At 50.1% G+C, this 70,643-nt stretch overlaps 1 protein-coding gene and 1 non-coding gene across 6 annotated transcripts; both read right to left on the bottom strand.

The window, feature by feature from the left end:
* Nucleotides 1–6,727: 6,727 nt before the first annotated feature.
* LOC117311491 (U6atac minor spliceosomal RNA) lies at nucleotides 6,728–6,853 on the bottom strand. Its single transcript, XR_004525687.1, has one exon. It is a non-coding gene; the product is annotated as a U6atac minor spliceosomal RNA (small nuclear RNA).
* Nucleotides 6,854–29,034: 22,181 nt separating this feature from the next.
* BMF (Bcl2 modifying factor) lies at nucleotides 29,035–50,196 on the bottom strand. 5 transcript variants are annotated; one of them, XM_073800734.1, is made up of 6 exons: nucleotides 50,047–50,196; nucleotides 49,537–49,664; nucleotides 47,834–48,028; nucleotides 47,072–47,368; nucleotides 45,378–45,538; nucleotides 29,035–33,044 (listed from the first exon to the last, which is right to left on the bottom strand). In XM_073800734.1, the coding sequence occupies exons 4-6, from the start codon at nucleotides 47,361–47,363 to the stop codon at nucleotides 32,943–32,945; spliced, it is 555 nt and encodes a 184-aa protein (XP_073656835.1). In that variant the 5' UTR covers nucleotides 47,364–47,368; nucleotides 47,834–48,028; nucleotides 49,537–49,664; nucleotides 50,047–50,196; the 3' UTR covers nucleotides 29,035–32,942. The 5 variants fall into 5 exon arrangements, with proteins under 5 accessions (XP_073656835.1, XP_019790838.1, XP_073656834.1 ...); XM_019935279.3 differs by lacking the exon at nucleotides 47,834–48,028; XM_073800735.1 differs by lacking the exons at nucleotides 29,035–33,044; nucleotides 47,834–48,028 and adding an exon at nucleotides 39,115–43,009.
* Nucleotides 50,197–70,643: the final 20,447 nt, after the last annotated feature.

Genomic DNA, 70,643 nt, shown 5'->3' on the forward strand with positions numbered 1-70,643 from the left:
CTAACTCCTCAGGCTTAGCTTCAGATCCCACAAGTTAAAGGGCAGATTCCCCCAGAAGACTGCCCTTACTTCAGATGACAGGTGCAGATGGAGTCCCCAGGCTACCCATACTTCTGTCTGACTTGGCTACGAATTCATACAATAGTTCCCAGTACCCTGCTTCAGGTTCAATAATTTGCTAGAATGACTCATAGAACTCACTAAATGTGCTATACTTAGAGTTTTATTATAAACTATAATTCTAGAACAAAGGGAAGATCCATAATAGGGAAGGTCTGGGGGGCAGAGTGCAGAGCTTCCGTGCCCTCTCCTCACGGATCAGGTGTGTCACCTCACCTGGTGTGTTCACCAAGCAGGAAGTTCCACCGGGCTTCAGTGTCCAGAATTTTTATGTGGGGTTTCACGCAATAGGCACAGTTGATTAAACCATTGACCACGTGATTGAACTCCATCTCCAGTCATCCACCTCTCCCCAGAGAGGTTGGAAGTGGGGTGGGGATGAAATTTCCCACCTTCTTTCTAGCAGGGCCAGTCCCGCCTCACCCCCTTGCCCCCCTTCAAACCACCTAAGGACCTACCACTGGTCACCTCATTAGCATAAACTCAGCTGTGGCAGAAAGGGCTGGTTGTGAATAACAAAAGACATTCCTATTACTTAGGAAATAGCTGCATTTTTTAAAGCTCTGTACCAGGTAAGGGGGACAAAGGCCAAATAGATTTTTGTATTATACCACAGTTGTAATGGATGTTCCCTGTATGGCAAAAAGGAGAGAGCTGAGGATGGAAAGATAGGATGGAGCTAATTTATAAGGTCAGAAATTGATAGGCAATCACCCACTCCCTCCCAAGGAAGTGGAGGCAGAGGAAAAGTAGTAGAGACAACTCCCTCACTTTGGTATCTTGGTAGAGTCTTTCATCCTGTTTGTTTGTTCACTTTTCCCCCAGGTGTTTCATCCAGAAGGAGGAGTCATCCCCCAGTCTCTGCTTTGGCACCAAGGCCCCCCCCCCCCCGCCCCGATTCAGGTCTATCTATTGACATTCGCCCTAGCTGAAATACCACTTCCTTCTGGAAGCCTTCCCTGATTACCCCAGTGGGAAGTTATCCTGCTCTGAATTCCAAAAGCCCTTTGGGTCAGTCAGTTCACTCTTGCCCTGTGTTGTGACTCATATTCTTATCTCCCCAGTTTGGTCCTAAGCTCCTTGGCTTACCCCTTTCTGCTTCATTTGAACGACCAGCACTGTGTGTAACATTTTGTATAACATTTGTGAGCTCTCTGCAGACATCCATGATTATCATTGGCCCCTCCTGTCCCTGAAGAACGTGGTGCCTTCCCTTGAAGAGTCCTATCTCTCTGAATAGAGTGTGAATGTCTATCCCGCCAGACTGTGAGCTCCTCCAGGACAAGGACATGTCTCTATATTCCAAGCTTTAGCACAGCCTGCCAAGCAGTGGGTGCTCAGACATGTGCAGAATGAACTCAGTTCCTCCTACAAAATGTAACCTTTCTCGCATTTAGGAAAGATCAGGAGAGTAGGGGGATGATTTATGACTTATACTGGGAAGAAAGAGAAGGGGGCGCTAAAACAAGGGCAAGGCTGCCCTTTTCCTCAGAGTCCTGCACTTTCCAGGCCTCCTGCCCAGAAGACTGCTCTTGGCGGGTGCTCCACGGCAGGCAGGTGGACGGGCAGGATGAGAAGTCAGACCAACCTGGGCAGGCAGGTGGGCAGCTGGGCAGCTGTAAGAACAACACTAACCTCTGGGGGCAGGTCTAGCAGAAAGGAGCCCTTTCCGGGGACTGTGTGAAAGCTTTCCGCCTGAATGGCTTCCAGCCCCTGGAAACCCCAGAGCAATGTCCAAGCCACAGTTTACTTGACACTAATGGTTACCACCCCAAGGCCCCGGGCTGAGTGGGAGCAGGCCTGCTGGCCATCAGTCCTTCCTCCAAGGCCAGGCCTACTGCTCCCTGAGGCAGCCCTCTGAGGGGTCCTCAGTGGACAGACCGGGCGGGGGTGAGTGCCATCCAGGAGGAGGCTCCTGACCACCTCCCCCCAGGCAGTGTCTCATGACGTGGAATTGCCCCAGGGAACCGGTCACCAGCCTTGAAAAGGGACATGACACCCAAGGTTTCTCAGTGGCCTCCAAAGCCTGCCGAGAGTCAACGATGGTCCCCTGGCCTCTCTCTGCAGGCTTCAGGGCCTCTCGGGCGGGGACCTGTCTCTTGCATCCCTGGGTCACACGTCCTTTGATTTTTCTTTGGCCCCGGACCCACTCCACACCACCGAGTGTGGTACCTGGCGTCTTAGGGAAGCCACAGTTTGGGAATGGAAGGAATGGAGAAGCCCTGCTTCCAAGAAATGGTTAATTAATCCTCTCCCCTTCCCCCAGGCCCCTTGCACCTGCAGGCTGCGGTGTGTGGTTTCCCACAGATGCAGCTGGCTCTGTGGCAGCTCCCTCCCTCCCTCCGAGGGAACCTGAGAGGCCCCAGGCCTGAGGCTCCTGGGAGGGGCTCCTCAGCCTGGGTCCAGCTGCTGGGGGTGACACAGGAGGGTCTTACGAGTCCTTTGACCTGGACCTGCCACAGGGAGCGCTCTGCCTGACTGACCAAACCTGGGAGGGGCCTGCCGGCTTCCCCCTAAAGCCAAAGGCAGGGGCTGCCATTTTGGGGATGACCACACACGCCCTCCACAGGGCCTCTCAGCTCTTCCCCGGCTCCACTCCACTGACTTCTGGAAGAAGCTGGTGGTCTTTAGGGTGGGCTCGGCATCCCCCCGGGGGAGGGGAGAGAGGGGAGGTCCTGAAGCAGAGGGTGAGTTGAGTGTGAGAGGTGAGTGGGATGGACAGGAAGGAAGAGGGGGAAGTGAGACTTGGCAGGGCCAGGCCTCTGCTGGTCAAGGCAGCCTTGAACCCACAACGCTAGACACTGGCAGGCTCTGTTCTCTGGCTCACCTAGAAAAGGGCAGGTTGCTACAGAGCCTAGGCGGATACCCAGTTGCCCTCCGGGCCAAATGTGCTCAAGGGACACCTCGGAACACTACTCACTCTGAGGCAATGAAGCAAAAAAATGTGGGGGCTTTCCTGCTGAGACGTTTCCCCAGGACCAGTGAGCGAGGTCCAGAGGATCAGCCTATGGCTGGCAGCCTGCCCACTGCACCGCCCCCGGCCACTGGGCTTGCACCCAAATCCCAGGGGGACATCTGGCTGGTGCCACACGAGGTGCTCCGCCCAAGTCCCAACCGAGGGAGGTTCAGTTGGGTCCAGAGGCTTGGTAGATGGACGGATGGGTAGGTCCCGGTCTGACAGGTACAGGCGGTGACAGGGCCCAGGGCTCTGGCTTATCTCACGTCCAGCCCCAGGCAAATTGCTTCAATTCGACACTTTCCCCGTGAGGCCTTATGGCCTCAGGCTCAGGGCTTCGGTGGCTTCCAGTCTACAGAAAAAGCCCAGCTCCCTCTCAGAGACAACTCCCCCACCCAGGATAAGAAGAGGGAGGGCGATCTGGCAAAGGAGGCTTGAAAGGAAACAGAGCTACCCATCTGCAGAAACCCCTGCGTCAGATGTGGGGAGGAGGGAGAGAGAGGACCCAGCAAAAGCCACAGATTCGGTCCTCACTCCCCTGCCTCAGGACGAGGACAACCGCAGGGTGGCAGCCATCGGGTGCCCGAGGCATGCTGGGTGAGCACCGGGCAAGCTTCGGTCCTCGCTCCTGTATAACCTGACACCCCTAGAGGGGTAGGGCCGACGCCAGCCACCCTGGCCAGTGCCAGGAGTCCACTGTGAACTCCAGACTTGTGCTTGGCTGGTTTGCAGCGGTGCCACGTGGCTGCAAGCATAGAGCTCTGGCTGGGAGTCACCGCTGATTCCGTTTGCCCTCAGGTGTACGGAGGCAAAGCCCCGTGAAAGAACTCTGAGCTCCTGAGAAGACGGGCCTAGGTGAGGAGGCCCGTGATGCGGTGATCCTGCCTACACGGGGCTACTGACTTGTGTATTTTTGCTTTATTGTTGTTCTTACACTATCGCGGGCATTTACTCATTGTGGTTGTCCAGACCCCATGTGTCAAGAAAATTCCAGTAAATCTGTGGCTGGGAGAGCTACAGCCCATGTCCGGAATGCCACCTTCTCATTTCTGACTTACACAGCATTGTCCTCTTCCTCCTTGCTCAGATTCACCCATTTGGACAATTTTGTATCAGTATATGGACCCTTCACCATGATTGAAATGCTCCATTATTGAGTTAGGAATCTTTCTATTCGTGCTTTTATCTGTATTTCGGTCAACGAATATTTAGTGAGTGCCTGCTCTGTGTGATCCATTGTGCTGGTGTTGGGAACACCCTGATGAATAAAACAAGGCCCGTCCTTGCTGAGCTGACAGGCCGCACCCCAGGCGCCACAGCCAGCATCACAGGGGGTTACTATCTGTACCCAGCCACGACTACTGAGCACTTTCAATTTCCTGAAAGAAAAATCTTAGAGTCCTTAGAAGGCAAGAACCCCCCAAATGGGACTGTGATCTTTCAATATATTTTGTTATTTTATTTGAAATATGTAATTACAGTCACGTGGTTCAAATAAAAAAACGACATAAAAATCTCAGTGAGAACTCTTCCTCCTAATTTTTTCCTAACAGTTCTCATCCCCGACGTAAAAAAAAAAAAAATTTATATCCTTCCAGTATTTCTTTATGTAAGTATATTTTCTTGGTTTTCCTCATTATTATTCTATAGATAGTTTACTATAAACATGGTTTTTCTTGACACTATGTGCTGGGGATTGTTCCTTATCCACACATAGGGGGCTGTCCATTTTCTCTTAGAGCTGCAAAGTGTTCCTTGTTCTAAACCAGTCCTCTGTTGATGGGACTAGGTGGTCAGTCTCTAATCTTTTGCTGTCAGTGCGGGATCTGTCCTTCCAGATGCGCACAGGTACACAGGGTCCAAGGGCTGGGACATTTGTAATTTAGAGACACCTTGCAAACTGTCTTACGTAGAGGTTGTGCCGTATTCATTCCAACCAGCAATGTATGAAAAAGCCTGTTTTCCCACCAGGCTGAGATTTTTAAAGAGAAGGCAAGGAGGCAATGTCAGGGCTCCAAAGAAGCAAGGGATGGAGAAGGCCAAGTCCAGAGTGGAAGCCCAGAGCACTTAGCTTGGCCAGTGAGGGTACACGGATAGCTGAGGACTGTGTGGTCCAGGCCATGTTGTTTCATTTGTGTTCGAGCCGTAACCGTCACAGCTGACAATTGGGGTACCCTTGCTCCTAGGGGAGCAAGGGACTCCAGGAAGAGAATCTATGAGGAGAGCCTGAGGCAAGAGAGCTCAGCTGGTCAGGTGGGATGGAAAAGAGGGAAATCCTCTCTGAGGAGGTGACATTCGGGCAGACACTTGAATCAGGAGAAGGACTGGCTCCATCACAGATCTAAGAAAGAATCCAGGACGCACTCAGGGAAAAGCAAAGGTCGGGATCCTGAGGGTGAAGGAGCACAGAGGGAGCGAGTGAGGCTGGAGGCGTGGCCCGACAGGCAGGCAGCAAGCTGGGGAGCCTGCAGTGGGCACTGGACCACGAAGTTTGGGTCTAATTTTAAGAATTGCAGGAAATGGCAATTGGTCATAAAGACACATATTCCACGATTTATGTGAAATGTCTAAAATAGGCAAATCCATAGAGACTAAAAAGTAGATGAGTCTCTAAAGTAGATTCCCCCAGGCTGGGAGAGTTGGGAGGAAATGGGTCAGTGACTGCTAAGGGATACAAGGGGCAGGAGGCGGGGGGTTTGTGGGGGCGCGGTGATGAAAATGTTCTAACATTGATTACAGTAATGGTCACACAGGCCTGTGAATATACTAAAAAAACCTATTGAATTGTGTACTTTAAATGGGTGAATTATATGGTATGTGAATTATATCTCAATAAAGCTGTTATTAGAAAAATGATAATGGGAAGTTATTGGAGGGCTGCTTTAATCAGGGAGTAACAGTTTCACTGTCTGCTGTGGGAGAATAAACTGTCAGGAAGCAAGAGCAGAGGCTGGAGACAGCTGGGAGGCCACTGTCGTGGGCCGGGGCGGAGGTGGGGAACGTGGAGGGGACGGGTGTGTGTGGGCAAAGGTGCCTTGGCCTGGGCTGGTTGCTTTGTGAGAGAAGTTACTGAGGAGGTCAGACTGGGGTATACTTCGAAGCTAGAGTTTGATAATGGATTAGATGTAAGGGGTGGTGGAGAGAGAGAGATCCAGGCTATTGAACTACAATGGGGAAGACTGGAGGAAGGGTTGGGCTAGGGGAGAGGCAGGGAATCAGAGCTCTGTTTTGTTTTGTTTTGGTCTGGTTTGGTTTGTTTTCATTTTTTTTGGAGTACCATTGCTTTACAATGTTGTGTTAGTTTCTACTGTACAGCAAACTGAGTCAGCTACACGTATGCATATATTCTCTCTTTTTTGGATTTCCTTCCTGTTTAGGTCGTGCCAGAGCATTGAGTAGAGTTCCCTGTGCTACACAGTAGGTTCTCATTAGTTATCTATTTTATACACAGTATCCATAGTGTATATATGTCAATCCCAATCTCCCAATTCATCCCACCACCCCCTTTCCCCCTTGATATCCATACGCTTGTCCTCTACGTCTGTATCTCTATTTCCACTTTGCAAATAAGATCATCTATACCATTTTTCTAGATTCCATATATATGGGTATATGCCCAGTAGTGGGATTGCTGGGTCATGTGGTAGTTCTAAAAAACAGTGGTTAGAGGCCACGAAGTAGATGGCAACGCCTTAACCATATGCGTGTTGTCAGGCCCGAGGGCCTCTTCCATCCTTGTCAAGGGGAGTGCTAGCCTTCTCTCCTTTCATGCACCACAGCTCTGTTTTGGACATGACAGGCCTCTGAGGTGTCCACTAGGCAGGGGAGATGTCAGGATCAGAGTCACCACCATGCTGATGGCCACATGCTAAGGGCCAGCAGTCCTATGAGGAGAGCTCTACAATTACCCCATCTGTACTGGGCACGTCACGTGCACCACTTCAGATCCCCTCGGCCTCCCCTCTGGTTTGGTACCCCACTGTGGTAACCAGTTTTACACAGGCCTCAACCAGTGTCACACAAGTGCAGCCAGCAGTGTCCCTCCGCATGCCTCTTAAAGCCTCCTGACACCCTGGTGTCAGGGACACCCATGGGACCCACTTGGCATTGACACATGAGCCACCTAGGACTGCAGGGAGTTAACATCACCGGGGTAACTCCATAGGAGCCAATGTATAAGTGACCCCCCTTTTTTCTGGAAGGTTCTGAAGTACATTTCATAAAGCTTCTCAGAAGGTCCTGCAGGATGGAACAGCAGTCACCAGAGAGGTGGCCAACTAGTTCACACACCTAGGTCAGCAGCCCTCACTCTGTGTTTCACTCTTCCTCTCCCTCAGTCCTGCTCCCTGGGTCATGTTCCCAAATAAGCTACTCACACTTAAGCCTCTGTCTCAGACCCTGCACTGGGGAGACCCCATGTAGATGGGAGATACCATCTACTGAGGCACAGAGGATTAAGGTCACACAGCTTGTCAGGGTGGAGCAGGTATTAACATCCAGGCAGGGGGTCCTGAGCTGGAGCTGCTGTTTCATCCTCTACTCTGTTCCCCATTGCTTCTCAAAGATTCCAACCTCTAGACAGCACTGAAAGTCATAGGCCAAGATGGGATCTAAGCAGGGAGAGACTGTAAATAGGAAAGAAGTCCCCATACTATGCTAACACTTCGAGGCCAAGAAGAGGAGGAGCTAGTGAAGGAGCTCGGGAAGGAGCTGCCCTCAAGGTAGGAGGAAACGACAGCAATTTCTCTGCTATGCAAATGCTGTTGAGAGGCAGGATAAGATGACAGGAAACTGACCTTTGGATGTACCCACAAGAAGGCCATCGGTGACTCAGACAAGTGTAGTTTCAACGAAGTGGCAGAGACAGATGCTTGGCTGGAGTGGGCTGAGAGGGAATGGGGATAAGGATGTGGGGTGGGAGGAAAGGGGCAGGAGCTGGAGAGGGCGTAGGGTCACGGGAGGGTTTGCTTTTAGCATGAGAGAGATGACAGCACATTTAGCTTCTGAAGGGAACGATCTGGTGGAGAGGGGCAGTTGCACAGCGCAGGAAGGAGAAGAATGATTTGGGGCAAAGTCCTGGAGTGAGTGAAGGGGTTGGAATCTGGTGCACAAGTCGAGGGGCTGGCTGGGAATTCGAGAGGAGGCCATCCAAGGTCAGAAAGGAAGGCAGCGGCAAGGGTACAGGTGCAGGCACCTTGGGAGAGCTGATGGTGAGAAGACAAGTACTTTTCCCATGACTGCATCTATTTTCTTAGCAAAATAAGGAGCAAGGTCGTTAGCTAACAGCGGGGAAGAAACAGGAGGTGTTGAGAGTTGGAGAAGAGAGGAGATGTGAAATGCTCATCTGGAAAGTGGGGCAGTGAATCTAGTAGAGAAACACAGTAGGATTACTGGTCAAGCTGAGTGCCCACTTGAGGTTTGTGGTCAGAAAAGTAGAGTGCGACTAGTCACCGTGGCTGTGAATTTTCCCTGCGGTGTTCAGCTACTCAGCACAGGTGCAGAGGAGGTAGGGAGTTGGGGTTAAGCAGGGTCAAGGTGTGTCGAGGGGCGTCAGGAGAGCCCAACCGAAGGCAAAGGGCCAAGAGAGTGGAGGGCTTGTTCAAAGGGGCGATTATTGTTACAGAACACAGACTCAAGCTGGAGAAAGAGGTAAGTGGGTGAATAACGGACAGATGGACAGTGAAAGAGGGTGAGTTCAGCGGAATGGAAGTCCCAGAGGGGACAAAGAATACAATGGAGGTGACAGAGTAAATGAGCTAAAAACACAGGAAGTGGTGATCAGAGACTGGGGGGATCAAAATTCTTGAGTTCAGGCTATGGCCATGGGAGTGGGTGGCAGAGGTGGGAAGAAGACTGGTGCAGGGAGGAGGTCAAAGACCACCAGTGGTAGGTGTTGGGTAGATGTAGACAACATCATCTGTGTAGATGTCTTTCCCCGCCCACTGTGTCTGAGATAGCTCCTCATCCCCTGCCACTAATCCTTCACCTGCCTTTTTCCCTTTCATAGCATCTCTGCCTAATATTTTATGCAGTACTTATTTATATGTTAATTACCCTTGCTCCCTTGAGAATGTAAGAACCTTGAGGACTGGGACATTTTCTCTCTAGTTTACTTCTATATCCTTGATTCTAAGAATAGTACCTGGCGCATAATAAACGTTCAAAAATATTTGTTGGGGCTTCCCTGGTGGCGCAGTGGTTGAGAGTCCGCCTGCCGATGCAGGGGACACGGGTTCGTGCCCCGGTCCGGGAAGATCCCACATGCCGCGGAGCGGCTGGGCCCGTGAGCCATGGCCGCTGAGCCTGCGCGTCCGGAGCCTGTGCTCCGCAACGGGAGAGGCCACGACAGTGAGAGGCCCGCGTACTGAAAAAAAAAAAAAAAAAAAGTGTTGAATGAAAGAATGATTGTTAAGGTCTCAAAAATAATCAAGGAGTGGTGGTGGAGAGGGATATAGTGAGCCAGGCACTAGCATATTCTGGGATTGAGTGGAATGGCCTAGAGTGTGGTAAATTTCTACAGCTCGGAAGGGCGGTGGCTGATTTGGTCTGATGGCAATATCTAGCCCTCCTGAAACTCACCTAGATGAGATAGATTCTTCTGATGCCTTCAAAGGAGATGAAGTTTTAGGGTGAGGAGAAAGGAGAGAAACCATAGCAATCGCCATCAGGAGCAAGGAGGACAACTCCCCACCTCCAGACTCACTGGTATGAGGGATGTGGAAGAAATAGTGACCACAGGAGGCGGCTACAAGGGAGTTAGGTTTTGGGGATCGAGGGGCTTTCCATCAGGAGCAGGAAGGTGAAGGAATGGTCGAAGAGAAGGTTGAGTACAGGGGGAGATTTTGCTCATGATAAACCATGAGTTCCAGAGAGCAAAGTGAAAGGATTTGGGGGATGGATCAGATTAGAGGAATTACAGAGCTTTACAGGAGTAAAAATCTAAGGGATGAGGATGACCATGATTCTCAGACTTCAGGTGGTGACTGAGGACACCAGGGTGCAAGGCATGATGGGATTATCCTGATGGTCTTTCAAGGGAAGATGGGTGCCTCCCCCTCCAGCCTGGGCCCTCGGGTGGTATGTGGCGCTGGGGCAGTGATGTTGAGGTTGGGGGAGGGGAAGTCTTGCCCGACACCAACTGTTCAGAGTGGAAAATGCGGGCAGCATTGGGTACGGGAAGGAAAACTGGGTGGGCACTCAAGAGGCTAGAAGTTTGTCCCAACCTTTCCTACAAGCAGTTATGTAACTTTGGGCAAAATGGGCATCATTTTCCTTACCTATAAAAGTGGAGCGGAGTGGAGGTGCCTCCCAGCTCTGTAACTCTTGGTCTCTCTCCTCCTTTCCCTGACCTCCTGTCTCCTCAGCCTCCCCACCACCTAGCCCAGGCTTTATATTCTCCTTGGGGCCCTGCTTTGTGTTAACCACACTCCTGCTGTCAGGAGAGCTGGGAGGCAGAGGCTCCCCAGGCTCTCTGGAAGGGAGCGAAGCCGGCAGCCCTGGCTCAGGGCTGGGCTCTTTACTATCCAGCAACTCTGGGAGCCTGGCGTTTGGCCCAGGGAAATGACCAGAACGAGGTTTTGGCTGGGGGCTTGATCTGAAGCCCTGGACTAGGATGTGGGGGAGGCATATTCTCATCCAGGGTCCCCCAACAGCAAGCGGGATCCTGCCTGACCTGCTGGGCAGGGACAGTAATAACCACCTTGCTGACCTCACTTGTGGGAAAGGTCAAGCAATAAATGCCCACATTCACGAAGCGCTCACCATGCGCCAGGCATTAAGTACTCGTCACGAGGATCCTCGAAGCTGGCCTCCACTACGATTCCCCCCTTTAGGGATGAGGGGACAGAGACTCAGAACACCTAAGTAACTCACCTGAAGACCTGCAGCCAGTAAGCGACAGAGTGAAGATCTTGACCTCTAAACCACAGGGTTTAGTTTCCTCGGCAACCTGTGAAGCAGATATCATGGTCCATTTTACAAAGATGGAAAAGAGCTCAGAGGGGCTGAGTGATTTGCCCAGGGCCACTGGGCTCTCCGGTAGCAGAACCAGCATTTGAACCCAGGCCCGACTCCAGAACCCATCCTTTTCTCACAGGGCCACACAGCACCCCCCCAGCATCAGCACAGGGTGGGGGTCTTCAGGCTGCCCTGCCCAAGGCCTCAGCTGTGAAAACAAAGAAGCTGCGGTCTCCCCCAGGCAGCTTCTGCAGGGTTGAGGAGGCCGCCAGCCAGACCCTGGCAGGAAGTGTTTCGCTGAGATACATCTCCATCACTCCAGAACTCAGACACTCACCTGGAAGAGGAAGATTTTCTGGTGCATGGGAAAAGTCAGACCAGCCCACGTCTCGATCTGCTCTGAGAACTCTGGCTGGTAAGTGGCTATTTACATTCCCAGCTTCTTTAGAGACTCTCTGGAGACTTTGAAATCATTGTCAGCTGGTAAGGGTTAACCTCACCATTTTTCAGATTGGATAATTGAGGCATGGAAGGGCAGACTCCTTCAGCGAGTGCTTTTCTGGTGTCTTTTATGTGTAACCTGAGGCAGGAGGTGGACACAAGATGAGGCAGGAGGTGGACACAAGATGTGTCAGGCCGCTACTGCTCTCCAGAAGTTGCAAGTTAGGAGCGGAGTGGGGGATTATTGGGCTGCACCCCACAGGCCTGTAAGCCTTGTAGTTGCTAGTTGCCCAGCTTTGAGACCGAAGAAAGAGTCCAGAGACAGTGACAGAGACATCAATGGATTATTGGATAGGGGGGATTTTACACAAAGCTTCCTGGAGCGAGACACCCCCCTTCGTGTGCAGCAGATAGCGGGCAGGACATGGCAGTAGGCTTCGCTACTAGAGGAGAAGAGGTTACCATTTAAGGGGGGGAATTCACATCAGGTGGGCCCAAAAGTTACCAGGGACTAATGAAACCCTACAATTAAGAGGATTGTGTAGTCACGTGGGTGAAACAGGGACTGGTCAGCCAGGGGATGTACAGAGAGCAAGGGAACAGCCATCTTGAGCGGCCTGACCATACGGGGTGATGTGCAGGGTCCTACAGCATCCCTTGCCTGATGAATGTGCACCGATGACGGTGAAGCCACCACGGCTGGCCACGTGGTTCTGGGACCTTAAACCACTCACACTGAAAGTCTGTGGCTTCATCTTGTGGCCACAGTACCAGACTCTACCGTCCATGCCCACCTATAACACATACAATATGTGCTCAGTAAATGCTAATTAGCCTCATACAAGGCTCAGGAAAGGCTGTGGGGAGAAAGGAGGTGGTGTTTCACCTGGGCCTTGAAGGGAATTGAGTTGGTGCAGAGATGAGGGGAGAGGACCTAGGCTGACAAAACAGCATGAGCAAGGCCACGTGGTCCATTGACGGGAGAGTATAATGTGCGATGAGATTAGGCCATAACTCAGAGTTCCTGAGTGGGAACCTGGTTACCACGTGGTGGTTTACATTTCTTGTTCTTGAGACTTGGACTTCTCTTAGGCCCAGAACCACATTCTGCTCCACAGGCCTTATCCGTGGCACAGAGCTACACCTGCCTAGACAGAAAATCCTTTACAAATTGCCCCCGAGGCACTGGATAGGCTGACGAGGACACTGCTTGATGATCTGGCTTCTCCCATTCATTGCGGTGACCACACTCGGTGCTTTCGAGCTGTCGGCAGTGATGGGAAAGTTCTCTCTCTGCTTCCAGTACGGTGGCCCCAGCCACCTGTTGGCTATCAAGCACTTGAAATGTGGCTAGTGATACTGGAGTCTGCATTTTACATTTTATTTCATTTTAATTAATTTAAACAGCCATGCGTGGCTAGTAGTTACTGTATCGGGCAGTGCAGGTGTACATTCCTTCCTGGCCATGGACCGTCAGCTCCATAAGAGACTAACTGTGCCTGGTTTTACTTACAGGCTTCTCCCCAGCACCTACCCAGGGCCTGGAACATGATTGGCACCTCCTTAATGAAAAGTTGCCAGATAAACAAATGAGCAAATTCTCTGTTTCCCTCACTACTCTATAATCTCTTTAGATACTGTCTTTTTTGTGTATGGGAAAAAAACCACATAACATAAAATTTTCCATGTTAACCATTTTTAAGTGTACAGTGCAGTAGTGTTAATTATACTCACACTGTTGTACAACAAAAGAGCCTGTCACTTTGCGTTCTCAGACCCCAGCACAGCACCTGGCACGTACTCTTAGTAAACATTGGTTGAAGCACTGAAAAGCGTCATGCCTTTGAGAAGCCAGAGCAAAGATTCCAGTGCCACCTCCTACCCCAGCCCCACACATTCCCTGGGGCTTTGAGGATACCCTGGAGCAAAAGCTCTAGAGCGCTGGGTTACAAAGAAGTCGACAATCCACTGGGGGTAGGGAATAAATAAACTTTGTTTTTAATTTCTAAAATAAAATTTAACCCACATAATGTAGGGATTGACAGCAGTACATGTATATAATTTATAAATATATGAAAATCTGGGGATACTGCCCCTCAATTTTTGGCCGATTAGCTGGAAACCGCTTCTCTAGGTCCCTGATATAGACTGATGTTTCTAATTGATGAACAGGGTCTCTCTCAGCCTCCAGCTACTTTCTTCCCTCAGTTCAGGGGACCCTCGATAAGTAGTATTAATAAATAGCAGGTTGCAGGCGGCATCCTGAGGAAGGCTGGACTAAAGGGAGATTAGCTCTGCTAAGGGCAGTCTGAGGGCTGTGAATGTAATAGGGAAGAACCTTTGTATTCTACTACTAGTTAATCACTACAGGGATGTTGCCTATAAGCTTAAATTATACCTACTGGCACATCTCTGGGAACCCTGCCTCCGGGGTAATGAGTGTTAAGCTAAAATACCTTTGTTTAGCTCACAGGGAACATCCCAACCAGACCCACCTGTGAATGGCTGCAGGAAGGAAGAAATTAACACATCCCCTACAGAATCTGGGGAATCCTCACTTTACCTCCTCCCCTTTTAGTATAAAAGAAGCCTGAATTCTAACTCAGGGAAGATGGTTCTTTAGGACACTAGTCTGCCATCTTCTCAGTCTACTGGCTTTCCAAATAAAGTTCCTATTCCTTACCCCAACACCTCGTCTCTCGATTGATTGGCCTGTTGTGAGGCAAGCAGCAGGAGCTTGGACTCGGTAACGTGAACTGGAGCATTGGCCACAAGCATCTGTGTGTTTAAATTATATCTATTTTTGAGCTCACTCCTAGCAGAAGAGTCAAAATTTACATTCTGACCCCCAAGTAAATTTTCAGTCTTAGTCATGACATTGGGGCATCGTACCCCAGGAGTGCTCAAAAGGAGTTGTGAATCAAGTGTAAGAGAATCCATTTTCTGATCCTCAGTTTTCTATGCTCTCTTTCCTAAAAGCAATCTTCCTAAAAATGCACCTAAGACAAGCCATCCCCTTTCTCATAAAGAGGGCTTTAGTGCTTCCCTGGTGGCACAGTGGTTGAGAGTCCACCTGCCGATGCAGGGGACACGGGTTCGTGCCCCGGCCCGGGAAGATCCCACATGCCGCGGAGCGGCTGGGCCCGTGAGCCATGGCCACTGAGCCTGCGCGTCCGGAGCCTGTGCGAGACAGCTACACCGCTCACCCATTTTGACCCACACCGTGGGCACTGCATTGTGGAGTAGGTATGAGAACTCTCAGGATGGGGTAACAAGTCTTTTTGTAAGTCAGGTGGTTTACAATTCTTTGCTGCCAACAAAATTGAAGGAGATGCTAATCAAACTGTCAGCAGATCATTAAAAACAATATGATAATAATGATATTAGGCATATAACTTGGAAGAAGTTCAAAGAATTGAATGACATTCCTATGTCAAAACTCATTGGTTTCCATATATTTACTTACTTATGTGAACAATGTTTCTCAATGTTTAAATCTATAAAAATAAAACGTGGAAATGAAATAGATGCTGAACCTTCAGTCTAGCAGTAAGTCAAAGTCGTTCGTATATAGATGCACTAATTGGGAAGAAAATGCCCCTGCCACCTGATGAAAAGATATATTTCCGATAAAATTTACTGTTTACGTTTAACAGTTGTTTATCAAACTTTATAATTATTTACATGGCTCTGATCAATCAAGTATTAATCATTGTGACAACAACTAAAACCATAACAAAAATTATTAGCTAAGGAAGTTTTAACTTAAAATTTTTTATTGATGTATTACTCAATAGAAGATTTTCAATCATAAAAAATACATTATATTAGGATAAAATCTATAACAGGAGTAGAATGGAAATACAAGCTCATGGAGGCAAAGAAACAACGTAAACTTCCAGCTGTTGAAAAATTAGAATCTGTTTCCCTATTTTTTAAATGGATAATGGAGGATATCAAATTGCTATGATATTTAGATTCCACTGGACATTTAAAAGAGATTTTAAATTTTTTGTTTTGAAGTGTCAATATCCATTTTTCTTTGAATTTTCATGGCTCTAATATAAAATCAAATGAAGGCACATGGAAAGTGAAAAAAAATCAATGCTCATAAAATGCTAGAAATGATATCCTTTGGAACTATTTAAACTCGCAATGAAAAAATTTAAATGCCAACTTAAAAAATACTGGAGGGGGCTTCCCTGGTGGCGCAGTGGTTGAGGGTCCGCCTGCCGATGCAGGGGACACGGATTCGTGCCCCGGTCCGGGAAGATCCCACATGCTGCGGAGCGGCTGGGCCCGTCAGCCATGGCCGCTGAGCCTGCGCTCCGCAATGGGAGAGGCCACAACAGTGAGAGGCCCGCGTACAGCAGAAAAAAAAAAAAAAAAATACAAGAGGGTATGTAATGTAAACAATTCCTTTAGAGGACTTGAAAGCCACTGTCTGGGAGTTAAGGGTCCAGTGTCTACAGCGCCTGCTCCCACCCCTAAGGTCCCGGTCGGCCTCTGGAAGTGCATCTGTCCTGCTCTGCCTTTACAGGGAATCTTTGGTGTGCCCCCCCCAAACCAAAAAAAACTTAGAAAACAAACAAAAACCCCTCCCCAGCAGGCCCTGCCCTGGGGCTCTAGATGCCGCCATCCTGTCCACCCGGCCCACTGGGCTCAGCCAGCCCTCCGCCCCTCCCTCCCCCTCCGCCCTGCCTGCCGTCCAGGTCACCTCCTCCCAGCCCCCGCTGTCCAGCCCCGGAGTAAATAAACCACCGGGCAGGGACCCAGACAATGGGCCTTGGCGAGGAGTTAATGGGCTGGGCCTCTGGCGTTAGCCGAGTGTGACCGGAGCTGGCAGGGGGCCTGGCCCGGCGCCAGCATCGATTACGACTAGACGGAGCCAAGGCAGACTTGGCACGGGCGGGCCCCACAGCTGGCAGATTCAGTCACCCTGGCCACGAGGGCATGAGGCGGGCCCCGGGGGGCCGCTGCCACCAGCTGGCCGGGCTCCAGCAAGCTGCGTCACTGCCAGCGGGGAAGGGCCGCCCGTTGAGCCTCCAGACCCTCGGCCCTGACCTTTGGTCCTGCCCACGGGACTGTCCCTGATAGAGCCTCTTCTTCCAGCCCCAGGCTGCCTCGGAGGCTGCTCTGTGGCCCCAGAGACCGTGGGTGGGGGGTGGAGGTGGAGTGAGGGCTAGGGGGTGGGACAGCAGCGAGGATGAGGACTAAAGGAGGCTGCTCAGCTTGGCTGGTGTCTGTCAGCGGGAAGAGCAGGTGAAGCAGCCCCTGCTTCTGCTCTCCAGATGGAGGCTTTCTTTTCCTGTCCCTCGAAAACCCTGCGGGGCCACTTGGCTCTGCTCCACGTCAGAAACCCCACCCTGAAGTGGGTTGGGAGGGGTGGCAGGGGAGCCAACCTGAGGGCTCTGTCTCAAGCTTTGTTGCTACGAAGCTGTTCACGCTGCAGTTTACAATCCCCGCTTAGCTGGGGGGAAGGGAAATTCTTTGCTTTTTTAAGTTGACTTCTAGCTCCCAGACTCCCTTTGGATGCTCTCCCCCGGGGCAGTGAAGTATAGTATAACCCTTCATCCCTGTACGTGTCTCCATCTCAGGTTGGCTCCTGAGCCTATTCCGAGGCGATCTGTTGGTCTCACTTGCTGATTTGGCCTGATATCAGGGAGGAGATCATTCCACTGGACAGAATCCCCAAATTTTAGGGGATGGTTAGTCCATCTCTCCCCTGAGGGTTCCAGAAAAAAAGCCCAGAGAGAGAAAACACCTGGCTATGTGCCCAGAGTGACAGTCCCTGCTTCCTGAGGCCCCAGGTGGAGAGCAAGGAGGTCAGGTCCTGCAACGGCCTCATGGTCCCACATCCTCAGAGCTGCAGGTGCACAGGTGCATCCCAGCCCAGGAGGCAATGATAATCCTGCCCCACCCGTTACCCAGAGAGGGAGGTTGAAATGGGGAGTGAGAGAGGCATTTGAAACAGACCTCCAAGAGCAGAGGAAGAGCAGCGAGCTCTCATGCCACCTCTAGTTCTCCCTCTAACCCTCAGTTTCCCTCGTTTCCCTCCTCAAGCTCTGGGACCAGATCTGCTACTTTTCCGTGAGCTGTTCTCAGACGGAGTCTGACAGTGTAATGACTGACTAGCTGAGAGTGGGTGGGTTGGGATGGGGTGGGGGGATGGGGGGATGGGAGGAGGATGTGTGATCCACCTAAGGACGCCAGCTCTCATAACACTGGGGACGTGCAGCCTCTGAACTGTGAAAGACAGATGCACTGACAAGTAAGAAACAAACTGGTCTGGGACTTCCCTCGTGGCACAGTGGTTAAGAATCCGCCTGCCAGTGCAGGGGACACGCGTTCGAGCCCTGGTCCGGGAAGATCCCACATGCCGCGGAGCAACTTAAGCCCACGCACCGCCAACTACTGAAGGCTTCGTGCCCTAGAGCCCATGCTCTGCAACAAGAGAAGCCACCGCAATGAGAAGCCCGTGCACCTCAATGAAGAGTAGCCCCCGCTCACGGCAACTAGAGAAAGCCCTCGCGCAGCAACGAAGACCCAGCGCAGCCAAAAACTAAAATAAAATAAAAATTCAAAAGAAAAAAAGGAAACAAACTAGTCTGGACTCGGGATGAGAAATGTCCAGACATTTTGGACCAAGGGAGGAAGAGAGGAATGGTGGGAGAGATGACTTTTCTATAAAAGAAATATGGACATTTGATGGAGAAATAGAAACACATACAATTCTTTTTTTCCCTCACTACACTTACTTATTTAATGTCCTTTGAGGACCTACAAAAATCACTTAGGTCGTTTAGGAACATAAAATGTGCTATACATAACTTGGCTCATAAAATTGTCACCTTTGTTATATGGTTTTAGAAATGAGAAGGCCTGTTAAAAAGTTAAAAATGTGTTGTTAACGGAGAGCATTTACTTTTCCCTAACATTTTTTAAAACCAAAAGACTCCTCAGGAAGTTTGATTTTTTTCACCCTGTCCTTCACCTCTACAGCCTGGACTCATCCTTTTGGCGTCTGTTTACACAGGAGATGGCAGACCTTTCCCTCTGGACAACCTCACACCCAGGGCTGGCTTGGCTTCATGGGTGTGTGACCCAGACAGTCACACAGGGCCCGAGACATGTTTAGAAGGGCCCTGCACTTGGTTTAATAGTCTGTTGTCACCATCTTAAATTTTTTCATCATGTTTTAACAAGGGGCCCGCATTTTCATTTTGCACTGGGTCCCACAAATTACGTAGCCGGTTCTTCTCACAACCCACCAGTCCCCCTGCCTGAGGCCGACGCTGACCTTCCGCATCCAGGTCCCTCACTGCTGGGCCTCATCAGCACAGCATCTCCCCAGGACCCCGGATGGCCTTACCCTCGCTTAACTCTCCTTCTATGCCGGCCCCTGCATTCCTCCCTGGATCCTCCGCTGTCCCCAGACAGCTTATCGGCATCTATGTCTTACATCCCCCCTTTCCTCTGGCTCTGGTGATGCCAGGAACCCGACGGCACTGAGAGCCTGTTTCCAGCCTGGGGTCAGTTTGAGCAGCCAGGCTTGCGCACCACACCAGCTGGGGTTCCCCTCCAGAAGCATGCCTCACGCAGAGCGGGCAGCCTTCAAAGGAGCCATGCCTTCCTGGTTGCTGCCTTCGCATCCTGATGCAGTCTGATGGTGTTTTTGCAGTTTTCCTGTCAGCTTGGGGGGAGAAGTTCAAAGAGACTCTGTCTTCCTTTCTGGCTTCCTTTCCAGACGGAGCAGCTTTCTCTCGGCGTCTCCCCTGCCCCACCTCTCTCGAGGAAATTGGTGTCTTTCCCGCTCCCTCCCTCCCCCAAAAAGGTTCAGGTATGGGGGGGGAGGGGAGAATCCGAAGCACAGGGCAGGTCAGAGGTCAGCCAACACCCTGGCTTGGGGGTCTCTTTGCCAACGCTCTCCTGTGGAGTTAGACACTCGGAGGGTTGGAGAGGAAGAAGGAGGGAAAGTGAGCTCCTGGGGCTAGAAGAACATTAGCGCCTCTCATAAGAGCACCTGCATCACCAGTTCTGAAAGAAGGTGATAATTGTTCATAACTTGTTTCTGGACATACTTCCTAGGGGCCAGTGACCAACGGGGGTTTGCCCGACCTGCTGCCTTCCTGCTGGTGAAGCTTTCCAGGGAAGCTATTCACTAGGAAGTACCTTGGATCCCAGGGGTCTTGGAAGGGGCCTCTGAGCCCAGAATGTGTGACAGGCACACTGGGAGTTTGCCGGTTCTCCGGAGGCATACGTGTCGCTCAGCACTGAACCAATCTAACTCCTCCAGGAGACCTAGTATAGTGCTCAGGGAAGTGTGCATGCACAATTAATGTCACGCCTCCATCACTTCTCTCCCTCTTTCCTCCTCTAACTATTAAGATGGGTCAACAGGACCTGGGGGTAGAAACGCCTGCTTGCCGTTCCCATGCCAGCCATCACCACTCACTGCAGGAGAGCCTGCCAGGCCCAAGAACAAGCCCAGGGCTCCGAGTCTACCCTTCCAGATCAGCACTGAAGCCAGCTAGATGCAACCTGTGCACTGTCCCCGAAGCTGGGGACAGGAATATGTAAGTAGGCCTGTGAGCAGGCCGGGAGACAAGGTGCACAGTAGGCCCAGCATCAGCGGAAGCATTCTGAAAATCTAAATCCCGAAAGGGTCAAGGGAACTGGTTTCCAGAGAGGCTCCAAAGAATAAGCCTTGTGGAGAAGATTCCAATGGCGGAGGAATAGCTACTGGGGCTCTGGAGAAAGAGGGGAGGCACCGTGGGGCAGGAGAAGGACAGAGGAGCACATGAGGGCACTCAGCAAAAGTTACTTCTCGCCCCTCCAAAGGGAAGAGGAGTGAGGGTGGAAATTTCCTCTAAGCAAGACTGTCAGGCTGCCGAGTAAAAGCGGAAGGGGAAAGAGGTACACAGGGAAGGAAAATCACACCATCAGAATCAAAGTGATTCACTTTGAGCCTGGTGAGGAGGGGAATGGAGTACGGGGTGAAATTTTAGCCACCTTAGTCAATCGTGTGACCCAGTAGTGCTGGGGACTTTCCTCACAGAGTTAATGCAAATGGACGTGGAATACCCTTTGTGGCCAGAAATGGTTAGCTGTGCACAAATTATGTGCCCTTCCATAGCACGCAGGTGATGCTGGGAAGTGCCCACCCAGCCGGGGACTCTATCCCCGAGTTCCCCTTGCATAAGCGAGGTACTGGGTGACTCGTGCTCACTAATGGGAAATGAATGGAGCCGGTGTGTGTCATTTCCAAGTTGATGTTAAGAAGCAGATGTGCCTTCTTCACCCTCTCTTTCCCCATCTGTAGTGGCTTTTGAAGGTACATGCTGAAGTTGGCTGAGTGACAAGCTAGAAGGAGCCTGGATCCCTGGATCACCCATCAAACACCCACATTAGGCAGCTGTGTGAGCGAGAAATAAACTTTCTTGTGTTAAGCCTTTGAGATTTGGCCAGGGCCGGGGGGCGGGGGGGTTGTGTGCTATATAATAGAGCAGTTAGCATTCCTGATATGTCTGACCCAGATGTTGCACTTATAGAAATCATCAGAGATGCAAAGATTTAGAGAGCCTAAGAAGAATGAGCAAAACCTCAAATGGTTATAATCTCAGTGAACGCTGCACCGAGCTCTGAAATTATGGGAATGGGAAGTGGGCAGCAGAGGAGAAAAAGATAGATTGGGCAATTGCAATGTAGTACGAGTACTAATAGTTGTGATAGGAATAAGGAAGAACAGCAGTTGAGAAGAAAATGAGAAAACGGATCAGCAAGGCTGGTGGTTAACAAGTGCATAAACTGAACCCTCTGTGCAAGCATTTTGAGAGGGGTTGGTGAACAGATCCTGCTACGGAAATACTTTGTTAATTGCAGTCAGGGGTACTCAGCATTTTTTCCTAAGAAAGCCTTTGACATATGATTAAATTACCAAGGTCTCTTTTACCTTTTATATCTAGATTTCTCCAGCCCAAGTATCCCAACATTAGTGTTTTCATGAATCTGAAGACTTTTCTTCTCTTGCTCATAAGTGATACTTCTCACCATCCTCTCTGGCCCCAGGCAGTGATGGTAGTATTTCTAGAGTAAGTACTGGAAGTTATGTCTGAAATATACTATATTTGTATATTGTTTTCAAATTACTTTCACATACAGTTTCAATATTTTGCAGAATTGCAATCCCTACTTCAAACAGAATCTTCCAGACTGGCAACACTCATATACACCAGAGTTGATTTTCAAAGCTCTATCATTTCATTTTTTTGAAATAGGGATCTCAAATATGGGCAGAAAGTGAAAAAAAGAAAAGAAAAATCTTTCCCCCTTGGTAACTATGTTAGTCAGGATAGGCTAGGGTATGCTGCAGTAATAAAGTAACTCTGAACACAGTGGACACAAAAAGGCTTCTTTCTTTCTTATGCTATGCGTTCATTCCAGGTTGGCCAGGAGCTCTGCTCCACATAGCCCTCAGGGATCCAGGGTGACCAAAGTTACACCATGCTGTAGCTGCACTACCTGAGGTTACACCATGCTGCAGCTGCACTACCTGGAACAAGAGTCCTCCTCAATCACTGGAACAAGGGAAGAGAATAAAAAATGGCTCACGCATATTTTCTACCCCCGCCTGGAGGTGACACAGCATTTCTGCTCCATTTCACTGCTCAGAAATTGTCACATGGCCCCCCTAATACGCAGGACTAAATACAGTTTTTAGTGAGCACCACTGTCTTTGCCATAATTACTATGTCTTCTCCCATGCTGTCTGCCATTTCCTCTCTGGGACTGCCTGTTTTCTATTCATCTTTACGTACATACAATAATCTAACTTTCTGAGACTGCACTAAGACAGGGACAGCAAACATGTACTGTCCTTTCCTCCGCCCATGCCCAGTAGACAGTGCTGATTGCTCGTAGCACTCTTTTCTGCTACGTCCAGATGTAGCATCAGAATCCTTCCCAACACAGGTGGCTGCCACTTTCTCAGTATCATCACTAGAGATGAAACTTATCCGCCACTCCCAGTCTATGGAATTTCACTGACCCCTAGGACATAGAACTTGGTTTCCTTGGCTCCACCTCCATTACTTTCTTTGGGGATGGACATGAGACCAACAGACACTTGGATCATTTCTGTTATCTATACTGTTTACAAATACCTAATCTGGGGCCTCCAGTGTTACCAGCAATTTCAGGCTCTGGTATTTTCCCTTCAACTTCTACCACTTTGATCAGGGTAAGAACAATCAAAGGAAACTTGACTTCCTTCACAGCTAACATGGGCTAACACAAAGACTGAACGAAAAGAAATCTTTAGGGAAAAGCAGAAATGCAAGTCCTTCTGACCCAGAACTTTGAAATGGATCAGTCCAGACCTCCTCTCCAGAAGCCTCTAAAACTTCACAGGTCACTCCCCTCAACCAAGGAAGGGAATCTTTCTTTCCTATCATCAGTGACATGGAGCAAAGAGAACGTCTTTCATTAAAAAATTATAAATTAAAAAAGAAAGATAATATCCCTTTCCTTAAGAGTTTAAAAAAGTAGGATCACAATAAGAAAATCCAGAATGTCCTTTCTCTCAGCTGTTAAAACTCTGCTCACCATTTTCTGTTTCTTGCAAGCTTTATCCCGAGCCCCTGGGGTCTCTGGTAAGAGACACTTTAGAAATAGAGAAGTTGGGGCAGGCTGCCGGCTTGCTTGTGTTTTGGGGTTTTTTTTTTGTTTGTTTCCCTCTAAGTCATTTCCCAAAACTTCTTAAAGTCCTCACGTTATACAAAGTGAAGATTTGTTCTCTTACACCATTAGTGGAGAAGTCTCTCCGGACAGAAGTTTCACTACTGTTGCTGTTTGGAATTGGCTCAGCAGACGTAAACAGGGTCATCCGGGGCCAAAGAGGGTGGGTGTTTAGTTTTAAAGCTCTGGGGTTAAGAGTGAAAGCATGTGACTCTAGCCTGGCCAGAAACAGAGAAGCCTTTGTGTGCAAGGAGCAAGCGACTGGCAGTCCTGAGGCTAAACACAGGGGGAGCGGGGAGAGAGAGCGCTGACACAGGTTTCAAGGGTCTAATAGGATGCCACTGGAGGGAGGTTAACTCTTTGTGTCAGGCTCCCAGGCTTCCGTGGGGAGAGCTTCTGTTTGTGGCTCACGGTAGAGCAAAGAACTTCAAAAAAATAAACAGAGCTTCCTTGGCTTGCAGAGGGACACAGTACTCTTGTAGCCAGTGTGGAGAAGAGGCAGGCTGAAGCAACTGGAAGCAAGAGCAATGTCCACGGGGAGAGTTTTTGATAGATCATACGATAAAACTTCCTTGGAGTCCCAACATCTAAACACTGCAGGCTGTTCCTGTGCCAATGCTCCCCCCAACTCCTCTCCCTTCTCATCCTGGATGGCTGGGATGAACCAGAGAAGACAACAGGACAGCCTGGACCACATCTCCCCCTCATTGCCCCTCCTCCAGAGGAGGAGGGTTGGCACTGCGGAAGGAAGGCTGGCAGGCTGCTGACTCAGCCCACCCTGGCTGCACCCTCAGGCACCAGCAGCCCACAGCAGCATCATTCACCAAGGTGCTGGGGACCCACAGATACTTGGTGAGCTTGGGTTCTGCTCACGGCCAGCACTGAGGCTTGCCCACCATCCTATACTGCTCATAGCCCGCCTGCCCAGGGCCAGCGTGCCCTTTCCCCGACCCCACTTCTGCCCAGAAATCGCTGCATTCAATCTTACTGAAGTGAGCAAGTCAAGTTTCCTGAAAGTCTGCAAAAATCTGACTTCCAGACTTTGGCAGGGGAGGAAAAGGAAACAAGATTCATTTTTCCACTTAAAGCCTGGACCCACGGGACTCAGGAGGAGTTCAGAAATAAATATGGCGGAGGATGGCGTATCTCACTGGACATCATCACATCAGTTCCCATTCCATTCCTCCCATTGTTATTCGTCACTCCTTCCTTCCACAAAGATTTCTGAGCATCGCACAAGTGTCAGGTTCTTTGCTAGATAGTGGAGATATAGTGGTGAATGAGACAGACCAGTTCCTGCCACCAAGAGTCCTTCCAGACTGGCACAGAGCCATTCACATGCTAATCAAGAAAATGCTGATCTACGTACTGGGTAAATGGTGGCTGCCGGCGGTGAGAGGTGGTCCTGATGGAATGACGTCCATTCTTACAGGTGAATTTCAGTTTCCCCAGTCGATGAAATGTCACCAGCTCTTCTCTACATTTCAGGAGGGGGATCACTTAGGTATATGGCAACAGCAGCAGTATATTGAGGCAGTACCGAGCCTTAGTGCTCTGGCCAAAGGCTCACTGACCCCAGGTTTGATCTACCAGACTCGGCGCTGATCTACCGGACTGTGGTCACTGTTTAAAACGGTACCCAGCCCACTTGAGTGTGTGTTTGTGTGTGTGTACAGTCCCTGTAAAATTTGTACCTGGTGCTCAAGGGCACTGGGCAAATGTAATGATGTGTTAGAAATGAGGTTGCTACCGGGCACTGAACCTTCTCCACTTCAAAGACAGAATCACTGAGCAGAACCCTGGGCTCGCTCAGGTGAAAAGCAAGAAGTTTTAACAGGGGTGCCCAGAGTTCCCAGCTCTTTGACCTTGACGGCCCCTGGGTCTCCCAGGGCCACGGGCCATGGTCTCCTTCACTTTCAGCATCCAATTGCTTCCACCAGCTCCTTCAGCACGATCCCGAGACACCTTCATCAGGAGCCCCTTTCCTCCCTGAGTTTACAGGAAGGCACCCAGGCTCTTTGCCCTCCTTCAAGCTAGATGAGGTAGAAGGGCCACAAAGACAACCCCTACCCAGGCGGGGGCCTCCAAAAGGAACACCTTCAGCCCCCCTGTGTGCTGCTTAGAAATGGGCGTCTCTGGACTCAAGAACGCAGTAGAGCAAACGCAGTGCTTCCAGGGCCTATGCCGCCCTCCTTCATGCTGGACATAAGGGTGAGGAGTCTGGCAGGGAGTCACCTCTGGTGGGATGAGCAAAGGCAGGAGCAGAATGAGGAAAGAGTTTGCTTTGGTTTCTGAGTTTTTGCAGTCCTCGTTCTTTTGCTTTTTTCCTCAGAGTCCTTAAACCTGGAGACCAAGTGACGGATAAAGAGACCCAATAAACTGCCTGAAATCTTAGAGAAAAATTCTTGAGTCTGTGGATTCTGTGCCGTCTCCTGAGGAGGGGATCCGTATACAGTCTCAGCAGAATCTCTTTTAAAAGCGTTCAAGACCCAATAAAGAAACGATGGAAGAAAATGCTGAGCAGGTCACAGATATGCAGGCTGGTCCCATCCCAATGTACAGATGAGGACATCAAGAACCAGAGAGGTGAAGTCACTTCCCTGCCCCGAGTCAATCAGCCAGTTAGTGACAGAGTCAGCTTAAAAATCCAGTCTCCTTAATCCCAGTCAGGTGGGCTTCCTACTGCTTCACAGCAACTGGCTTTCTTTTAGGACCTAACGTTGAGGGCAGGGATCGTGTGTTTCTTCCAAATCTGTGTGTGGACTTACGGTGGCGTCCTGGTGAGGGGCTCAGCCGAGGCCGTCAGCTCGTTCAGCGGACCTCGTTTGTCTTCTCTCACAGGCAGGGTTCGGCATTAGTTCAAACACTAGTGATGGATCTGCCTGCAGAGTACCACGGAGTCTTTACATGGTAGCAAAGCTGCAGCCAGACAGGATACCGCTTACATCACTTACTCTCACCCTCCCTTCAGGGCAATTCCAATTCTAATTCCACGCGGAGCCTTCCCACATAGGAGGGCAAAAACTTCTCTAGGGAAGCAGGGGATTGAGGGCAGAATGGCTGGTTTCAGGGTCCAGTGGAGACTCATTTTCTGCAGGGGCTTGTTCTAAGACCTCCTGTAAGGCCAAAATCACAGGAAGTGAAAATTGCCCTTGAAAGTCCTGTCAGACACCCATGGAGTACAAGATCACTTCTCAGGGAAACCCCAGACAGCCGGCTTTCCTTCAGGTTGGAAGAGAGTTCTCTTGCCTCAGTTGAACGGCCAAGGAAACCACTGACATTTAGGGCCAGACTGGACTAGAAAAACATATCTTTGAGGGATAAGATGCTGGTGCGATAAGAGGTCAAGAAAGGGCTGTCATGCATATTCCCATGTCCCACTCACACCAGGTACCACATGTTCACTGAGAGCAGGGCCAGAGACGGGTCTGCTGCACTACATCATACGTACATTTCTCTCTCTCTCTCTCTCTCTCTCTCTCTCTCTCTCTCTCTCTCTCTCTCTCTCTCTCTCTCTCTCTCTCTCTCTCTCTCTCTCTCGCCTCCCACCACTGCATCCCGCCCCCCCCCCCCCCCCCCCCCCCGCACCGGTCTCACTGAGCTTATATAGTGTAAATTGATTGGGTGCTCCAGGAATCTCCACCTTAATACTAGCCTCTCAGCATGCTGCCACCTTGGGCTGCCACTTCTGAATTCCTGACCCACAGAAACTGTGAGATAATAAATGTCGGTGGTTTTAAGCGGCTACATTTTGGGATAATTTGTTATGCAGAATACAAATAAGGATACATGTTATGCAGAATACAATATAATGATACACATACAGAATACTCAGACAAGGGGGTAGCTGGAGAGGCAGGCTACGGAATGTGGAATGGATCCAGTAGGGCAAGTTTTCCAGTGGGAAGGGATGGGAGGGAGTCTGTCTTTTAGAAAGGTCCCCTGGCAGCAGAGAAGGCACTGTGGGTAGGACAAGGCTGGCAAAGAGACCAGGTAGGGGCTCTGCAGTTGTCCAGGGAAAGAAACAATGTGGCAGAGATAGACAGAAGATAGGTGCAAGGCATATTTCTGGGTAAGAATGGTCAGAGCTGGGACTTCCCTGGCAGTCCAGTGGTTAGGACCCTGCGCTTCCATTGCAAGGGGCACGGGTTCGATCCCTGGTCAGGGAACTAAGATCCCGCAAGCCACGTGGCACAGCCAAAAAAAAAAAAAAGAGAGAGAAAGAATGGCCAGAGCTTATTGATCAGCTGCCTCCAAATAATAATAATAAAAGTAATATTATTAATAACATTAAGAGCTAACATTTAGTTAAATACTAACATGTAACAAACACTATGCTAAGCCCCTTACACATATTCACACATTTAATGCTTACAACAACCTTATGAGGTGGGTACTAGCATCATCTCATTTTACACATGAGGAAACCGAGGCACAGAGAGACTGTGTGACCCGCCCTGTGCCGCTCAGCTGGCAAACAGCAGCGCCTGGGTTCAAACTTGGGCAGCTGTGCCTTTAACTCCTCACTGGACCTCCTCTGGAGGGATGAGAGAGAGAGAGAGAGAGAGAGAGAGAGAGAGAGAGAGAGAGAGAAGGGAGGGGGTGAGGTCTCAGGTTTCTAGCTGGGCAACTGAGTGCAGCCTCACCCAAAGTAGGCACAGATGACTTGAAAGAAAGTCGTTACTATCACAATCACCTAATTCCCTGCGAACCTCAGAGGAGCTGCTTCACAGGCTCAGCTACAGCCCTGCATGTGAAATGTAGAATAACATCCGGACGTGGCACCAGGCCCCACTTCTACCACACTCCAGTAAAAATAAACCTCTCTGTCCAAATATAGAGTGCTTAGAAGTGCCATGTTTTACAGGAGAAGAGGCAGTTATTTGGCATTAAAAACAGACAAGTTTTGGCTTCCCCGCAGATCTCGGCAAGAGCACTGCAATTTCCAAATGGAAACCAAGATGGATGGGGTAAGCCCCCCTCTGACTGACTCAGCTATTTAAAAAGCCCAAAGAGAAAACTGCATCCCTTTTCTGGGCCTCAGTTTTCTCATCCATAAAATGAAGAGGTCAGACAAGACAATTGACATCACTTCAAGCTCCCACTCTCTACAAGGCTAGGAACCAGAGTGGAAGGCTGGTCCTCAGAGAGCCGACAGCTTCCTAAGTATGGGGGCCCAGCATTGGCACAGCGAGCTGGCCCTCCAGTTCACAGCTTACTGCCGATAGGACCAGGAGTGGTTTTCCCCAGGGATTTTTAGAACTCTGTCAAGCACTTTAAATGACCCCTTTGAATCAGACAACATTGCTAGTCCGCAAAGAAAGACAAGCCAGGAAGTCCCCCTACAACTTGCCTACCTCATGAGATGCTACCTCGACAAAAGGAAAGCGAAGCCCAGCTTGACAGGGGTGGGGGGCTGTGCAGAGGGGCTGCCAGTTGCTCAGGGCTGGCCCTGGGCAGGTCCTTTGTACACACTCGCTTTAATCCTGCAAGGCAGGCACAGCTGTAATTTACACATGGAAGAATTGAAGGCTCAGAGAGGTTAAACAACTTGCCTATGATCATTCAGCTGGTGGAGGCTGGAACCGGATCCAAATCCAGGTCTGGTTCCAAAGCCCACGTCTTTCCACTTCATGGGGCCTCTGCTGTGCCGCTTACTGTGTGGTCAGAATGGCTCTTCACAACCCCAAGAGGGGAAAGGAAGTCCTGACAAAAGCCGGGGGTCCCGGACGGTAACTCAGGAGGGCAGCTGAGAAGCAAGTTGGGAGTCTCTAATCCACCAACAGATCCCCTTGTATTTTTACTACACCTTGAAAAAGACAAGCTTTGCTTTAAATGGTTTTATTAAAAACTGTACCAATTGATGGGGGAAAAGATACACACACATATATGCATGTGAAGAACACAAAGCCAAATATTCTGTACAGGTTTAAAAACAATGAGTCCCCAACCCCTCTCTCTCTCCTTGTTTCTCTCCCAGAGGCAGAGTGCCTAGAACCCAGGACAGCTAACCTGGGAGGGACAAAATGCTACATTCTCACTGGGTCTCCCCCGACAGGCCCTGTGGACCCAGGGATGGGGCAGCCCACTGGGCAACGCTCACGGAGCAGGGAGAGGCACCGGCCTCCTGTGCACGGAGAGGGGCAGCGCGACCCGGAAGCCCGCAGGCCTCCGAGCACCTTCCGCCCAAGAGGCTGGCGCATCTATGAAAGAGCGCGGCTTTCTCTGCGGTTCCCTCAAGGCTTGAAGTCCCCACCAGCCTTGAGGAGCCCACTGGCCCACACTGTCCCCAGGAGGCTTCACAGCCTGATGGGTTAAGGAGTCTGGCCGGGGTGGCCTGTCACCAAGGTGTCCCCACCTACACACAGAGGGACCCCGCAGGTTCCTCCGGCCTGGACTGCAGCACTGATGTGCAGAAGCCTGCAGAGCTGAAGGGCCTGCTTCTGCGGGCTCTCACCTGCCCTAACCCCACCGCATCAGGTCCCTCAAACGAGACAAGCCAGCAAGCTCTCCACGTGCTCCTTGCTGACCAGGACAGTCACAGTGGCTCCCCAGCCCCTAGTGGAGGCCCTGGCTTGATCATCCCAAATCGCCCCCTCCCTGCCACGCCCAGGCCGGACCCATCCTTGGATGGGGCTGGGCCACTGGGGGCAGAGAGACAAGTCAGCTGGGCCCCTCTGAGCGCTCGGAACGTGCCTGCCACATAGTTCCCGACACAGACCCCCTCCCCTAGGGGCTCGTGGAGGGCACCGGGAGGTGGTCTTTTTCTGCCTCGGACTGAGGAAGAAAAGGCCACGGGGGCAGCTCTCCAGCAGCCCAGACTTTGAAGTGGGCAGAGAGGCCCGGCTGAGTCCTCCAACTCTCTGGGGGAGTCAGACGGGGGCCCTGAGGGGGTTCCCTCCCCAGTTCTGTCTACCGGCTTCCAGAATCCCCTACTCTGGGCTTCTGAATCAGAAGGGCTGTTTTGACCCTGAATATCAGGCTTCCCCTCCTCCAGGGCATCCCTACCGGGGAGGGAGGTTTCCAGTCCCTCTCCCACCCCCACCCTCAGCAAACCACAAAAGCTCCACAAGTCTTCTGTTGGTTACAGGTCAGGAGCCAGGTCAGACTGTCCCTCCCTCTGAATCTGATTCTCCACTCCCTAACTAGAGACAGCCAAGCTCCTGGGGGACGGGGAGAGGGAGCCCAGGGGGAGGGACATGTGTCCTGAGGTTGGACTTGAGGAATGTTCAGACCAACTCACCAGGCAGAGGGGGAAGGGGCCAGTCTAGACCACTAGGCCAATTAAAAACAGCCAGCCAGGAGGAACCTCTCTTCCTCTTGGGGCTATTCTACCTCCTGGGTTCTGGGGGGAGGGGAAGGAGAGGCGTTGTACATCTTGCCCTGGCTTGCTTAGGATAGTGAGTTAGTTCCTGGCTTCACAGAAGATGGAGACAGTGCAGTCAGATGACCCTCCACCCGGCCCCAGGCGCGACGTTCAGCTGAGCTTCTCAAACTCTGGGCTCAGTTCTCAGGACAGGCCACAGGACATCCCCCCCAGGCCCGGCAAGGTCTCTGAAGCTGATGGCTTTGCCTCGGCACCAAGGCCTGGACCATTTATTTGCTCTCTCACTCAGCTCACGTGGAAAGTCTGCGGAGAGTAGATGAAAGTGGCTAGAAGAAATAATCCTGGTTTTCTTGTGTGTGCCACTCAGAGATACACCAGCAGCCTGCCCATCACAGCCTTGGTCCAGGAGAGGGAAGAACAACACATGTCCTATGCGCGTCAAAAAATGGTGTGGAGGCACACAGGGAAGGCTGGATTTCACGATGGTCAGCGTGTCCCAGCGCCAGTCTTCATGCCTGTTCCCTGGGTTCCTTCTTGTGAGCAGGAACCTATCTTCTTAGCAGACAAACCATGGTACACGCCCTGAGAATATAATTCTGTCCAAGAATAGGTAATACCTCCAGAACATGCAAGCAGAACAAAACCAAGGCTTATGCAGTTTGAAGTCCCTCTCCGAGCCACTGTGAGCCCATAGGGCACCTTTGTGCAAATTAGGAAAGGCACCCCTTCCTGTAAGCAGACACAGCCCTACACTAGGGCATACAGCTTAGTGAGCAGAGCACGGGCTGGATTCTAGCTTCCATTACCTTCCTCTGCAGGTGGCCTTGTGCAGTGAACAACCTGCCTGACCGTACGTCAGGAAGATCAATGTGTCCTTCGACGGTAACAAAGACCTCCTCGCTGCAGAATTAGAGGAGCTTGGGCTCGTTCAGATTTGAGAGTCTACTCAGGACTCCTCCAATTTCCTTGGTAGCCCTGGGGTCTTCTCTGCCCAGGGAAGCCATCTTTTCCTTGGGCCTTGCTTCACCGTTAGCACCCATGTTAACTTTTCTCACATATGCAAAAATGATAATTTAATTTCTAGGTTAACAGATTCCCTGTGTCTTTTCAGATTCCCTGTGTCTGCTCTCAGAGCTGCCAGACTGGCTGCTTTAAATTCTCTCCATTAGTGCCACAGCAGGGAGAGAAGGGAAGAAGTTCAGAGGCATCTGTGATCCTGCTGAGTTCCAGAGCAGGCCTTTCTGGCCTGGCTGGAAGCTGAAGGAAGACAGGAAGTGTGTACCCAGCTTTGACAGTTCTGCACTCTAATCGCTGTCTGTTACTCTAAAAGACACATTTCAGCTGACAAAGCCGCTGTGCTGGCTTCTTCCTGTATCCCACTAGGTGTGAGAAAGGAATGGGGATAAAAGGGAGGAGGTATGTGGTTTCCAAGGAAACCAAGGGGTCTGGGTTCCTCAAGGCTGACTCTTAGAGGTGGGATGGCCGCCTCGTTTCCCAGAGCCACCGCAATGCAATCCTGTCCCTTCCGGTGCTAGAGCGCTGCTATGGGGGGTGGGACGCCGTCTGTTGGCCGGGTCTTTCAAAACAAGAGCTGACTAAGGCACAAGCTGCTGGCTACAGCACACTGACTGGCTACTTGGCTCATCCATGGTTGACACCCAGACAGTCCCAGGCAGCCAGAGGGGGCAGTGGTTCTGCACCTCAGGACCAATCCTGGGGCTTCCGAGTAGGACCAAGTCAGACATGAGGCCTACCCAGAAGTTTGGTTCATTTTTGCGGCACATTTGAGGGGTCCATGGAGAAACCCAACCCTCCCTGAGGTCTGCTGGAGATGACAGGGGCTGGGCGAGAATCCCTGAGCCCTTGGGGTGGGCAGTGGCTGGGCCCAAGGAGAACCCAGACGCGGAGCTGGCTGACCGACCAAGCGAAGTTGCCACACGCAGCTGGAAAGGCCCCGTCTGAGGCCCTGGTGGGTTAAAGCAGTGTGACCCGTCGGATCTGGGCCCCATCCACAGTGGAAGGCTGATGGGTTTGGTGGAACCAGGAGTCTAATCCAGTCTCCTATTTCTTAAATAAGTTCCTGTGGGAAAACTACAGTCCACTCGCCGGAGCACATCACTACCTGGTTGTCTTCAACCACTGACGACCGAAGGATCTACTTGTCCGAGCCCTTGGGAGGTCCCACATCACAGACACACCAGCCTCTACTTCAACAGTGTTTGACAAAGGGCCCCATTCCTGGTCGAGGCCCTGAACTGGGAAAGAGGTCCCGTTTGGGTATGTCTTATGTACACAGAGAGAAATTTTTAAAATAAAAACACAAAACAACAACAACTTCACAAGACACAGTGTCAGTCCTCGCCGATGTCCTTCCGTGGTGCCCCATGTGAAGAGGGCAGCCCAGCCTCACCTGGGACCCGCCCCATTCCTGTTCTCGTCTCCATTCAAAGCGAGGTTGTGCAGAAAGAGGAGGATCTGCCACCACACGCGATTTCGGTTCTGCTGGTGCTGAAAGGAAAACAAAACAAAACAGCGTAACTCCTAAACGCAGCCTTAGATGACTCCTTATCATTTCCAATCAAAGTTCAGATCCACACGTCTTGGGGCGGCACTTTAATGCCATCAGGACAGCAAACTGGGGGAGTTGGGGGAGGGACGAGAGAAGTGGCGATGAGGGGGAGATAGTTGAGTTCTCCAAATACAATTGCAGTGTGAACATTAAAAAGAAAAGACCAGGCTCTTTATGCACGGTGCACAAGAGGATTAAACTTTTTCCCCTGCTTGCAGGATTTTCCAAAGTTTAGCCAAGTGCTGCTTTTAATCAGATTGGCTCCTGAGCCCCGCAAACCTCAGCTGCATGAACAACAAACTTTCTTCAGAAAGAAAGAGAAGAAGTGCCCCCCTCTCTCCCCCAGCTCCAAAGTAACACAGAAAACAAGGGGGAAAAGCGGGCGAGCCTCCATCTGCAAGTGATTTGACACTGTGAAGGTCAAAGGGTTAATCTTCCATTTAAACCACACTGCTGAGGCAGCAAAAATCTGATTTCATCCAGTGCAAACACGCACACACACAGACACACACACAGACACACACACACACTTGTGCGCCCGCCCTCTCTCCCTTCCCAGCATCTCCAGCTCCGTGCTGCCCTTTTTATAGCTGCTCTTGACAGTAAGCCATAAATAATCCCTCTTGGAGCGCTTTCCTACTGACTGGAGCCAATTAAACGTTAAGCAAGAACATACTTGAAAACAAAACAAAAACAAAGAATGCACACTACTCTCTGGAGGTTATCCCAGGTCCTACTGTCAGGCAGAGAAGCTGGGGGCAAAGGTCAGCGGTCAGTGGCTCACAGGATTGTGGCTGGTGCCCCGCCCACACAGGTACCATTTCCCAGGGGCCAGCAGAGGTCCGAAGGGCACTGAGGGGTGCTGGAAGAGGCGGTCTTTGTTCTCTCTTTATCTGCCAGGGCAGGAGGACTAGGCTGGGGCCCTCTCCACAGGGTTCTCAGTGGACAGGGGAATAAGAACCTAGTGTGCAAAAAAGGAACCAGCACAGAGGCTGGACTTGGATTGCCGCAGTGGCCCAGGCAGCAAGCACGCTTATGTGAAGTGTGTGTGTGTGTGTGTGTGTGTGTGTGTGTGTGTGTGCGTGTGTGTAGGGGATCTGGAGCCCCTGCTGCCTTTAACTACAGCCCAGGCCCCCACCAGGCAGCTCCTAGTCAGAGAAGAAGAGGCTAGAGCAAGTCAGTGGCAGAGCTGGAAATTGAGCCCAGGGCTCCTGGATTCCCAGAGCTTTGCAGGGACATCTCGCCCTGGCCTCCCTGACCTGTCCCCAGGCAACTGTGCAGGAACCTCGCCGCCAGGTTCCCTGTCACCCTGCCTGAGGCCACAAAGAGAGGAGAGATGTCAACTGAGGGTGACCTCAGGGCCCTGTCAGGTATTCCCCCCATCCCATACCTGTAGCAATAGCATTCCTCTTTCCCCTGCAGAAGGGGAGACTGGAAAACAACCCAGAAAGTGGGAGGCACGGCTCCTGCTTGGAGGGGAAGGGAAATCGGGGTATGCCACAGCGGAGGCCTGGCAGACTGCGACTGGGGAGACGGATGGCTTCCTCATGTTTTGTAAACAAAGACAAGTAAAAAGAGGACACACACCCGGCTTAACAAAATCTGGTTAGGGTAAAGCAGCATGAAAATGGACTCAGCTGCAAACCTGAAGACTCAGGCCTGCCTGCAGCAGCTGGGCACAGCACCCCCTCCTTCCGCTTCCCCTCCCCAGCTGCTACCCAGGACAGGTGCAAAGGTCATAGGGTGGAATACGAGGAAAATCCAGGAAAAGACTGGTCTCTGGGGAGGCCGGTCTGCTGGAATTCCGAGGCTCCTCGGGTGCCTGTTTGAAAAGGCCAAGTAACAATAACAACCATGATGCTAACAGTAACTGTAAATTGAGCGTGTCAGGTTCTGTGTTTTACATCCTTGCTTCTCAAAATGTGGTCCACGGACCAGCAGCTTCAGCATCAGCTGGGAGCTTATTAGAAACGTAGACCTACTGAATCAGAATGCACATTTTTAACAAGATGCCCAGGTGACTTTAAGACACATTAGAGTATGAGAAGGACTGGTCTATACACCTTAAACCCCTTTGGTCCTCTCAACAACCCTATGACGCAGGTATGTATTATCATGCCCATTTTACAGATGGGATCATTCAAAGAGTTAGGTAACTTGGCCACATAGCCAGTAAGTGGCGGGGACTGGGCTAAATCCAGACCACCTGGCCCTAGGGCAATGTCCTTACCCATTACTACTATGCTCCAAGCGCCACCATACACCTTTCTTTACACCCAAGCAGACCCTCCAACCTCCCTTTCTCTAAATCGTCTCAAAACAGCTCAAGGGCCAAGGAAGGGAGATCACAACTCGATCATTTGGGGCCTGGACCAATCCCATCCCTGTATGCTTCAGTTTCTCCCCACATTCCCCTCATGGAGGCCACCTGCTGCCTGGGTAACTTCCTGGGCCCTGAGGTCTCTGGGGATGAGGCAAGGAAGCATCCTTACTCCAATCATTGTGGGTGCTGGGGACCTAGACGCAGTCGTGGGCCAGACAGTGCTGTCAGACTGGAAGGCTGAGGTCTTGCTGGGAGACACAGACAGGCCCAGGTGCACACAGGCCCAGCCTCAGGAAGGACCTAGGTTCTGTGCCTCTGCCTGGGATAGGCCTCTGGGCTCCTGAATCATCCAGGAAGGCACTCTGGGCAGTGGGTGGCTCCCCGGGCCAGGAATCAGAGGACCTGGTAGGCTGGGGTCTCCCACCAGCCTGACTCTCCTTATAGGTGAAGTGCAGGTGTGGTATTAGACCAGTGGTTCCCACACCCGACTGCATCACAGAATCTACTGAGGTGCTATTGTAAATACAGAGTCCCCAGGTCCCACCCAGACCAACTGGTGCAGAATCTTCAGGGAAGGGGCCCAGGAATTTGTGTATTGAACATGCTCCCTGAGTGACAGTTTTTAAAAATCAGAAGTAGCATGTATTGTCTATTTTAGTCATAAAAGTAATGTAGAAAAATTGGAAAATACAAGAAATTAGAGAGGAGAAAATAAAATCACTCATGATCCTATAGCCTAGAAGAAAACATTTCATGATTTGGTATTTTCTTTAGTCTCTTTCCCTCCCTCCCACCAAAGTAATGACTTGGCCAACCCGGAGGTAAATCCTGCCCAGGTGCTTCTGAGGCAGCCAGGCCACAGACAGGCATTTGGAAACCACTGAGGTGCTTTCCAACCCTAAGGTTTGGTGATTCGGAGTTTGTCATCCACAGTTACCTTGAGGACTATAACTCAGAGCTCCAACAACTGAATCTGGTCATCCTGGCGGAGGGTCTGGGTGGGCCTGGAGAACAGGCTGCCTAGTACAGGGTCAAGCTGGCTGCCTTGGCAGCCGTGCGACCAGCAAGAACAGGGCCTGGGAAACCACCTCTGCCCCAGCGACCCTTTCTGTGAGCACAAGCAATGCCACACATACCCCAGTCAGCCTTCTCCTGCCACAGGGCAGCCCCCAGAAGGCCCTTTTTTGAAAGGAAACCAAATTGCCACATAGCAAGAGAATCAAAGAATGCCTTGATTTTTGAGGATCAACAATAAATAAAATATTTTTTAAAAAATTAAACAAAAGTGCCTGACTGGAAAAGAAAGAAAAAGGTCTTGAAGGGAGGCCAGGTAGAGAAACAGTTAAGAAGAAAGGAAATCAACATTCACCGAACAGGACGAGGTACACAAAGACACCGAAACACCAGAGCACATGGATCCTTCCAGGAGAGGGTGTGGGGGAGAAGGGGAGAAGGAAGGGGGAGCCAGGAACAGGTACGCTTGGCCTCTGACTCTCAGGCACCTGGCACAGTACCCAGTGCATAGACTGAGATCAGTGGGTACAAACCCCTGGCGCAAGGCTCAGCTCTCCCAGGCTGGCTTGGGACCCCTCAAAGTTTGGGAACCTGCAAAGAATGGGGGTTCCCAGAATGCATAGCCAGGGTAACCTCAGGGGTAGGAGACTGGGGTTCAGGAGATAGGAAGCTGATGGGAATTTAAGCTTACACCAGAGCTCTCAAATTCAGAGCCGAGACAGTAGGACCAAGACGTGGAAGGAAAGAATAGAGGTGAACGCCCCAAGGGAAGGGGCCCTAACGTGGTGGATAAAAAATATTCTCTCCAGTTAGGAGAGCACAACCAGGCATGAGAGATCTAGGGTTCTCCCTCCAGTCCCACTTTCCTTCTGTGGTCAGGGGATGGAGGCAGTCAGTTGACAAGTGTCTGAGTCACTCCCCCTGTGCACAAGGCACTGTAACTGAACACCCGGATCATTCGTCCTGGATAACAGGGAACACGTAGGGCACATAGTAGGTATTCAACAAGCACGCTGGACTGACTATAGAAAAGTCAGCCTTGCAAGATAACCCACTTGTCTGAAGCCAGGAACAACTGATGTCTGGCCAAGTCTAAAGATGTACTTGATGTGATAGGATCAGCCTCTTGCCTAGAGAGGCCCAACTAGTAAAAGGCTTTTTTTTTTTTTTTTAAAGAGCTGGCTGTGGTGTCTGACAAGGTTGGATTACACAAATCAAACTCTGTTTCATCCCACATGGCCTCTGCCCTAAGCACAAAGAGTGTTCCCTGCCCTCCCCAGATAAGAATCTCCCTCTGTCTCTCCCCCTTCGGACCCAATTCACACCCTCTGGGGACTCTGTGTGTCACCAGTGTACCAGATGCTCCAGCAAGAGCTAATTCACCCCCAAAGAATTCGAGGAAGGAGCAAAGGTACACTGTAGCCCTGATTTAAAAGAAACTAACACACAAAATGCAAATTTACCAAAAGATAGCAATTTATATCGTCGCATACTTAAAATGCTTTCCTATTGTCTCTTTTGCTCCTCGCAAAGGTCTGGGACATAGGAAAGGCAGGTATTATTTTCAATCCCATTTTACAGATGGGGAAGCAAAGGTTCAGAAAAGTTACCCCAAGCAAGTTAGTTGGGAGAGGGTGATTCAAACCCCTGACTTCTGACTCCAGAGCTATGTTCTTTCACTAAAATATTACAGTGTGTTTATTCACATTATGAAAATGGTATTAACTATTCAAAGAGAATCCCCACCTAACTGCTCCCCTAGTATATTTAAAGAAATTGTTTCCAGGGCTTCCCTGGTGGCGCAGTGGTTGAGAGTCCGCCTTCCGAGGCAGGGGACACGGGTTCGTGCCCTGGTCTGGGAAGATCCCACATGCCGCGGAGCGGCTGGGCCCGTGAGCCATGGCCGCTGTGCCTGCGCGTCCGGAGCCCGTGCTCCGCAACGGGAGAGGCCACAACAGTGAGAGGCCCGCGTACCGCAAAAAAAAAGAAAAAAAAAAGAAAGAAATTGTTTCCAGATCATTATTTAGTAAGGATACTGTGGACCAGAAAAAAAATAAACCTTTCAGAGGCAGAGCTAACTGAAGATCAAACAGAAATGAAGCTACAACTGGCCTGAAATGATAACTTCAGATCATTTTCTGAAACCATGCTCAGTTTCCTTAAAATGCAGAGTTGTATCTACCCTGCTTTACAGGGAGTTACACTCTCTGTAAAGTGCCGTTTTCCTACCTCACCTCTTCCCTTTCCCCCATCAACTCTAAACCCGCCACAGCGAGGCTGAAGGACAAAGCCTTGCTGTTGAGAACAGGAACACAGAGCTAAGGAAGACTTCAGCAAAACTCCACATAAAAGAAGTTGGGAAGATGTTTGTTTGATTCAGCAAACTTTTATCAGGTACCCAACTGAGCTAAGAGTTATGAGGCACAAAAACGAGCAAGCTGTAAGGCTTGTCCTCGATTATTTTACAGTCTGAAGGGGGGAAAAGCAAGAATGCAGATCTCAGTTTTACAGGAGGCAGAGCCAGCGTCGGGCAGCCAGTGGGAGCTCCATCAGATTCTCACCTTCCGGGCTGCATTTGCTGAGGAGCAGGGGTGCGTAATGGGGAGACCATTGTTTTAGGATCAATCAGATGTGCATGGCTCCCAGCTCAGCCACTTACCGTGTAACATGGGCATATTATCCCACTTCTCTGAGCCCCGGCTTCCAATAAAATGGGGATAATGGGGTCTCGAAGTACAAGGTTGCTGTGATGATTAAATGAGAAAAGTATATGTAAAGCATCGAGGCGGTGGCTGCCCTAGGCAGCTCCCCACTCCCTGGTGAGGACAAGGGAAACCTGGGCCCGACTGCACTTTGCTGAGCAGTTCCCTCAACACCCTCAGCTCAAAGCACCCGCCCCAGGAGCGCTATCTTCTAGGCAGGCTCATGAAGTCCTGAGGAAATCCCTGACTTTGCACTGTGAGATGGGCCATGGCAGCCAGAGGCAGCCGGGCTCAGAATTCCAGGCTGCCAAGCTGGGCAAGGGATTCTGAGACCCATGGGGCAGTCCCTTGGGCCCCGTTGGCCCACTGTCCCAGACTGCTTTTGACCTAGACACCTGAGGAATGAGCAACGTGGCAACACAGAAAAGGAAAAATAATCCTCCTTGACAAGAGCTTCCTCAGCCCAGCCAGAAGCGCTAACAGGAGGTTGAAGCCACCAGCTGTCACCACAGAAACACCAATCACTTCTCCCAGGAAGAAAGGGCAGCCTGGGGCTCGCTGAGGCGAAGACAGGAGGGCTTCCTCTAACATAGGTGGAAGCCACCGGCTTCAGCCACTGGAGGTGCGGGGATAGAGTTGTGTTTGCACCCATATCCCCAGAGCCATGGGCTGCACCTCCATGGCCTGGAGGTGGGAAGGACTCAGGCCCTTACCCAGCTTCCCCCAGGTGGGTCTGTCTCCCCCAGTCTGAGAACAGCCCCATCAAACTAATGGGCAACTTCTTAAGAACTCAGGGGGGAAGAGGGGTATGTGTGCTCTGGTCAAAAGTGAGGAAGAGGGCTTCCCTGGTGGCGCAGTGGTTGAGAGTCCGCCTGCCGATGCAGGGGACACGGGTTCGAGCCCCGGTCCGGGAGGATCCCACATGCCGCGGAGCGGCTGGGCCCGTGAGCCATGGCCGCTGGGCCTGCGCGACCGGAGCCCGTGCTCCGCAATGGGAGAGGCCACAACAGTGAGTGGCCCGTGTACCGCAAAAAAAAAAAAAAAAGTGAGGGAGAGAGGGGACTGAGGAGGTGGCTGGTCTGTTGTGGGTCTACAGGACGTTGGAGAAGGATCCCCCCACGGCTCCAACTCCCAACTTGGGGCCTTTGCAGCTGGCTGTTCTCGTCCCACCCAGGACCAGTCCCTGGACAGGACAAGCAAGCTGAGCACAGAAGGCCGGACCCTCCTCCTCACCGCGCACACCGGCTCTTCTTGTACTGGTCATGGAACATGCCCTCTTGGTTGCCAGACTTGGATTAAAAGGCAAACAAGATGTTTTTCTTTATCCCTCTTTTCTAGAACCTCCCCTAAAGTCCTCCCTCCCATCACCACCCCCTCCAAGAAAAAAAAAAAAAAAAAAAACCAAAGCCAACCCCATCCCCATGGCTTGCCTTGGTGGGGAGGGAATGAACTGTCCGGAACTACAAGGCCCTTCTCCTGGAAGAGAGAGCAGTCAGGTGCAGGGTTGTGTGGAGAACTCAGCTCTACTCAGCCACGCTGATGACTCAGAAGCTAAATATAGTGAGCGATATAAACAGAGCCAGCCACAGAGCAAACACAGGGCCCCCAAGCCCTGGCCCTGGCTCTCACGCACAGCGCTCTCCACAGCCCCTCCCCAAGCCTCACTCTTCCCCAGGCAATGTCCCAGGGGGACCTTCCACTCCGGGGACAGAGGCTGGCTCCACAGGGACCCTTCTCACTCTAGGGAGAATCTCTGGGGCTCCCGCCCAGGGCTGTCCCATCTAGAGCCTGAACAACTTTATTAGCTATAGTCTGAGCTCCAGAAAACCACTCACCAACAAGGAGAGCATCCCAAAGGGTCAGGAAGTAGTTAGGAGCTCCCTGAACAAAGGATCCAGGCTGCTGGCGGAGAGGCCACTAGTTAATAAACCATGTAAACACCACCTTGGGTACAACTTCCAAAAGAACTCCCAAAGAACAAAATCCTAAGATCATCTTTTAACCCATTTTCAAGTGTTAAACTGTCCACACATTAATAGTTATACATATTATAATTTCCAAAGGGCTTTCACATCAACTCTACAAGATGAGTATGAGAAATCGAGGCTCGGAGAAGTTAAATGACTTGCCTGTGAACACAGAACTCATAAGTGACAGAGCTGGGATTTGAACACGAATTTGTCTCTAAGTCCAGGATCCTTTCTGTGATCTTGCAACTAAAGATGGTTTCAACTGAGTGGCTGAAATTTTTCTCAGATGTCATTTTCCAGAAAGTCTAATTATTATTCAGGGAATTTCCAAATCTGATTGTTCTGAATGGAGCCACTCCTGGTCCAAGTGAAAAAGCCACTTCCAACATGAAGAATTCCAAAAATCCTGTAGCTTTACTCACACAACTGTCTACAGTAGTCACTTCTTCCTTTTTTCTTTTTTTTTTAGGATTCTTGGCTTCTTAACATTGCCCGGAAACATCCCACAACTTTCAAGATGGCGCCATTGGGACAGGAGACTCTCCTAAGGGGATGGGACACCAGCTTCTGTCCCCTCTTCGGCTCATTGTGGAGGAGACCACGGCAGGTGGAATGGAGAGAAGCTGGGACTCACCTTCTGGCCAGAGCATCCCTTGAGCTCAGGGAGGAAGCAAACCTGTACTGCCATCTTCCCTGTAGAAGCTGGGCAAACAAGAAACACCAGGGCCCTCTCACAGAGCCAAGGTCAAGGTAGGCCACCGTCAGCAGACCACCAGAGGTCACCTGCTATGGCTGGGCAGCTCACAGAAGATCAAGGAGGAGAATCTTTCACTCCTGACCCAGGCAGAGGAAGTTGGGGGTGTGTGACCAGGTTTGGAAAGGCTTTTACCTCCATTCACTCTGCTTCAAAGTCTCTTGCTGCTTTGGAGACCCAAAGCGCTGACAGCAAGCACCTCACCGGCACTGATTTTCTGCTTCCAATTCCTTGCCCAGAGAAACCACCCTAAACAGGTGGCTGACCTGAACTTGGGTAGCCAGGCTAGAGCTCCATCCAGCAAGCTCCTTGAGAAACATGCTGGGAGGGCTAATGGCCCACAAAAACATGCACCATGTTGCCTCTAGAGTCATGCTGATGCACTCACTTTGCCATAAAGCCATCCTACAACACACTACCATTATCACACCCTTCCCTGTGCTCCACATCTCCCAGGGAGAAGGCTTCCTCTCATACAGAAAAAGAGTAACTGAGGTCCCTAACCAGGGACAAAAGGCAGGAGTTCACATTCCCTACAGGAGTCGGGAACCCACGGCCATGGTCTGGCCCTGGGACACCAATCCCAGACGTGAGGAGAGAGGAGATGGCCAGGCTCCTTCAACCTTCTTACTGCCTTTTGGGTTGTCTTTCTTGGTTATCTAAACTCAGCCCACAGTGATGGAGATTGACCACTATTCTCCTAGGAGAAATGTACAAGGCCAAGACCCACAAGTGAACAGCTTTGACGCTGATTTCTCTGGACGGGGTAGGTAGAAGGGAGCTCACGGAAGGCAGCTCTGCTCAGGGACCAGCTGGACAGGTGGGGTGGGAAATGCACTGTGAACTGACAAGAACAAATGTGGGGGACAATCAGGATTATAGAGAGAAAGAAGAAAACAAGCATTAAAGAATACCTACTGTGTGCCTGGAACTCTCGTAGGTATTTTCTCACTGAATCTTCACGATCAGATTCTCTGGCATTAGGTCTAATTTACAGAAGAGGAAACAGGCTCTGCCAGAGACTTCCCGGTGGCTAGTAGGTAGCAGAGCTGGCATTCAAACCTGGGCCTTCTGACTTTGTATCTGAAGCCTAGAGACTTAACCCTAAATTACTTCCATCCCAGTGCCTCAGTCTCCTTGTCTGCAAAGATGAGGGGAAGGAATAGGGAAAGAAGATGAAGGATAAGAATGTAAGGGTGACAACAGTATTGTGTAGATACGAAATATTTAGACATTAGTTTATATCGTAATCAAGTTCAGAAATGACTCATTTCTTAAAACTAGCTGCTAAAAGGTCCTACACGTGCCAGCTCTCCATCTGCCCATAGCCATTACCCCAGCCCTTCCCACAGGATGAGCTCCTAGGGAAGTGAGCAGGGACAGCAGGGAGGAGGGGGCTAAAAGCAAGAAGACTCCAGTGGACAAAAAGCCTGGCTCTTTGCAATGGAAAGTTTGGGGAAACCAGCTCTTGGCTAGAACGGCCCCGTTGGCCAGCCTCCTGCCACTGCACGGTAGGAGTAGGTAGCTGGCAGGATGCTGAGGGGCCCAGGGAAGTCAGGAACCAGTAGGAGGTGAGGTGCAGAGCAGGGGAGACTCTCCTCCAGTTCTCCACTGCCTCTGCCCCTCCTCCTCCCCAGCTGGAAGGCTCTGGCTAAGAGGACAGCACCTTGTATGGAGTTGAACCAGGCCTTCAAAGAGACAGCCCTGGATGGGGGTCAATGATGGCAAGCAGCAAAGAACACGGTCAGACCTGGGATCAGGGCCAGTTTCTCCTGTGCGGAACTGAGTCAGGAAGAAAGGGCCCTGGGCTGAGTTCTGGTCCTGTGCCAGGGCTCAGCTGGGCAAGGGAGGCCTCCCAGCCTGCTCCCAAGCCCACAGGGGCTCACCCGTGGATGGCTGAACATTCTGGAAAAGAACTGTTGAGAGAGATCCGGGCTATTGGGAACGCAGAAAACTGCCTCCCAGATAGTTCTCCAGATGAGCCTGGGAGACCCACAGTCACCGTGTCCTCTATCAGCTGCAGCCCCGGGACCGGAAGCTGCGAGCTCAGGCCAACCACAGGCCTACACAACCAGGGCAGAGTGAACGGACAGGAAGAAGGCCAAGAGGCAGAAATCAAGAATCAAGAGTGCATCCACACATGGACTGAAGGGGAAACTCTAAGGCAAGTTTCCACAGAAAAATCAAAGGAGCGAATAGGGGCTAGAGCTTGGAGCCAGAGGAGGTGGCTAGGCTGCCTTATTATCTAAGCATAGGGCCACCCTCCCTTCCTGAGGGCCTGGGAGAGCCACCAGGACCAGGTATAGCCCCAAGTTTCCCTAAGAACCCCTTGGCAGGGGCACTCACCATATCTAACCCCAGATGGCCTGTTCTCAGGAAATCCAAAGTCAATTTCTCTTCCCCCTGGTGCTGGCCAAGTCAAACCTTCTATTACCAATAGCTGTCCTCTGGTCACCTGAAGTTCCCCATCTAACCTCAGGGTCTGCCCAATCATGGTGGATTATTTATTCTCTTGATTTCCTGATATACAGTCAGATATAGACTTACACATGCGCGCGCGCACACACACACGCACACACAGCTGACTGGGCCACGGACACTGTCCCACAGGTAGCGAATGTGTTCACTTCCAGGTGGTGTGGCTTCGCTTCAGCAGTGGTTGTACTAGCAGGGATCCAGCCTCAGGCTCCTCTCCCCACCTTGGCAGCCATCCAGAAAGTCAGCCCAGAGAGGAAGGGTTAAGCGCCCGGGGGGCGGCCCAGACAGCGGCTGCAGAGCAGGGCAGCCTCCAGCCCATGGCACGTAGGGCTCCTCCAGCACGAGCCCGCCAGCCGCCGCCTTTGTTGATGGGCTCTGCCGCATGCTCCACTGACACGCGATGCTCCGCCCTGGCGGGGCTGGTGCCAGGCTGCCGGCCAAGCGCCCGGCCCGGCCGAGCGCCCGGCCGCTGGTCTGGAGAGACTCTGAGGTACACACTCCAGAGTCCCAGGCCCCGGTTCCCAGGCAGAGACAATGAGAAGCGGCCTCCCCAGCTGGAAAGTGTCAGGTTACAACCGGTTCCACCACTTTCCCCAACTCAGGCCCATCCCCGGCCTTGGTTACCCACTTTACACTGCACCGCAGCCAGGCACCCCCCGACTGTCCAGTCTTCCTCAGCACCCTGAAAATCTTCCCCTTAGGTCTGTAAGGAACCATCTCCCACCCCTGGCCTCAAGAAGAGAGAGTCTGTCAATCAAGGCTGCAGAAAGCTATCCCATCCCCTGGGAGGGATCGTAGCATCTCCCTGGAGCCTGAGCTGAGAGTGGGCAGATAAACAACTTGTATCTCAGAGGGGAGGGCAAGAGTGCCCATCCAGTCCACGAGAATCACAATAGCATGAGGCCAAAACTCTGGGACCTTATCCTTGGGGCCTGGCAGAGACAGAGCTGCTGAGGCAGGCCCCAGCCCCCCAGCCCCAGCAGACGCACCCCCCCACCCCCCCACCCCCGCCGAAAGTCCCCCATGCCTACTTGCTGCATATGAAGCCGATGGAACTGGTCTGCAATGCGCTGAAGTTTTCGGGCAATCTGTACCTCTGCTCGATGTTGCCACTGCCCTTCAGCGGGCTGCTCACCAAGGGGCAAGCCTGCAGGGAAACCGGCAGGGAGGGGGAGCCGGTAGCCGGCATTGCCTGCAAAGACAGAGGGCCCACATCTCAGCATGCTTCACAGCTGCCCCATCCTCCCCATGCCTGCCACTCCTGGCCGAGACCTGGGGCCAAGGGTAGACCCTAGTGTGGGAAAGGAGAGGAACTTAGTCTGCCTTTAGCAGGGCACTCTGCCAGACGTGGACAGCCTGACTTGTTTGCCGCCCAAGAGTGTGAAAGCTGCTGTTGGAGAAGAGAAGGGAATGGTCCCAGCCTTGCCTTCAGTCCTCCATTCACCGGCAGTGCCATGGCAAAGGTAATAGGTGTGGGTGAGCTTGCCAACCTTCTGTCCTTATTTACCCAGCTACGCTTGACCACAGTTTATTATTTATTACCCTCATATAGTAGTAGCAGGCTGAAGCTCTTCTCTGGAAAAGCACTGGAGGCAGCTCTCCAGAGTTCCTGGGTTGAGCAAAGCAAGGGGACAGAGAACGAGAAAGGCAAAAAAGTATCTTCGCTTTTTAGTGCAGCAGAGGAAGGCTGGTCTCAGGCCTTGAAGCTCTGGGCAGTGGCACAAAAAAATACGGAGAGAGGACTCCTCTGAGGCACAGATTAGCCAAGTTCCTTTCTGGAGGCAGCCCCGGCCAGACCTCTAGACCTGCGCTCCTCACTTACCAAGAGCTGCCACTAGGGGCGCCCGCCGGCCTGCTCCCGTCTTTCCCTCTTCCCCGCCTGCCTTATCTATCTTCTCAGACTCCTGCCAGGACTACTTTGCCAGAATTGTCCTATAGGGCAGCTCCCCCTGGGAATAACTGCAGCGTCTCCTCAATCTGCTCCGTCAGACACAGCAAGATAGCCTCCAAACCTCGGCCCTCTCTCCAGAAGCTTTGTGCTAAATGAAGAAAACAGACTGAGTGTCTAACCCTGCCCTTTTGCCAGAGGAAGGCAGATTGCTCATAAAACCAACCACTGAAGCCCACAAATGAAGGGGTCTTGTCTGATTGAGCCTTGGAAACAGCCCCTTTGCTGGCACTGAGCCCAGGCAGGCCCAACCTCTTTCTCCAGTTCCCCTTCCAAGCACAGAAAGTCCCAAGTGACAGCTGGGGGCCACCTTCTGCCTTCAGGAACCTACCCTCCCAGAACAGGCTGGGTTTTTCCCTTCAGTGTTAACAGCGAGTCACAGATCCCCCAGCCTTCCCCACGCAGCGTTAGCCACTTTACAGAAGGTACATCACTATCACTACACAAAGGGCTGGGCCACACAACAGGCCACAGGATGTAAAGGCCGAGACCCAGGTACCCTTCTTCCAACCCAAGGAGACACCATGGACCCAAAGATCCTTCCAGAAAGGGACAAAAGAGCAGAAAGAATGGCAAGGCAATCTGCCCTGCTTGGGGCCTGAGGAGCACAGGTGAGGAGCAGTAACAAGCAGAGAAGCAGCAGGTGAGAGCTGAAGAATCGATAGCCCTTGCTGCTCAATTTGGGGAAGGAAATAGCAAAGCGCAGGTTTGGGGAGGGAAAGTCCCCTCTTTTCCCCCAGTCTCTAAGGGAGGAGTCCTGAGGCTAAGAGCACTCACCATAAAAGAGTCGCTGGGGTTCCTCAGTCACCCCACAAGGCAGCATGACACCCTGGCTTGGGGAGGCTGGACTGAGAGTCTGGGTAGCCTTGTCTTCCTGGCTGGTGGGTCGAAGCCCAGGGCCACAGCAGTGCGTGAGAGGGAAGAGCTGCAGACGGCTGAGGGGGCAGTCCAGCTGGCTCTGGGCAAACAGGTCAGCAGAGAGCAAGCTCCCAGGCTGGGTCCCCGGCTCCCCATCCTCTGGCTGGAACACATCATCCTCCAGCTCCTCCACACACTGGGGTGGCTCCATCTCCCCTGTTAGGGTGCAATGCAGGCATCCGGGAGGCTGCCCCCACCCAGGCTATACCTGGAAGGACTCCCCTCCCCTTCCTTCTCTCCTGCTCCCCCTTCTTACGTGGAGAAGTGGGGTCAGGTACTGACACCAGACAACCCTAGAGCTAAAGCACTGCCAAGGGTGACGCTGCCCCCTCATGCGGGCTGCCTCGCAGTTCTGAGACTCTCCACGCTTCCTCCCTGGGCCCACTCAGAACCACCTTCCCTCCCCTCGGCCTCTTCTTCTAACCCAGGCTGGTCACAGTCATGCAGTTTGACTGCTATGGACTCTGAGCCATAGAGGGGTATGATCAGCTGCTACAAGCACGCAGGTACCTGGAGAAATGTCAACAAGACTAGCCTCTATGAGGAGCTGTGGGAGGGCAGAGGGCGCTGTGACTGGCTGTACACACAGTGCTCACAACACACACACGCACACTCACTCACCGGCCTGAGGAGTAACCACCAAACTCTCATCTCACTCTGAGCTGAGCTCCGGGCTCAGCAGCAAAAAACAAAAGCCAGCAGTCCTAGGGTGGCCAGGTTCCCTCCAAACCTGCTAAGCCCTACCCAAGACCCTAGTCTCCACCCCCTGCTTGCTCAACACAACAAACAGGCTGAACGATGTGGTAAGAGTGTGTCCTGGGAGAGAGAGCGGAGAAAAACCCAGGTTAGTCATTGCAGCTGCCTTCTCAGCAGCGTACAGCTGTCTGCCCACCACAGCTTAGCCTAGAGGGGAGGTCCAGCATCCAGCAAAGCGGCCAGCCTACCCCAGCTCAGTCTACTCACTAGTCTCCACAACTTCAAATCTTCCCCCACAGCCTACCACTCCTGCCAGCGCTGAACCTGAGATTCGTACAACCTGCCTCACAGAAGGAAGTGAAATTTAGCCCTCTGTCTGTGACCTCACTCGCCGCCTAAACTCCTCAGGTTGTTGACATGAGTTTCTTGCTGATAAAGAAGTTCCACTTGCTCCACCCGATGGCTCTTGGAAGTCTGAGCGTGGAGCCACGCAGCATCTTGAGCTCCCAAGCCAACCCCTTATACACACACCAGGAACCCCTTAGGGTCCCTGAGGCAGCCAGAAAAGCAACCACCTGAATGGTTAAGGATACAGAGAGACAGTGTTTGTCATTGCCAGAGTCAATTAGAGGTCCCCTGGGAATTCTGTCTCCCAGTCTCTCGCCTTTGAAGAACAAGCCAAATGGTCTGTGGGTTGGTAAAGTATTTAAGGAAGCTCAGTTAAATTCAGAAATCTTGGCTTTCTCAAATGCGAGCTCTCGCTGAAGTGCTTGCTTCAACCCTCTCTCCATCCCATCCTGTCCTTGAGCTATCTATGGTCCCTATCCTGCCCTCTTCCCTGGACAGCGAGGAGATGCCCGCTTGGATGGCAAAACAGGCACATGGTATTCTTTGGACAGTGTTTCCCAAAGGGGAGTGAGAGAACTACACTTTATCAGTACCAGGAAACAAGGTTTCCCGCTGAAAGGGCCAAGTGCTGTCCTGCCAGTCACCTGGCAGGGGCTCCCCTCCTGCCCTTCCACCTCCTCTCTGCAAGTTGGCAATCCCAACCTAAGATGGGGCCCTCCAAAGCCAATCACAGTCAGGAGTCATTGTCTTGGGTTTTCCTTTGAAGCCTATCACCTCCCCCACCCGCTCCCAGCAAAGCCCCAAATTCCACCCTTGCCTGGACTGGACAGTGGGGGAGGTGCAGCCAGAGGGTGTGGCTCTGCAAGCCTGAGGGGGACCCTTCCCACTATCCACAGGAACTGCAGGTGGCTCTTCTGCAGGTGGGAGCCTCTGGACAGGTGCTGGACAAGGTCAAGTGTAAACTGAGATACAGTAAAGAGACCTTCTTCTCCCCTTCCCCTGAGCTGAAGAGGTGGTGTGCAAACCGGCAGGAGAAGGGCACTTCCTAAGTGCACTACCAGGGAAGTCTTTATTCCTAGCAAGGAGATCTAAAGCCTGCTGGAGCCGTCCCAGCCCTTAAGGACTCTAACAGGGATGCTGAACTCAGACTCCTTCTCCTAGGAGAAGCAGTAGCTAGACATTCTGAACCTCGACGAGGGCTAAAATCTGGGAACGCACACATACACACACATACACACACACACACACATTCTCACGCACTCACACAACACACAGCAGACCTGGGTGACTCCAGGAGAGAATCTCGGCCTCCGAGTCGTGATGCCAGGGCTCCGCGCCAGGGTCCAGCGTGATGAGCACTCGGGGGCTTGGCGCCCAAACTCAGTTGGGAAGGAGGGAAAAAGCCCGGCTGTTAAGGAGAGGAGCCTTCAGACTCCGCAGGGATGCAGGACGTCCCACAACTCCCTGCCCTACCCCAAAGTCAGATCCAGAGGCCGGGCCATTCTCGAGCGCCCAGGTCTGCTCAGCAGTGCACCGCAGGTTCCCCTGCCCACCTGGACCCAACTCCTTGGAGTCTCAAATGCTACTACCCCCACGTTCCTTCGTGGAGCAGCGCACTTAGATGTGGGTTTTGTACCCCGTTCCCATACCCCAGCGCCCCAGTCCATGGTCACTCTAGACGCCCGCAGCCCAACCCTTCCCGGGCCCCCACGCGCAGCGCGATCCTCTCCCCACTTCCCCAAGGAGGTGCGATCCAACACCGCCCGGCCCCCTGCCGCCCGGGCGCTCACCGGGCTGCGGCGGAAGGCGGGAGGCGGGAGGCGCAGGCAGGGGCGGCGGCGGCGGCAGGCGGGCTGGCGCGGGTGGAGGCCACTCTGCACCGCGCGGTATTGTTTCCAAAATACGCCCGCTCGGGGCATCCCGCAAACAGCTGATGAGGCCCCGCCTCTGGCGCGTCACACCGACGGCTGGCCAATGGCGAGTGGAACCCCAAGTCCCGGGCTGGGCGGCTGCCAGGGACGGTCACGAATGTACGAACCTTCCCTTGGAAACACTGCAAGGGGCCGAGCCAAATTCCGACCTCCTGCAGAAACGCAATTGGAGCGCCGTCGCCCACGCAGGTTCGGTTCCTAAAGCCGGCTCGGGAAGCACTCGAGAGCCCTTGAGTCCTCCCTATTAGGAGGGAGACAGGGGGCGCCAAAGTGACTTTTGTCTTCTCTTTCAAGGGGCCGAATAATTTTGGCGCGTCCAGAAAGGGAGTGGAAGAGGAGGAAGCGGGGAGTGGCAAAGCATCCTCCTGGCTGCTGGGCAGGTCAGGAGAAAGCTCCAGCCCCAAAGCTGTAGGAAGGTTGAGAACACGTGTGTCTGACATTGTTATCGAGTAACATTCAGATCAAACACATCCAAAGGGACCCTCATGTCCTCTTCTTGACTGGGCGTGGATAGTCAACATTAACATCTGGCCGAGGAGATGCAGGGGCTGCTTGGGCAGTTGACACGCGTCCTGTTCATGGCAGCACCCAGAGATGGTTCTGGGGCTGCAAGGAAAGCAACGTGTCCTGCAGACCGCAAACTATCGGCAAGGGAGTCTCTGGGCTATTCCATAAACATTTATTGAGCACCTACATTGTGCCAGCTACTGGGCTAAGTGCCAAAAACCTGGTGCCTGCCCTCAGGGAGCGTATAACCTACCTAGAGAAGTAGACCGGAAAATAATGGAAAGCAACATGAAATGTGTTAATGCCAGGGATAACGGCTGCTGGGAATGCAGAAAAATTCAGAATGCAGACTGGGGAAGGTTTCAGGGAGGTGGCTTTTGACTTGGACCTCGAAGGATGGGGCAAATTTTCAATCAGGAAAGCCAGATAAAATAGCCAAGACCTAGCTTGAGCAGGATAAAGAGCTGAACTGGAAAACTTGTCCAGGGAGCAAGGGCAGGCTGGAGGACAGGATCATTGGGTACACACCCGGATTGAGGAAGGGTGGGCATGGGCAGGGAGGTTCAGATCAGATTACAGAAGTGTCCCTGGAATGGTAGGCTGGGGAGTCTGCATTTTATTCCGGAGGCAAAGGGGAGACAGCAAAGATTTTATAGAAGATGACTCACTTGACCAAGCCTGGACTTGAGGAATGATAAACGAAGAGACCAGAAATCAGTGAGAGGGAGCAGTCCCTGCAACAGATTAGGTGATCAATGATGGGACCTGACCCAGGGGACAGTGGGGACTGGCAGTGCTCTGACCACCAAGATGCTCTTTCTGGGTTGTAAACTCAGACAGATTTAAGCTAAGTGGAGCTGGAACTCTTAGCTCAGTGGAGTCTGAAGTCTCCTTGTACCTTTTTCCTACCAATTCTTTCCCTAGCTCCCTTGAAGGGTACCTGAAACAGAGTGGACAAGGCATGAGGGCTGTGGTTGCTAGAATAGGAAAAACTGTCCCCAAAAGGATGGAGAAGAGGGAAAAGGGAAAAGGGGGAAAGTCAAGCTTGGCCATCAGCCCAGTCCCCACAGAAGTTGACAGATGTCCAGAAAGAGGTGCCGGAGCAGCTTCCCTGGTGGCGCAGTGGTTGGGAGTCTGCCTGCCAATGCAGGGGACACAGGTTCATGCCCCGGTCCGGGAGGATCCCACGTGCCACGGAGCGGCTGGGCCGGTGGGCTGTGGCCGCTGGGCCTGTGCGTCTGGAGCCTGTGCTCCGCAGCGGGAGGGCCCGCAGCAGTGAGAGGCCCAAGTACCGCAAAAAAAAAAAAAAAAAAAAAAAAAAGGTGCCGGAGCCAAAAGGAGGTATGTTATTTTACCAGGAGGCTTGGCCAAGAAGGAGTGTCAGAGCTGGTCAGGGTGACCTAGCGCTCATGCCATATGTGGGCAGATGAGAAGACCAAGCCCAGCCTCCATGCAGGGCACTGGGGAGCCCTCACCATGTTTGCCACACACACACCTCCTTCTGTGCATCCTACTCTTCTTAGTGGCTCTCCTCCTGGGCCAGTATCTCAGGCAGGCCAGTTGGGCCTCTGGGCATTACTTAGGGTCAGGAATAGAACTGAAAGACAAACCAGCTCTGAGTCTGTCCTCTGGGGCAGCACAGGCCCCAGGGGGCAGGGGTCATCTTGATTCTCCCGACCCACCTGCGCTGCAAAAGCTCTGTCTGCTTCACCATAGCCCTGCAAGGTGGAATTGGGTTCGCCAGGCAAGGAAGCTGATAGAGAAACGTTTTAACCTGGGATCCATGTATCTGCTGGACTCACCAGGGTCTCCTCAGCTTTAGGGTCTGTGAACCCCTGAAACTGGCTAAATGGTGTTTGTGGGTTCACACAGATATTTTTGTGTGGGGGGTGGCTCTGTGGCTTACAAAAGTTTCCCAAAGGGGTCTGTGACTCTATAAAAGGTTTAAATACACCACTGTAGGGGAATGAGGCTGGGGAGCAGAGGGGATCATCTTAGTGGGTCTGGGCAGGTTGCAAGATAGAAGGGTCACACCCTCTAGTGACATTTCTTCTCCGTCCTCTCTCCCAGGCCTTCCCAGCCTGCTCCCTCGGGTTCCTTCTGAAGGGCACCCCGTGGCTCGGCCTCCTGTGCTCTCAGCCTCTAAGGTCAAGCAGCAGGAGCCCAGCCTTCTGAGCCGGAGGGACCAGAAAACACTGTCAGGGATAAAGGGGTCAGGGAGGTCAGAAGCCTCACTCCCCACTTCTCATCACTGTCAAAGCAGACCCCTCCCTCTGTGCCCTTTCTCCCCTTCCAGCACAGGGCAGACTACGCAATGTCAGGACCTGCTGGGCTGGAGATCTGGGCTCGGAGCCCCCTACCAAGAGCAGCACCCTAGGAACAGAAGAACCCTGGACTTGTGACTGGGCTCAGAGCAAATGTACCTTGCAGCCACAGCAGCAGTTGTTTTGAAGAATCTTCTCTCTCTCTCTCTCTCTCTCTCTACCCACTCCTTGCCCCAGCTTGTTTTTCTTCTCTGCTAACTGATGCTGGCTCTAGGAGGCAAAACTTTGCCCAGAGAAAAGCAAAGTTACTCCGAAAGGCGTCGGCTGGAGGCCTGAGAGGGAGGCACACCACTCCCGACAATCGGGGAGGGAATGCAAAGAGTTAAGGGGAGGCTGCTTTCAGCAGAAGAGAAAACCCAGCTCCCTGTAGAAAGCAGGCAGGAGCCCCCTCCATTGTTTCACCTGGCTATAGGGTTTCTCTCTGAGACAAGGAATGGGCTCTAAAACTCTGGTAACGGGATCACTGGGAAGGGAGGTTTTTAAAAAAACAGCTGACAGCTGAATAATAGGAATTACCAGGCAGGCCGCCCTGGGGTTACTGAGGTTTGTAACTCAACCCCAAGGGAGGGGTTAGATTGGAAACTGATTTATGGGTAAGGTGGGCGTCTTGGTGGAGGAACCCAGAGTGCTCGACCCTCTTGCCTCTTAACTCCCTCTGGGAGGGATCATGTGTGTAAGAAAGGCCAGGAACCTGGAAGGCTTGGTGTCCTCCCTTGCTGGACTTGCTCTAACAGAGTGAATTTATCTCTCTGTGCATCATTCCATCTGTCTGCAAAGGAATAGACCCTCTCTTCTGAGTTGCAGAGGTGTGTGTGTGTGTGTGTGTGTGTGTGTGCATGCGCGCATGTGTGGCGCAGGGGGGAGCGGGGGTGGGGTGGGGTGGAACCTACCAGAACAGACAGATTGGCTTCTGCTAATTGAGTAAGTGGAGAGACTTGATTTCCTAGTCAGTGAACTCACTCCTTACCAATCACTGGAGAGTGGGATTCAAATCAAAAAAGCAGGCGCGAAAGAGAAAATATTTGGGAATTCAGAGACCTGGATGTAAAGGGAAATGCAGAGCCTGAGGCTACCATGCGAAAGCCCAGTGGAACGTAAGCGATTAGGTGAAGTCCGGGATCACGTGCTTATGACAGGCAGCACATAGTTTTGTTTGGGGGAATACTCAAAAAATATTTGCTGAATGAGTGAATGAATGTACATCTCCACATTTAGAAAATATAAATAATTTTGTGTTTGGGGAGTGGGGAAAAAGCTGCAGTGGAAGATTTTCCATAAATGTCCTATCTACATTGTCTTGGCCTCTTAGCATGGCTGGCCTTACCTGAGTTTCTTCTCACCAGCAGAAGCTCCTCTCAGGAGGCAAAGGTGATGCCATCAACATCTTGGTACCCTCGGACCACCCTTTTCCAGGCTTGGCATGTGACGGAATTTACTAAGTCTGTGGAGACAAATTTACAGAAGAACTACAAGCATGGCCCTCGGGAAGTGTCCTCAACTCTTGCCCAGTCCAGGACTCAGCCTGCCCAGCCCATGGAAAAGAAGTTGGCTTTATCCTGCCAAGGAATGAAGAAATCCAATCAAAATACTCTTCCTTTTACTCTACATCCCCCAGGATGCAGCCTCTTTCCTGGGCAAAGTTACATTAGTATGTTAGTACATACTTCTCCTTGGGACTGGCAAGGACATCTCAGAAATTTCCAGCTGAGGCCAGAGAACAATCAATTGCTATCAAGGAAACCTGCCACCGGAAGAGCTGGGGACCCGTTCTTTCTGGGCTTAGAGCCTCTCAGGTTTTGAATCTGGTGTTCAAGAGGCTCTGGGCTGAGAAGTGAGTTGGATCAGCTGTTTCCCAGCCAAGCCCTCTGCCCCTGCTGTCCTGGAATGGGAGAGGGCCACTATCTGACAATGAGCGAGGGGCTCACTCACCCAGATGTGAGTTCACCAAACATTTACCAAGCACCTGTCATGTGCTAGGCTCCACACCAAGGGCTAAAGGTGCAGATACAATCCCTGGGGGCGATCCTTGAGCATATCTGCACCCTTTCTTCCCACACATGAACCTTCATCAACACACCTACACACAAGCTCAAAGAGAAACTGGGGGCAGGAGGAAGGTATGGCAGGAAGAGCTGCAACCGCACGAGCTAAGGGAAACCCGCTTCCCGGGGAGGCTGAGCATCCCTGGAAGTGGCCTTTCCTTTCTTTGCACAGAGCATCCTGGAAATGCCTGATGCCCCACTTCCCTGTTCCTAAAGCCCACCTATCATCAGGTTGAGTAGAAAGAGCTCTAGACTAGATGTTCAGTTCCCAGCTCTGCCATCAACAAGTGACCCTCCAGCACTCACATTTCCATCCTTGCCCCTACAGATTCAGAGGTGGCATAACTTGGGTAAACACGCTGGCTCAGGAGGGGCAACACCAGCCTCTTAAACCAATCCTGCCTTAGGTCCCTGGGCTATAATCAAAACAACTCTCACCTGTTGAGCATCTACTGAATGCCAGACACATGGCAAAAGACAGTTCATTTAATCCTAAACAATGCCAAGAGGGATCTATCACCATCAGTGCCATTTTACATTCAAGGAAGCTAAGGTCCCTTCTCCAAAGACAGGCAACAGAACCCTCAGATGTGATTTAAGGTCACATCTGTCTGGCATGGAAGCCAGCGCTCACACCCCCTTATCTACGGCCTTAAAGACACACCCAACCCCTCCCCACAGGCAGGATTCACTCCCCTTCCCCCTCAATAACACACTGTCCCCAGTGCCCCCAGAACAGGAAGGCCAAGCCCGAGGCAGCCTAGCGAGGTGAATTCCAGCCTCTCTTAATTGCAAACACTCCCACCACTGCCACCACCTGCAGCAGAAGCGATTGCATCACCCGCAGGAAGCGGTCCAGCAGCCCAGCCTCTGCTCTGGGGCACATTTTCAGTTCCTGCTTCTCTCCTTGCATACGTTGAGCACACTACCTTATCTTCTAGTCCTGCGCTGGCTCCGTGGGTTCAAACTAACGTGCATGTCTGGACAAAGGACTGTGGTTTGTTGCTTGGATGGGATTTGTACGGGACCGACAGGGGCCTCTCATCCTTTTTCTGAACGCTGCTGGATGGGGGAGGGGAGGTCAGGCTGAAGGGGCTTTCCCAGCCAAGGACCAATCAGAGATCCCGTGGGCTCAAAGAAAAAGTCCTCTTGGATGCAGGAGACAAGTCCCAGAAGCCACCATTACCTCGCATCTGCCTTTCAAGGATGAGTGCCCACGTCTGGGCCACGTGGGCTGTCAGGTGGGCCAGCTAGAGGAAGGGGCTGAAGAGCCCGTCAACACAGCCAGGATGTCTCTGGTGTGGTGTCTCAGGCCCATTAGACAGGCAGACACACTGCACTGGGCTGTGCTGCCCTCCCTACATTGTCATGGAATCTTCTGGAACTGAGGATAGATCCTTGCCCCTGCAGTTCCTCTTCTGCCCATCCTGGACTTCCTTTCCCTCTCTGCCAACTTCCTTCTCCCTCTCCCCCGTGCAGCGTCTGTCTCCTTAATCTCTCTTCCTACCCTGCTTTCCTCCTGCATTTGTCACCTCTCTCTGGCCTCGCCTTGGGCCACAGCAACAGCAGTCAGCCCTTCATGGGCTCATAAAATGCTCAACATTTTAGTGGAAATCATCCCGTGTGGAGGTTGTGTGCTGCTTTTTAAAATTTTATTTTTATTTTACTTTACGTTGTTTTACTTTTAGTCATGTATTATTTAATTACGTTCATAACTGGTCATTAAAGACAAGCAGAAAATACAGCAATGTTGAAATACAAATTAATGAAAATGAATCTGTTTATTCACTTCAAGATACTCTTCACCATATATCTAAGCTGTATCCATCCAAAGTCCTCATGTAGACCACTGAGATGTCGCCAGTTCGAAGATGCTGGTGCCTCTCAGAGAGGGAATGGAAAAATCGCGAGGCTGCTTCTTTTAACGTTATCATCCCCATTTGAAAGTGGTTTCCCTGAGTCTGAGTGACATTTTAAACAGTGCTACGAGTGGGGTTATTACTGTCTCTTCACCCAGAGAGATAGCTATGCTAAACCAGTGACCCTATATGGATCTCTCCCAGCTCTCAGATGCTCTTTGTACCACAAACCTGACTTACTCCTTGGCAGGGGTTAGGACACCAAAATCAGTGATTTGAATATATATCAAGTTGTTCTTTTAGGACCAGCCCAGCCTTAAATTACCAATACTGGTTTACTTTGTTTAAAGAAATGTCAAACTGCAACATGAACTTGGGTAACAATAGCACCATTTCAGACTCTCTCCTAAGGATTCAGAGTCATTAAACCTGTTCTTGATGTGATAACCTCTATGGAATGAAGGGGGAACCCAAGGACTCTCAACTCTTCCCCCAGATCAGACCAGGTTATGGAGCCTATTCCAGGTTTCATATAAACTCCTAAGCATCATCTGAGACTATGTAACTTGTAATGAAGAAGCTAAGTATCGGGATCAATCCTGGTTTTCACAACTGGAGAAAAATTCCCAGATGCTTCAGAGTAGAATCATTTTTTCAATCCTGATCCCTCTCACAATAAAATAAACAAAACTGACCTCTATATAAAGCCCCTGGCATAAATTCTTACTGACTTTAGGGAGAAACTACTTCCCAGCTTACTTCAGCTCCAAGACAGGGTCACGGACTATGACCTTCACTGTGACTTTGGACTAGGTAAGCTCTCAAAGGGGAGGAGAACAAAACAATCTTGGGTTTAGAATGTAGTCCCTACGAAAGCATTCCTGGAGTTTACCAGTTTCCTTGTCTGCAGGAAGGAAGTTTTTGCTTAAATGTTTATTGTTCAAATATTCCCTGTAGGCAGAGAGCTTCTGTATTCCGTTTCTTTGTACTTGAAACAAAGTTTGTGTCATTATCTTTGAAATGTGATTTTTTTAAAAAATTAGTCTTATGTTTTGGGGACCTTGTTTTATTTGATCTTTTTTGATTCTTTGGCAATGGGGCCTGCGGGGGGAGGGTCTCTTCCTATTTCTACACATCCCCAACAGGTTTAACAGGAATCACTATTGCTTCTTCTCTGCAAAGAAACTATCTCCTTTACATTGAGTATTTATTGAGCACGTACTATGTGCCTCAGACTATCTGAGGAGTGTAGAGAGGCCATGAGGTATAAGACACATTTCCTGCCTGCCTTCTCATTGCCTGCCCTTATAGTCTTTATTGAGATATAATCGAGTTATAATCCACCTACCCTAAAACTCATCCATTTAAAGTGTACAATATAATGGTTTTTAAAATATTCACAATTTTAGAACATTTTCTTCACCCCCAAAAGAAATCCCATATGCATTAGCAGTCACTACCCAGCCCAAATAACCAAGTAATCACTAATCCACTTTCTATCTCTATAGATTTGCCTATTCTGGACATTTCATATAAATGGAATCATATACCGTGGTGTTTTTTTTGTTTTTTGGTTTTTTTTTTTGCGGTACGCGGGCCTCTCACTGCTGTGGCCTCTCCCACCGCGGAGCACAGGCTCCGGACGCGCAGGCCCAGCGGCCATGGCTCACGGGCCCAGCCGCTCCGCGGCATGTGGGATCTTCCCGGACTGGAGCACGAACCCGTGTCCCCTGCATCGGCAAGCGGACTCCCAACCGCTGCACCGCCAGGGGAGCCCCCGTGTTGTCTTTTGTAACTGGCTTCTTTCAGTTAACATAATCTTTTCAAGATTCATCCATGTTGTAGCATGTATCAGTACTTCATTCCTTTTGATGGCTGAATAATATTCCCTTGCATGGATATATCACATTTTGTTCATTTGTTCATCAGTTAATGGACATTTGAGTTGTTTCCACCTTTTGATATTATGAACATTCATGTACAAGTTTTTGTTTGAATACATGTTTTCCATTCTTTTGAGTATACATCTGGAGTGCAATTGCTGGGTTGAGTGGTAACTTTATGTTTAATCTTTTGGAGAATCATTGTGCGTTTGATTTGCATTTAAGTAATGACTAATGCTCTTAAGGAAGTTTTCATATGTTTATTGCCCATTTGTATATCTTCCTTAAAGTAATGTCTATTCAAATCTTTTGCCCATTTTTAATTTAGGTTATGTGTCTCTTTTTTTTGCTGAGTTGTAAGAATTCTTTATATATTTTGGATACAAGTCGCTTATCAGATATAAGATTTGCATGTGTTTTCTCCTGTTCTATTAGTTATCTTTTTACTTCTTGCCTTGATGATGTCATTTACAGAACAAACATTTTAAATTTTGATGTAGTTCAATTTGTCTGTTCTTTCTTATGTCACTTATGCTTTTGGTGTCATATCTAAGAAACCATTACCTAACCCAAGGCCACAATGATTTACTCATATGTTTTCTTCTAGGAATTTTATAGTTTTAGCTCTTACATTTAGGCCTATGCTCCATTTTAGCTAATTTTTTTTTCATTTTAGCTAATTTTTGTATAGACTATTAAAAAGGGGGTTTACAAAGTTCAGTTTTTTATGTGTGGATATCCAGGGGTCCCAACACTATTTGCTGAAAAGACTATTCTTCCCCCTGTTGAATGGTCTTGGCAGCTGTGTTGAAAAATCAATGTCCAGGGTTTATTTCTAGACTATCAATTCTATTCCTTTCTTTTATTTATTTAATTTTATTTTATTTTTAAATTTTTGGTTGTGTTGGGTCTTCATTCCTGCACGTGGGCTTTCTCTAGTTGTGGTGAGCTGGGGCTACTCTTTGCTGTGGTGAGCGCACTTCTCATTGCTGTGGCGAGCGCACTTCTCATTGCTGTGGCTTCTCTTGTTGCAGAGCATGGACTGTAGGCACACGGGCTTCAGTAGTTGTGGCACGCAGCCTCAGTAGTTGTGGCACATGGGCTTAGTTGCTCCACAGCATGTGGGATCTTCCCATACCAGGGCTCGAACCCGTGTTCCCTGCCTTGGCAGGCAGATTCTTAACCACTGTGCCACCAGGGAAGCCCTATTCCTTTCATCTACATGTCTATCCTTTATTCCAGTACCACACTATCTTGATTACTGTTGCTGTATAGTAACTTTTGAAATTGGGAAGTGTGAGCCCTCCAACTTTGTTCCTGTTTTTCAAGATCTTTTGGATATTCTTGGTCCCTTGCATTTCCATGTGAATTTCAGGATACGCTTGTCAATTTCTACAAAAGAGCCATCTGGGATTTTGATTAAGGATTGCATTGATCTATAAATTAATTAGGAAATATTGCCACTTTAACAATATTAATTCTTCCAATTCATGAACATGGGGTATCTTTCCATTCATTTAGATCTTAATTTCTTTCAACAATGTCTTATAGTTTTCAGTGTATACATTTTACACATTAAAAAAACTTATTCCTAAGTATAATATTTTAATTTTTGGTGCTTCTATAAATACAATTATTTTCTTAATTTTATTTTCATATTGTTCATTGCTAGAGCATTGAAATACAATTAATTTTTGTATATTGATCTTGTATTCTACAATCTCACTGAATTCATTTATTAGTACAATAGTTTTTGTTTGTTTTTTTCTTTTTTGAGGACTCCTTGAGCTTTTCTATGTACAAGATCAGATCATATGTGGATAGAGATAGTCTTACTTTTTCCTTTCCAATCTGTATGTCTATTATTTCTTTTTCTTGCCTAACTACCCTGGCTAGAACCTCCAGTAAAATGTTGCACAGAAGTGACAAGAATAAACATCCTTATCTTGTTCCTGATCTTAGGGCAAAAGCTCTTAGTCTCTCACTATTACGTATGATGTTAGCTGTGGGGTTTTTGTAGATACCCTTTATCAGGTTGAGTAAGTTCCCTTTTATTACTAGTTTATTGAGGGTCTTTATCATGAAAATATGGTGGATTTTTGTCAAATGCTTTTTTTGTTTCTATTGAGATGCTCATGTGATTTTGTCTTTATTTTATTGATATTGAGTACTATATTGATTGATTTCATATATTAAACCAACCTTGCAACCTTACAGACTCCACTTCATGTATAATCATTTCTATGTTGCTAATAACAGTTTGCTAGTCTTTTTTAATATAAATTTATTTATTTTTAATTTATTCTTAGCTGTGTTGGGTCTTCATTGCTGCACTTGGGCTTTCTCTAGTTGCAGTGAGCGGGAGCTACTCTTTGTTGCTGTGCGCAGGCTTCTCATCGTGGTGGCTTCTCTTGTTGCGGAGCATGGGCTCTAGGTTTGCGGGCTTCAGGAGATGTGGCACATGGGCTCAGTAGTTGTGGCTCGCGGGCTCTAGAGCACAAGCTTGGTAGTTGTGGTGCACGGGCTTAGTTGCTCCGCGGCATGTGGGATCTTCCCGGACCAGGGCTTGAACCCGTGTCCCCTGCATTAGCAGGCAGATGCTTAACCACTGCACCACTAGGGAAGTCCCAGTTTGCTAGTCTTTTGCTGTTATATTCTTTTGAGGAGATACAATTTACACAGAAGAAGGGATAGAAGACATTAACACAAAACAGTATGTAACCAAGTACTATAATATAAGGTAGAGAGCATCAGTGCTATTCTAGTAAATATATATTTATTGTGTACCAACTATGTGCCAGGTATCATGGTTTGAGGGCATAAAAGGTGCAGGGGGGCTTCCCTGGTGGCTCAGTGGTTGGGGGTCCGCCTGCCGATGCAGGGGACACGGGTTCGTGCCCCGGTCCAGGAGGATCCCACGTGCCGCGGAGCGGCAGGGCCCGTGGGCCATGGCCGCTGAGCCTGCGCGTCCGGAGCCTGTGCTCCGCAACGGGAGAGGCCACAACAGTGAGAGGCCCGCATACCGCAAAAAAAAAAAAAAAAAAAAAAAAAGGTGCAGGGGCCAAGGAGCTTTTGGTTAGCTGCCTCCCTGCCATTCTAGCCAGCATCCCGGAAGTCATCAAGACCCCACCCCTACCACTTCTCCACTCCTGTCATGCCCAGGGACCACTGAAAAGGGAGCTAGGACTCCTTGGAGATTTAATTAGGTGGACAGAGATAATGCTGTGACTCAGTTAAGAAACCAAAAGGTAAGAAGAAAACTTGGGAGTCAGACAGATAGGCATTCAAATTCCAGCAAAGGCACCTACTGGTGATTTGGGACAAGTAAATTAACCTCTCTGAACTTAGTTACATCACCTGTCAGATGGAGATAATTATAGCTCCTCCTCAGGTGGTTGTTGGGAAGTAGAAATTGTAATAAATTATACAAAACACCTAGCAGAGTGCTTTGGTACATAATAGATGCTCAACAAATCAGCTATTACTATGTGTTCAGCACTGTGTGACAACCATAGGCTAGGGAAAGAAAATCCAGAAGAAGAATGGAAAAACCCTTGACCCTGTTTTCAGAAGGTGCATGTTCCAGTTAGGGAGTCAAACCTAGCACATACAGAATAACTGAAGCATTATAAAAACAGCATATAAAATACCTAAAAAATTATTATATAGAGTATGACTACTATAGGAATAAATGAGGCTATAATATGTAAAATGCTTAACACCAAAGTCTTAAGTGACATATAGTAAGTACTCAATAAGTGGTAGTAGTTATTATTATTAACAGTTGCCTTCACCTTAAGAGTCTGTCTAGAACAGTGGTTTTCAAAGTGTGGTCTCTGGTCCAGCAGCAACAGCAGCACCTGGAACTTGTTAGAAATGCTAATAATTCTTGATCTCCTTCCCAGATGTACTGACTCAGAAACTCAGAGGGTGAGACCCAGCAATCTGTGGTTTAATAAACCCTTGAGGTGATTTGGATGCAGTGGTTTTCAACATTAGTATTACCTGTGGAGCTTAAAGAAAATCCCAGTGCCCATTGCTGCCCTTAAGACCAATTAGAATCTCTAGGGATGGGATCCAGGCCTTAGAATTTTGTAAAGTTCCCCAGATTATTCAAATGTACATCTGGAGTTTAGGACTATACATCTAAATAGAGCCTTGCATTAAAAAGGAGAAGAGACGAAGATTCAACCTTTAAAATTAATACTTACTAATGCAGGTTGTGGAAGAAGCCCTAAAATACCCCTTTTCCGTCTTATGCCCCTTCTCCCAAATCTGCCTTACAAGAAGAGAAAAACAAGAGAAAACAGAGCCTCTTCCCTAACCTGAGCTTGAGCTAGGGGGTGTGGAATAATGCATCCAGTCTGTTCCCCTCCCCTTAGGTGGACTGCCATCCCGGGGAGCAGACACTGAAAGCTCAAGCCTGATGTTCATTTTTTTAAAAAATATATTTATTTATTTATTTTTGGCTGCGTTGGGTCTTTGTCGCTATGTGCGGGCTTTCTCTAGTTGTGGCGAGCGGGTTTCTCATTGTGGTGGCTTCTCTTGTTGCGAAGTACGGGCTCTAGGCGTGCAGGCTTCAGTAGTTGTGGCACACGGGCTCAGTAGTTGTGGCGCACGGGCTTAGTTGCTCCACGGCATGTGGGACCTTCCCGGACCAGGAATCGAACTCGCGTCCCCTGCATTGGCGGCAGGTTCTTAACCACTGCACCACGAGGGAAGTCCCCTGATGTTCGTTTTTAATCACTCATGTTAAATTCCCTCTGGAGGACTAGGTCTGCCTTGAACACAGAGGGTCTCATGTCACCCAAATCCTTAACTTATTCATGAAACAAGAAAGATCCTTCATCAGCCCCAATCGTGCACCAGAGGAGCCTGATCCAGATTGTCCCAAGATGCAGCCTGTTCACCGCATGTATGCTGGCCACACCCTGCCTGACCTGGTGTATCTTTGGTGCCTTCAAAGTCCAAGACTGCTTCTCAGACAGAAAGAGAACCTGGTGTGGAGCTCAGCCGAGTGTGGAAGTGAAATGGAAGCCAGGGTAGCCTAGAGCCCATGTGTCATCCTATATAAGTGGTTGTGCAAGATATGGCCTCTAGAAGCAGCAGATATTTGCCCTTAGCCTTGCCTGCAATTATCAAGAATAGCCACCAGTCTCCTGCCAGTAAAGCAGAAGCTTCCTCTGCCACAGGCCGTTTTAGGGAAGTAGCTAGTAGTGAAAAAGGGTGTGGAATCTCACACAAAGAAATCCTGCTGTGCCCCTTATAAGTTACTTAACTTTTTTGTGTCCTAGTTTCTTCATCTGTTTATAAGAACTGGGGATTAAAAATGAGATGACATACGTGCATGTCCTTAGCCTGGTGCCGATTACATGGATGCTCAGGAAATGTTAGTTTCCCTTCCCTTTCCCAGAAAAGGGAAGGAGCAGGAGGGGTATGATAGGTCAGCTGCCTGAATCTCCTCTGCGACCTCCCGGAGCCACCAGTGTCTCTGCAACTCAGTGTCTGTGTCTTTCAGAGATATTACTCGTTAGAAACAGGGTAAGAGGGGCTTCCCTGGTGGCGCAGTGGTTGAGAGTCCGCCTGCCGGTGCAGGGGACACCGGTTCGTGCCCCAGTCCGGGAAGATCCCACATGCCGCGGAGCGGCTGGGCCCGTGAGCCATGGCCGCTGAGCCTGCGCATCTGGAGCCTGTGCTCCACAACGCGAGAGCCCACAGTAGTGAAAGGCCTGCGTACCGCAAAACAAACAAACAAACAAACAAACAGAACACAGGGTAAGATTTACGTGCTAAATACCGCTCTGGTAATTCTCCAGCCAGGGCTGCAGCAAACTTGTGGTTTAATCCACTTTCAGTGACAACCTGCATTCTCAGTACATAATTTAGAAACTCAAACTTCAGAACATAAATTTTATTTTAATTCCAAAATGATTATTGTAAAAAATAATATGACAACCTTGTGACCCTATTTCTTCACATGGGAGACAGTGCCTTACAAGCTGTACCTATTCCCATGAAGACTGGGGGCTTTTTTCTAGGCTTTCAATTTTGGGTTTGGGTTCACATTTCTCCATTCTCTCACAGAGTCTAGGGCTGAATTTCTAAAAGAAAGAAGAAAAGGGGGCTTCCCTGGTGGCGCAGAGGTTGAGAATCTGCCTGCTAATGCAGGGGACATGGGTTCGAGCCCTGGTCCGGGAAGATCCCACATGCCGCGGAGCGACTAGGCCCGTGAGCCACAACTACTGAGCCTGTGCGTCTGGAGCCTGTGCTCTGCAACAGGAGAGGCCATGACAGTGAGAGGCCCGCGCACCGTGATGAAGAGTGGCCCCCGCCTGCCACAACCAGAGAAAGCCAACACAGCCAAAAATAAAAATAAATAAATTAAAAAAAGAAAGAAGAAAAGGAAGTACAGGGAAAATGGGCTTTTTTAAGAAGGAAATGGTCCCGTCTTTTAAATTCCCCCAGCCCACATGAACCCCACATGAACCCCACATTCCCAGCCAGGGAACCTGAACAAAAATAACACCAAGCCTCTTAGGATAGCCGCAGATGTTGTGCTTATTTGCATACATTTGCATACACTTTTAAGCAAATGTGCACAGTGAATTAATTCGGGTGCCCAGTGGTGATTGCAATCAACCCTAATATTACAAGCTGGCCGGTGAAGCAGGTGGCATGACCACAGGGCAGAGCAGGACAGTGCTACAGCCCAGAAGTAGCTACTGCTCTGGGGTCTCCCTGAAGTGAGGCCAGAAGCCCAGTGCCATAGAGACCTAGTGTTCTCCCTGACCTCGCTACTGTTTTAACTTCCCTCTTCTTCCCCCTCCAGATCCAGATCCATCTGCCTTCCCCTCTTCTCCTTCCAGATCCAGGGGAGGCTCCCCTGACAGCACTGAGTTAAGGCAGGCCTGAGCCCCACTGGATCCTCAGGCTGCAGGGAGCTCCCCAGTCTGGGAACAGGGAACCTGCCAGGCACATATCCCTTCGGCAGTGCCCACACCCCCAAGAGAATATGCACAGCACCTACCGTGGGACAGACATGTAGGAGCATGCCAGCAACATGGAGCCTTGTAAGGAAATCTCCAGGAAGGCAAGCAGAGGAGCAAACCTAGGAGCCGGGGGTTTGGGGGGTGGGGTGGAGTTTGGCCCTGATCCATTACACCTGCCTTTAAAGTACACCATTAAAGTTTCACGCTGTTTTCTTCTGCAGAGCCCTTTGTTCTCTGGCCATTGCTGACCAGCCTGGCCCCAGACAAAGCCAGACAGATCGTTCTGAAGTTTGGATTTCCACTGGCTCTCTGCATCTAATGAGCTGTCACTCAGAACTCTGCCCTAGAAGTCTGGCAGTGCCTGGAGGAAGTGGGAGGGGACAGCATGTATGGCAGCATCCACAGCTGGGCCTGAGCCTCTCAGGGTTAGGAGGAAGTCTGACCTCTGGCCTCATATTCCACTCTCAAGGAGCTCTGTGCCCTTAAGCCACTGAGTTACCTGGTCTCCTGAGGTCAGAGCCCAACCATGAGTAAGGTCTCTAGATCCTGCATGACCCTTAGGCCAGAGCCACCCACATGGCATTGCTAAAGTTACCTTCTCTCTTCACAGGATTGTCCACACTTAGACCAAGATGGAAGTTGTCAATGTGGAATGATGTGAGAAGTGTCCCCAAAACTCTGGGTTCCCACAGCCTTCTCTGAGGCCTGCAGATCCCACAATTGGAATCCTTCTTTTGGAGTATCCAGAAGGTCCTGTTAAGATGCAGTTGCAGTTAACATTATAATGTATTTCTCCCAGTCTTTTTCCTTGCATAAATATTTGTAGTCTATTTTAAAACATTGGAATATTTGTGCTTAATGTATTAAAAATATCTTTTCCTACCTTAAAAAAAGAAAAAAAAGATGCAGCAGTTGCTAGAAGAAAGTCTTAGAAAAAGGAGCCGTCACCTCCCCTATAGGAGGTGCTGTAGCTTCTCTGGGGTAAAATTCAGCCACAACTTCCTCCTGAGAACCAAGGGATTTTTCCTCCTTTGACCAAAGCCGTGGGCCAAAACCTCCCTTTTTACCTTCCTCCACTCCCCTCTCCCACAGGGGCTTCACACCTCACGTGTTCAGTTGGTCATCATGGGACAAACTGCTTTAGTGCGGTGTGCCTCATAAGCGATTAAGCAGAATCAGCAAGTGGGGTATAAAACTTACTAAGGAGGATAGTTACAGCCACAGTGAGGAGAATGCCAGGTGCATGTCCACAATCCCTCATCCAAAATTCTGAAAGCCCAATGCTCCAAAATCTTAAACAAACAAAGAATCATTTGGCATCAAAGCCTATTAAAATGGTGTGAAACTATTCATAATTCCTATCCCATTTAGGGTGATTAATACTATATTTTTTCTGCCAAATTAGCAAAGCATTTACTAATGGAGTGCTGGCCCAGACCCTGCTGGAGGTGGTAACAAAACACATGGCATATTGTCTGGCCCCAAAGTGTTCAGATAAGGGATTGTAAACATGTATGAAAAGCTATTACAGGTGGAGAAGAAACTATACCAAGATGTATAATTACTAGGAGACTATATAGACTACGTTAAGAAAGTAGGCTGTGACTGAGACCTGCTGAATTCAAATCCTAATTTTACCATTCACTAGCTGTGTGACCTTGTAAACTTTGTGTGATCTCTCTATACCTCCTTTATGGATTGAATTGTTTCTACCCCAAAATTCATATGTTGAAGCTCTTACTCCCAGCGCCTCAGAATGGGACTATATTTGGAAGAAGGTAATTAAGTTAAAATAAGGTCATATGAGTGGACCCTAATCCAATCTGACTGGCATCCTTATAAAAAGAGGAGAGTAGGATACACAGAAGACCCTGGGGAAGCATGCCTATAGAGGAAAGGCCATGTGCAAACCAAGGAGAGAGACCTCAGTAGAAACCAAACTGGACTTACTTACTTAATCGTGGACTTACAGCCTCCAAAACTGGGAGAAAATAAACTTCTGTTGTTTAAGCCACTCAGTCTCTGGCATTTTGTTATGGCAGCCCTAGCAAACTAACATACCTCCCTTTCGTGGATACTAATAATAGAACCTAACTCTTAGGGTTGTTGTGAGGACTGAATAAGTTAACATTTGTAAGAACACAGTACAATGCCTGGCAGAGTAAACAATAAATGTTAGCTACTAATATGTTAAACCAGACTGATGGGATTTATTGCATTCACACACTCATTTATGAAAACAAAAAAAAGTGTACAAACCCAGTCCTTTTCTCTTCCCTGAACTGCAGATCAAGGGCCTCCTCAACATCTGTACTTAGATGGCTAAAGGGTACTTCCAACAAACTTGCTCTTCTTCAAACTTCCCCATGGCAACCAGCAACTTCATCCTGCTGGTCACTCAGGCTAACACTTTGGAGTCATCAGTTCCTTTTACTTCACATGTAATCTGTCAGTATACCCTGTTGGCTCTGCCTTCAAAATGTATTCAGATTTTAACGCTTCTCACCATCTTACCACTATTCCAAGCCACCATTATCCTTTGTGTGGACTGTTGCAATAACTAGCCTCCCTAGTGCTTCTCTTGCCCCTTATAGTCTATTCTCATCCCAGCATCCAGAGTGGATCCTGTTAAAACCCATACCAGATTGTGTCATGCTCTGCTCAAAACCATCCAGTTGCTTCCCATCTCACTCAGAGTAAAAGCCAGTCTTTCCAATGGCCTACAAAGTTGAGCACAGACTAACTCCTGGTTGCCTCTCAGACTTCCTTTCCTCTTCCTCTACTCATTCATTCTGTTCCAGTCATGTTGATCTTCTTGCTGTTCCTCTAACATCTAGGAGAGTTCCACTTCCAGTTAAGATGTAGAAAGATATGGAAAGCTTTTGCTCACCACGGTCCCAACAAGAAAAAACAGACAAAATTAAAATCATACTTTTCTACTGAGCTAGTAAAGAGCAGTGGATGCATGGAAGCCTCGATGAATTGAACCCCAGGAAGAAACAAGTCTTTCCCAAATGTGCAGAAAGTCACAATAGCTTACTTACCTGGGGGTGTACCCAGTTTGGCTGGGTACCATCACGTGGAGGAGCAAACCATAGACAGAAACTCTGTAGGGATGAGAGGAAATCAGCTGAGCTGTATCGTGGGCTGGCATGACATATTGGAATCTGGAAGAGCCCCAATGTAAAAACAGATCATTTGGCCTAGTAATTCTCCACAAACACCCCCCCCCACACACACACACCCCTCCTGAATTTTGCCACAAAAGTGGCAGTGGATGAGGCACTGGAGAGAATAGCATAGCCCTGCACATTTTCACAGTGCTTAGATTCCAGGGTCCTGCCAGAGTTGAGTCCAAAGATGATTCAAAAATATCTGAAACTGGGGCTTCCCTGGTGGCGCAGTGGTTGAGAGTCCGCCTGCCGATGCAGGGGACACGGGTTCGTGCCCCGGTCCGGGAGGATCCTACATGCCGCAGAGCGTCTGGGTCTGTGAGCCATGGCCACTGAGCCTGCGCGTCTGGAGCCTGTGCTCCACAACGGGAGAGGCCACAGCAGTGAGAGGCCCGCGTACCGCAAAAAAAAACCCCAAAACAAACAAACAAAAAAATATCTGAAACTGTAGCCTACCCACTCTCACCTCAACTACTAACACATAAAAATGAGGCAGAAGTTTGGGGGCTAGGCTAATCAGAACTAATTAGAATGCAATATAATTAAAAAGCAGTTCAACTCCAGCTCAATTCTACCCTAGAAGAAATCTGAATGGTCTGCTTCTCAGCCCAAACACTAGACAGAAGAAAAGTATTGCACTTTCTGAGAAATACACACACACACACACACACACACACACACACACACATATATTAGCCTGTAGTGTTCTTTTATACAAAAATTCTGGAATACTATCTTTTAAAAAAACATGAAGTGATTAAAGAAGCAGAAACATGTGACACATAATCAAGAAAGGCAGATCCACAGATGATCCAGTTATTGGAGTTAGCAGATAAGAGCTTTAGAACAATTATTATAAATATGTGAAAGTGTTCACAGGAAAAGATGACTATAATGGGTGGATAGAAGGGTTATTTCAAGAGAGAAATGTAAACTCAAAAAAAAAAAACGGAAGTTCTAGAACTGAAAAATATGATATATGATATCAAAAATTCATTGGATTGGGGGCTTCCCTGGTGGCACAGTGGTTAAGAATCTGCCTGACAATGCAGGGGACACGAGTTCGATCCCTGGTCTGGGAAGATCCCACATGCCGCAGAGCAACTAAGCTCCGTGTGCTACAACTACTGAGCCTGAGCTCTAGAGCTCACGTGCCACAACTACTGAAGCCTGCACGCCTAGAGCCCGTGCTCCGCAACACGAGAAGCCACTGCAATGAGAAGCCCGCACACCGCAACGAAGAGTAGCCCCCTCTTGCCACAGCCAGAGAAAGCCCGCACACAGCAACAAAGACCCCATGCAGCCAAAAATAAAAATTAATTAATTAAAAAAACATTCATTGGATTAGCTTAATAGCATATCGGACACTAGAGAACAAAATATCAACAAACCTGAAGATGAAATTATCAAAATTAATCTAAATTGAAACAAAGGGAGAAAAAATTAGTGAACAGAGTATCAATGACCTATAGGATAATATCTAGTAGTCTAACAGCTGTAATTGGTATCCCAGAGAAGAGAGGAGGATAAATAGTTTCAACAATATTTCTGAAGAAATAATAGCCAGGGACTTCCCTGGTGGCACAGTGGTTAAGAATCCGCCTGCCAATGCAGGGGACATGGGTTCAAGCCCTGGTCCAGGAAGATCCCACATGCCGCAGAGCAACTAAGCCTGTGTG

The sequence above is a fragment of the Tursiops truncatus genome, chromosome 2 (genome assembly GCF_011762595.2).
Source record: "Tursiops truncatus isolate mTurTru1 chromosome 2, mTurTru1.mat.Y, whole genome shotgun sequence".
NCBI classification, from domain to species: Eukaryota; Metazoa; Chordata; class Mammalia; order Artiodactyla; family Delphinidae; genus Tursiops; species Tursiops truncatus.

What these genes read in the sequence shown, in the direction of transcription:
- BMF (XM_019935279.3), bottom strand. Translation starts at nt 47,363, where the DNA reads ATGGAGCCACCCCAGTGTGTGGAGGAGCTGGAGGATGATGTGTTCCAG. An exon ending in ACCCCAGCGACTCTTTTATG is followed by an intron (nt 45,539 to 47,071) that starts GTGAGTGCTCTT and finishes CTGTCTTTGCAG; the next exon opens with GCAATGCCGGCTACCGGCTC. An exon ending in ATCGGCTTCATATGCAGCAA is followed by an intron (nt 33,045 to 45,377) that starts GTAGGCATGGGG and finishes TTTTCCTTTCAG; the next exon opens with CACCAGCAGAACCGAAATCG.